At 37.0% G+C, this 72089-nt stretch overlaps 1 long non-coding RNA gene across 1 annotated transcript; it reads left to right on the top strand.

The window, feature by feature from the left end:
* Nucleotides 1–26000: 26000 nt before the first annotated feature.
* LOC148128247 (uncharacterized) lies at nt 26001–56408 on the top strand. Its single transcript, XR_015741534.1, has 3 exons — nt 26001–26081; nt 35260–35479; nt 55041–56408. It is a non-coding gene; the product is annotated as an uncharacterized LOC148128247 (long non-coding RNA).
* The last annotated feature ends 15681 nt before the right edge of the window (nt 56409–72089 follow it).

The raw sequence follows: 72089 nt of genomic DNA, 5'->3' as shown, positions 1-72089 counted from the left end.
GGTTTCTTTTTGTTTTGAATCATATTTAATTGGAACTCTGAGCATACACACACATACAGAAAGAAAAAGAGGAAAGGAAAATAATTTGTAGGTTCACTTAAAAACACATTTCCAGTTTATTTCCATTTAATCTTGATTCTCAACCCAGTGTTTTCCCCCAATAATTTATTCATTATCTTTACTGGAAGAATAAGAAGTGAAAGTTGAAAGGTATAGAAAGAAAGAGATGATAAATAAGTGTACTTGTCAAAATATAAAACAGATGTTTTTTACAATGATTGGAAACAATTAATGTTCTCAAGAAGTATCAACAGGAAAAAGATGTTCTGAGTTTCTCTAGCAAAACAGATGTCTGAAGATGCAAATACAGATTTATTTTGTAATTATATGAGCAGACTGTCTCAGCCTCAGAATGAGCAGTTACATTCTTTTAAAAACCTAAGGGTTTTTACCTCTTAATAAGGCAATTGATTTAAGACAGATATGTGATAGCTTGCTTTTGAGATGAGAGTGGGCATCAGTACAATATTCTATACTGTATAGCATGTATTTGAGGGATACCTTTTTAAAGTTCCCATATATAAATCAGGAAGGCAGTTTGTATGCCTTTTGTGCCCCTCTGTTTGAACCAAAATCATCCAGCCTTCTCCATAGTCGTATGTGGAGTGGAACGTACTTTAAGTTTAACTGTTTCACCATTCACTACATTGACTCAAAAAAAAAAAAAACGACAGGAAGGAAAAAACAGACCAAATCTTAAATCATCTTCTCTAGAAGCATTATTACAGGTTGTCCTGTATGTTCTTATACATATAGATATTCTGTTGAATTCATATGGAGCATGTTACTTATAAAAAACAATTCATTTACAATGCTACCACATCATTTGATTAGCCTGACTAGACTATCTGGTGTTTATTAATTGGACTAGTGACTCGTTGGTTCCACCAAATTATATTACTGGACATTAACTCTGCATTTTTTTTTTTTGTTTTTGTTTTGCTGTTCATTGTCAGGACCAGCATGCCTCCATGTTGATCATTTGTTTAGTTTTATTGCATTCAGATAAGTAAGTAAAAGTGTATACATAATTATGAATACATGAAATGAGATCTAGAGTTTCAATTTTGACTACATTTATTTCTTCATATTTCTTCAATTCTAGGGTGATATATTGTCATTCTAAAAATTGTATTCAGCATTCTCAATTAACAGATACCTTAATATATTCAATTATGAAATTGACCACTCAAATCTGGAAAAAAATACTTCTATCAGGGTTAACATCTAAATATTTATTGGAATATTTTCTATTAAGTTCTCTAGGAATAATGTATTCATTTGCTACTGCATTTAAACTGCTTGAACATGTATACATAAATTGTTTATATATGACCATCTATCAACCACTGGATAATATGTTATAATGAATCTCTGTGAGAGATCACTGTGGAGGTAAAAAAAAGTTCTGCTATGCTGAAACTCAGTGAATCATTAGGTACCTGCTTAAAATAAATTACATTCTTTGAGTGTTATATATGAACATATATGAATATATTCAGCTAGAGTAGTATTCATTTCAGACATTATTCCAAACACACTTACATAGTTGTGTATATAAACATATTAAAAGTACAGATTCCATTAACAAACTTAGGACTGTGTATCATAATTGTACAAGGACTCTGGAATTAAAGATAAAGGGGTAATTTGGAATGCCAAAGGTTGCATACTTAGCAATCTGCCTGTAATCTCTTAAAGCAACAGCTCCTTTTCGTGGAATCACATAGCTAATCATCTTTGAAAATATATATACTTGGTTTGGTTCAAATTTAGCAACTTTAAGATGTATAGACTTCAATTCCCTGAATTGCCTAGCCAGCTTGAGAAACCTTGGGTTACAGATCATGTTTCTGCATTGTCCAAAACATTGTCTTTAAATGTAAAGCACTGCACATCCATAGCATTACAGTCACAATAAGAGATAGCAATTTGAATGAAAATGTAAGAAGCTAAAAGCTATTAACTTTATGAAAAATTGCTAAGTATATGAATCTGACTTGATCTGCCATTTGTACAGGAAATGTTTGCAACACCTGTTTCAGCATCAATCTGCACATTATTCAATAGTTACCAAGTCAAGGTCCAAGTTTAATGAATGATTCATGCCAACACACCCACCCACTCAAAGACACACAATACATAAACATATTATTATAATCATCACCATATTAAGAACTTAATGAAAACCTGGGGGGGGGGGCAGGGGAAGGAAACGTTACTTTTGATGTTAATGGAAGATTATCCCTTCCTTTTTTGAAGATAAAGGAAAATCATTACTGAACAAAATCATGTGCTGTCATTTAAAAGAAAATCTTTCCATACCCTAAGCTGCCTTTTTCCCTTATTCTCTGTATTTGTATTATCAAAACTGATCAAGTAACTAGTAGACCCTGAAAAGTATTCCAAGTAAGAAATTTACTGAAGTCTATGTCTCTCATGCAACTATTGAAAGAAGTATATATTGGATAGGCTGTTTTTTTAGAGTTCACTTTTTTTAGAATTCTTTTAGAGTTCACTTGTTTTCAAGTATGTAGCATGTGTGTATGTGTGTGTGTGTGTTCATATTCAGAAAAATCAGTTGTGTTGAAAACATTAGTTCTTCAGATCAATGATAATTTTTTTTGCCCTCAGCCATGTCAATGTGAACTTTTCACTTGACTTCACAGAAGAGACATTTTCATCCATCATGCAGTTTCTTATTTCACATATTATTAAGATTAAGGACAGAAGAATCCAGGTCTTCAAAGTCATCTTACCAACACACCAATACTCTCCAACTGATTTCTCCTCTACCGACATTTCTTCATTGCAACCTTGGAAAAGCTTTTTGCAAAACATCAGTGACTGCATCTGGAGATGGAGAGAGACAGGGAGAGGAGAGGGAGACAGAAGATAGATAGATAGATAGATAGATAGATAGATAGATAGATAGATAGATAGATAGATAGATAGATAGATAGATAGATAGATAGATAGATAAATATTATATCCAGTTTCTAAACCCAAAAATCAAAGATTTCAATTAAGGTGATTAAATAACTAGCTACAACATGAAGTGATGAGTTGCCTGTATACATAGGCTTTAGTAAGTATTATGCCATAGGCTGACAAATATTTATATTATTTCAGTCTTAATAGTTCACATATAAATTATGTGAATTAATAATAATGTAAGAAAGAAAATGGTATTTATATTTATCCCTGATTTGCGTAAACTCAAGTTATTTTATTGGGACCAAGATGCCCAAATCCCAAGGATCCCTTGGAATCCTAGAAGATGAATTTGTACATAAACAAGTTTCTATAAGAAGGAATTTTTAATACAAGAGTAGAACTAAGAAACATAATTAATTCATTTCTGCAGTAGGAAATGTGCACAATAATAAAATCCAGAGGGAAAAAATGCATGTGTATATGAACCAAAACCTGATAACAGCAATTGCCCTTGTGAATCAAAACTATTGAAGCATATTATGTTTGTTCTATTTTGTATTACATGTAATCAATTAATATGCCTGTCCCAGAGGTATCCATCTTCAGTATTTTCCAATTGTATATGGCACAGAGACATGATCCTTTATATTGATAGGAAGAACCTGGAACAAACTTTCTGAACTTTTGGAATTACTTTATATTTCCTCCATCATAGCAGAAAAGCTATGTAATGGTTCTAGCCAATCTGGTGACCAGAAAAAAACATGTTTATCTAATTCTTTCCTCATCGCTTTACTAGCTAATGAATTGATTTTGCTTTATGAGGTTGCACAGAAGAGAGAAGGAGCAGAAATCCTGCAAGGAAGATAAGAGCATATTAATATGATTATACTTATGGGTAGATACTTGACAAAAAAGACAGACTTTAAAAGACAGAATACAGAATTACAGCTGTAAAACAAATACTATAGCACACTGGATGCCAATGTCATACCATGACATCTCTCAGATTACAGAAAATCGAAAACAAATACATTTCTGCTGTATAATGCAATACCAGACTGCAGATTACACAGAATGTTATTAAAAATATTGAGTTTTATAGTTGAATTAGAGACTGTCAACTGTTCTTTTATATGAAGTGCATTATCTTTATAAATTATCCAGAGTTAAACAGCCTTCTCACACTCTTAGCTCTGTCAAGAAAGCAAAGTATTTCAAATCTCCTATGATAACCTTGTAATATTTACAGTGGCATGGCACACTCACCATCTAAAAACACACAGGATAAATAGCTTCATATTCTCAATTGCTTCTAAATGCTTAAGCTGTGGCAATTCATCATCCTTTATTTCCATTACTTTTCTTTCCAAATATTTGTCAATGAGAAATATACTCTTGATTGTTGGGTTGGCTTCTCTGATGACTTTTGAATTCAAAGACTCTGGGTTTACATTTATCACATTGTCGATAAAGAGGAATGATTTTGCTACACAGATTTCTAGAGCTCTTTTCTTTTTTAAAAATAATACTAACCAGTCAATAAGTAGAATATAACTATATAGAGAAGATAAGAAGATAATTTTTTTGTAAACTACTTGAGTAAAACTGGGATGTATTGTTTTATTCCTACAATGGGTAGCTATATACTACCCACAAGGTTAGTAGAAAGTCTCTAAACTCTGCACTTTCTCTTTCGAGCTAATTGGATATTTGGATGTTTAAAACTATATATGGGAACTTCTGTACAATAGCTGTCATGTAAGGAAGAGTAATCTCAAAGCATTCATTAATGAAATTGCTTATCACCACTCCAAATAGTCTTCTACCATCTCCTTTGCCCTTTTCAATTTTGGTTTTTACTTTCTGAACAGGTAGGTATACATACAAAGAAAGCCCAAACTGGAGCCTCTATCATTTTAATTTTTTTTCAAGATATATCCTGGTATATGAAGAGACCAGAAGTTATACAGTTACAAATTTCCACTTCACCAAATATGAATAGATGCAGACCTATTCAAGCTCCAGCTTTTATCATGAAAAGCCTAGCATTGATTGATGAATGAATATTGGGCTTTTAAAATTGAAAGTTTTTCCATTATTTTAAAGTAGACATAGTATGATAGAATGTGCTGTGACATTTTCTTTCCAGGTCTGAATGGACCCTAAAATTATGATGACAGCCATATGAATCAGGAATAATTGTGAATATTAATTCAAGCAAGACTCTTGGAAATCTCAATTAAAAATACTTTGAAAATGGCTTAACCTTTCTTAATGAGGCATAAAATAGTTCAAAATTCATTAGCAAAACTGAAGAAGAGCTCATTCAAACATGATGCTCAGGAATTCAGGTTTATTTACTTGTAAGATTTTTAATCCCTCCCCTTGATCTTTAAAGTTATCTTAGATGAGGATTACAATGAGGCTATTTTTGAACAGTAGTGTATAAATTAACATAGTGATTGCCATGGAGAAAATCTATGTTGGTCACAAAGATCTGACACTTACTTGATGTCACATATTCAATCCATCAATCAATATAAATTAACAGCTTAGTCTGTCATCATTGATACAAATTGCAAGACCAACCACTTAATCATGCCATACATACATACCTGCCAGCTTCTGGAGTAAGCAATATTATGCAAAGTATGGCATCACTTTAAAAATATGCTTGTGCACACCTGCAGCTCCAGGGATTTTCAGAGGACATTTGAATGAGCATCCATTTTGTCCTTCTTTTAATCAACAATTTTAATTTGTCCCTGCAAAAAGGGCAGGAGAACAGCCTCTTATCCAAAGACAGGAGCCAAATCTGGCAAACCAAATTTCCTGAACTGAAGCTTGAGAAGACAGGCATTGCAGTTATTGCATCTCACCCATTTCTTCTTTTTCATTCAGTAGTCTCCCATTCACCATTCTTTCACAAGTATGTGTTCTTTTCATTTGTTACATAAATGTTCAAATTCTACTTTTAATAATGCTGAATATTGTTTTACATGAAAATGTGGTGTGGAGTTGGGCTCAGCTGGCTGGATAGATTCACAGTGCTACTACACAATATGCAAAATGAAAGAAATAAAATCTAGTTTCTTTACTGACAAGTTTGTTAAGTCAACTAGCCCAAATCATTCCAACTCATTTGTAGAGAAGTTTCAAATATATTGCTCACTTGTATCATTTAAAACAAGCATACTGCAGCTCTACAGGTTTGTAGAAATAGAGTACACTGAAGCACCAGGTGACATGGCAATGATGACATTTGACAAGACTTGTAGTTCATTTCACTTGTAGTTCCTTACTCCTGGTGGTCCTATTGCTTCTGTCATTTTTAGATGAGTTTTGTAGTAACTCAAAAGTCATTGAGTTCAAGCCAATAATCAGTACAAGAAATCCATTACTGCCATTTCCTGTTAAGTAGTTAGCCAGCAAAGAAAAGGAAGAGGTGAAATGGAAGAAGAAACTTACTTTACCATATTTAGAGGCTATTTAACAAATGAGAGCCAGTTTGGTGCAGTGGTTAAGGCATCAAGCTAGAAACCTGGAGACTGGAAGTTTCAGTCCCAACTTAGAAATGAAACCAGCTGGATGACCTTGGGCCAATTGTTCTCTTTAGCCTTAGGAATGAGGCAATAGTAAACCTGCTTTGATATCTTGTCAAGAAAGTTGCAAGGATTGGCTAGGCAATTGTCAGGAATCAAAAACTGATATGAAAGCACCAATAATAATAACCAGAAAAAAGCATATAATCTCAGTTTTTTTCCTTATGTTTAGTATTGATTCTAAAAATATGTTTTTGGTGGTAACTCATCAGATAGTTTTAAAATGAAGCTGTTTCCTGTCATATTCTAATAATGAGAACAACACTTACTAACTTGTCTCAGGGAATATGCATGGCCTGGGTGAATCAGCTCTAGTTCAGTTTAAATTGGAGAGTAGAGAATTAAATGTATTTATTTACTTAGCATATGGAAAAAGAACTGAAAGGGGCATCAATTCAGTTTTGTGATTTTTGAGATCTGATGGCAATCCAATTCAATTCAAGGCATTTAACTTTTAAATTTTGAAATAAAAAATGTACAAAAAGGGGAAAAAATTCAAATTCCTAAAGCTGATTCAGATTTTTTCAAAATGGATTTTGTAATCCTGTCCATTTTACTAGGTGTACCTTCAAATGATAGTTTAATTACATTATTTTAAAAAATTTCCCCTGTACTAGTTTTAGAGGACACATAGAAGAGATCAAGAAAGAACAGTTCAGACTTCTGGTGGTGCTTCCGTTGATAACGGTCAGAAACCGCAATCATGCGTGGCTCGGGTCCATGTTTCCCTTGTCAGAAGGGTCCCTACGGGACCGCTGTCATCCTGACCCACCTCAGAGGGGAGGGTAAAGAGGAGGACACCACCAACTGGGACAAGGGGAGCGACATCTCCCCTCCCTGGCTAGGTATTACTCCCCTGGAAGACAGGGAGAAATGGCAGTCTAAAATGGCTGCCCTAAAGACGGAAAGCTGCCAGGATCAAAGTTTTGTGCTGGAGCGGTGAAGTGGTGAGTGACGTGCAACCAGATAAAAGAACTTGATTTTTTCTTAGCAATCCCGAGAAGTAGAAAGAAAGTGCCCTTTTAAGGGCTTGTAGGGCATTTTTTTCTTCTTTGTGTAAGTTGTTTTTGGGTGCTTTGCTTGTGCATAGGATATTCATGACTTGGTGTCTTATTGTATCAGCTTCATCTGTATTTAGTTTAGTTAGGCTGGATTCTACTCTGCATATGATGGATTCTATGGGGAATTTTTAGGTGCCCTACAAGCCCTAAAAAACGGCAGCAACATTATCATTCTTCCAGCAGGTAAAGGTAATGCTACAGTAGTAATGAACAAAAAAGACTACAAAACAAAACTGGCAGACCTACTACAAGACTCCACATACAAACCCATAAACACTGACCCAACCACATATCTTACTAACCTCTCTTTTTCGACACTGGAATTTGCAACTGGATAATCCTTGGATGGACGGACTAGTGAATGATATATGGACTGTTTTTGACTATGATATAAATCTTGCTGGAATAAACTATTTAATTAGCACTGTGTATCTGTTTTATTGAGTGTAAACTACAAAAACGTTTATCTCACATATTTTGCCTGACTGCCTGACTGCCCTGCAGATCCTGCTAGGGTGTATCCCTAACACCAAGAAGAAAATCACAACCAGCAACATTAGCAAAGAGATCCAACTGAAGATCATCCCAAGAGAATTTTTTTCCAGATGCCCCAAATCATACGGCCTCCCCAAAATACACAAAGAAGGCATACCTCTCAGACCCATAGTCAGCTCCAGAGGAGCACCACTACAAAACCTGGCCAAATATCTAGCAAAACAGCTACAGCCCCATGCTGAAGCAGCAGCTTCACACGTACAAAACTCATACCACTTCTTAGAAATGATAAAAAAATCTACACATGGAACAAAGAAATCTGCTAGTAAGTTTCGATGTGGTTTCACTATTCACCCAAGTCCCAGTGAAATACAAATACAAACCACCCAAGCACCTCATGGAACTAACAGAACACTGCTTAACCAACACATATTTCATATACAAAGGACAAAGATACAAGCAGATCAAAGGAGCCCCTATGGGATCACCACTGTCACCCGTTATTGCAAATCTGTTCATGGAATAATTCGAATCCAGAGCCCTGGCAAATGCCACCCACAAACCCAAACTATGGCTAAGATACATCGATGACACTTTTGTTATTTGGCCCCATGGAAAAAAAAACCTAAACAATTTCCTAAGACAACTAAACAGTACACACCCCAAAATCAAATTCACCATGGAAACAGAAACAAACAACTACCATTCCTAGATGTACTAATCTACAAAAAAACAGATGGCACACTAGGACACACCATATACCAGAAGAAAACACACACCAACCGCTACCTAAATGCTCAATCCCACCACCACCCAGCACAAATAAACTCCATAGCCAAAACACTAATTACCAGAACCAAATGCATGGCAGAGAAGGCACATATATATGAATATTAACTGTATATAAAATGTGTTGTTATGAACCCTTTTCTTTTTTGGAGGATCAAAACAAGGGAATGGAAATGAATTAAACAAAAAAAAAGATATGATTATCAATGATTACAAGTAAAGTGAAGATAAAATGAGAGATATTAAGTTATTTTAGTGATTTATTGGAGGGTATATATACAGTTGACTCTATATACAGTTGATTATTTAATGGATATTAGAATTGTATAATGAGAATATTCTATTATGATTAAAGTAGGGGAATAGAAAATACCATGTGGATCCTAAATATATTGGTTTTATCTATATTTTTACTCTTCTTAGATTGTTTATATCGGGTTAGAGAAAACTAAAAACAAAAGTGTTAACAAAAAATTGTACAAAGGAGCAGAAGGAAGAACTAGCAAATAAATTAGGTATGCAGGTGGTAAATAAAATAAAATACTTAGGGATCTGGTTGACTACTAGATGTTTGTTGATTAAAAAAGATAACTATAATAAGTTAATAACGCAAATAGTTAAAGATTTAGATAATTGGGCCAAATTGCAGTTATCACTACTGGGACGTATTTCGATAGTAAAAATGAATATTTTGCCAAAACTGTTGTTCCTGTTTTAGACAGTGACAGTCAAGTTGGAAAAGAATTTTTTTGTAGAATTAAACAACTGTATATCTAAATTTATATGGCAGAGGAAAAAAACCAGAGTGAAATATAAATTATTACAGGATGCCAAGAAAAAAGGAGGATTTGGCCTTCCAGATTTTGAATTATATTATGATGCTGCTATAGTAAGCTGGCTTAAGGATTGGGTTAAATTAGAAAATAGAAGGTTATTAGTATTAGAAGGTTTTGATCTCCAACTTGGCTTCCATGTGGAATGGAAAACAACATTCATATTTCCAAAGGCACCATGTAAGAAATGTGTTGTTCAATATCTGGGGGAAGATTAAAAAAATACTACCCAAAGGTTCCACTGTGGCTATTTACATTGGAAGCAGTCACATATCCAAATCTATTGGATTATGAAAATATTGTCAGGTATAAAGATTTACTATATGATACTGGAGAGCTTAAAAATAGGAACCAAAAACAAATTCAAGGAAAGGAGATAGCATGGTGGTCCTTTGCACAAATACAAACCCATTATAAAAAAGATAGAGAACAATTTGGCTTTAATATGACCCCACAAGAATTAGATAAAAATATGGCTAGGAGAGGAAAAGAAAACAATTAGTAAAACATATAAATATCTTCTGGATTACAAATTAAAAGAAGAAATAGTCACAGAATCTATGATAATTTGGGCTAAATGCTTGGGTCACAGTTTTGAATTAGATAAATGGGAACACATCCGGTGAACAAATTACAAATTAACCATGTCAGTCTCGTATAAAGAAAACTTATACAAAATGGTTCATTGCTGGCACCTACCTCCTGCGAGACTGGTTAAGATGTTCCCCAACCTACCACACAACTGTTGGAAATGTAACTATGCACAAGGAATATATTTTCACATGTGGTGGACTTGCCCATGTGCTCAGAAGCTTTGGATAAACATTAGAAATTGGATTTTAAATATAACAAAACAAAATTTAAAAGTTGAACCCGAAACCTAAGTATGATAGATTTAAACATGGAGAAAAAATATTTAATTTTGCACATTATAACTGTGGCCAGAATAACCTACGCACAAAACTGGAAACTGTCTTTTATTCCTTCAGAGGATATGGTAATTGAAAAAATACATGAATGTGCTGAGATGGATAGCCTAACCAAATTGTTAAAAAATAAACAAGATAGTGACTATATGAAATATGGAACATTTGGTATGATTGTTTAAAGAAAAGGTAATATTTGATATTTGGATAAGTTATGGAAATGACAGAAGATGTGCATTTAATTATGAACTATATAGAGAAATTAAAACATTAAAAGAACGAAGGAATTATTGTAACAAGGCAGATCATATCAATGATAAAGATAAAGAACAAAAAATGTAACCATTGCTCAATATACTCTGTAAAATGTATATATGTATATGTGTGTGTGTGTGTGTGTGTTTGATTTTTCTGTTTTAAATATATGTCAAATATAGATAGATAGATAGATAGATATAGATATAGATATAGATATAGATATAGATATATATTGATTTGTCTATTTTAAATGTATGTCAAATAAATGTTTTTTTCTAAAAAAAAAATAAAAAAAAGAAGTTGAAAGATTTAAAAAGGAATGAAACCTAACAAATGTAAGCCAGGCCAACCCAAAATAACTGTAATAGGCATAATTTTTAATGAGCTGATATAGCTCATACCAATGGGACAGAACCCATCATACAACTCCCCTCACAATGTTAAACATACATAGAATTGAAATTGTCAGATGGTTAATTGTCTATCACAGTCTTTTAGCATCAGAATAAAACACCACCACTTCAGAGTTTCAGAGTTAATGGCTTTGAAATAATTCCCTGAGTCAGTGTCTGAATTTGCTTTGACGGAATGATTTGATTACAGGTTTGTCCAATGAATCTTCCATTCAAAACACTGCATAACCCAAAACCCTAAACAAGAAATCAGATGTTCACTTCACTTTTTAATGATTGTTTTTGTCAGAATTGCAAACATTAATTGATTTTGTAATTTGGGCTAAAACAGTTTTGTTTCCCCTTAACATTTGTTTGCTTTTTTGTACAGAACTAAAGCTATAGAGTTGTATGAAGAAGGGATGTATGTTAAACATTATTAAACATACTGTACAATATATACAATATATTGCATATTTAAAAAAAATAAAAATTGTATAGAATACACCACCCATAGCCCACATATAAGTAGTTATTTGCTTCAATGCCATATCTGAAAGCAAAGCTCAAATTAAGTGAATAAGAAAAAATATTCTTGGAATAAGTTTGTATCAACAGAAGCCCTGGTGGCAAAGTGGTTAGAATGCACTATTGCAGGCAAACTCTGCCCACAGCTTGGAGTTTGATCCTGATGGAGCTCAGGGTTGACTCAGACTTCCATCCTTCCAAGGTTGGTACAATGAGGATCCAGATTGCTGGGTACAATATGCTGACATTGTAAATCACTCAGAGAGTGATATGGAGCACTATGGGGCAGTATATTAATCTAAATGCTATTGCTATCACCTACATCTGCTAAATAATTCAAATAGTTGCTTAAAAAATAGCGATACTTCATCATCTTTAGATATATGAGAAAATGAAATATCTTAGTTGTTATCAAGACTAATTTAATTTCTTCTGAAATGCTAGTATGTTTTTTTTAGAAAATTCACTGCAATTCCCTTCATTTAATTTGAAATTAATCACCATTCCAGTCACCTCTTTTTGACATGTTTACTTTTTAAAGTAGTTGTTGAAACAGAGCAAGTAACTCTCCTTGAAACACAGATAAGGTCAGTGAAAAAGAGTCCTACTTCAAAAATTGTCTTTATATGTAACTTCAACTCATAAAAATAAAAGCTTGGCTGCATCCATTTCATTTTTTCTGAATATTATCATATATCCATTTGAACCCCAGACAATAAATTATTAGGTAAAGGTCTAACGTGGGGGTGTATATATTTTATAACACTTTGCAATACTGGAATAGTGTCACCCACAACAGCCCTTCTCATTACATGTTGCCCATTTTAAATTCTGATGAAAGTAAACCTTTCCATAAATGATCAGTACTTAGTTGTTGTAAAGCAGGTTCAATAACATATGCCTATAAAATTTAAAATAGACAATGGAAATAAGCAACCTGCATCCAGATGATCTGCAGTCGGTTACTAACTCTCTTCTGCTCAATTTGGTTAATTATATCCAGAATAATTCTGCAGAAAGCTTTTCAATGAAAACAGTGGTGGGATTCAATTTTTTTTTACTACCAGTTCTGTGGGCATGGCTTGGTGGGTGTGGCAGGGGAAGGATACTATAAACTCTCCAGTCACGGGTGGTACTTGCCGGTTCTCCAAACTACTCAAAATTTCCGCTACTGGTTCTCCAGAACTGGTCAGAATCTGCTGAACACCACCTCTGAATGAAAACAATGTCCAACAAAGCTGACAAATGCCAACCAGAAATGAACAACCTTAAAAAACAAGATAATGATTTTTCAGTTTTCATGTCTTGCCTCCAATCTAGGTTTATTTCTGAACATTCTAAGTAACTTAGATACATGTTCTTTGTGTGCATATTTCTACATATCTGTTTACATATATGTATTCAATTTTTTAAAATTAATCATTTTGCTTCAGACAGCACCCAGGTAAGCAACTTTCTAATTCCATCCCTAAAGGAGATTAATAAAATTACTTTCCATTATTAAATAAAAGGCTTTGCTGTGAATAAAACAAATTAAAAAAGCATTCATTATGGAATCACTCTAGTCAATAAAGTAATTAAAATTGTAGTAGATGGAAGAAGAGACAATCAGTGATATCAGTGCTGAGAGAAGGAAACTTTAAGAAAGAGATTGCTCTTTTTGCCAAACATGAATTCACACTGGATTTTATTTTATTTTATTTTAAGCTATTGGTTTTAATGTCTCTTAAGCATCGCTGTGGCATCTCTGTTTATTGGATGTGTATGAGTTAAAGTACGTATTGGAGAGAATCAAATGCAACATAATTCCAGTCTGAATTTATTTGTATGCAAACTTCAGCATTGTTCTCCTACAAGGACATTGTAAGAGGCTACTTGACTCTATTTTTCCTTAGTCAAAAATCTGAAGCAAAGAATTTAAAAATGCAAATGTGCATAGGTACAAGGTGACATACGTATGCAAGAATAGAGTTAGCCTTCTCAAGGAAGTATTTTGCATTGAGTCAGAAGTGTTGATCAGTGGAAGATCTCTTTTTCCATCCTGATTTCTGAGATTGACTTTCATGCTTGTTGTTGACATTTGACCTTGGCTACAGGCATTTATAGTTTATGCAATATAAACTTTTAAAAAAGCTTTTTTTCGCCAGTATTTTTGTGTTATTTTATTTATAATTTTTTTTTGTAAAAATAAAAACTCAGTATCTACATGAACAGTGTGTTGTCTGAGTACAGTTAGTTTTGAAAAATAATAATAGTAATAACAACAATAATATACGTATTGATAATAATGACATAATAATAGTAATATTAGCTTATCCATACTAGTAAATCTTCATTATATAATTGTATTTATTTTTTTAAAAAAAATTATTTTGGTGTGTCTCTATGTAAGATCAGTAATCTCCCATCCATTGTATTGATATGGGACAGGAAAACATCACTTCTTAAAACAAAAAAAATGTTTTTTTCCTAGTAGACAAAGAAATAAATGTTTAAAATCTGATATTTGGAAGAATAGCTTTCAGAGATTCCTATTGTATAAGCTGCTGATAAACTGATAAGGTTTGCTAAATAGAGTGGTACATTGTTTAAGCAAAATGTTCAAGTAATATATTTTGTGAGACACTAACGGATTCATCTTTTTGCTTTCTGGTACTTTGACCCAGACTTTATAATTTACTTAGCCCTAGAAGAAAAAGGGGAAATTTTGAACTGTTGCTCCTGATCTATTGCTGCATGTGCTCACAGTCATATATACCATCCATTATTTACCAATTTTTCATTTAATGAAGCTAATATTTCCACAAGGGATTTCTGGTGGAATAATATCTTGACAAGGCCTGATAACAGTAATAATTTACTTTTGCTGTTGTATTATTGCTATGGTAAAATACAGTCTTCAAATAACTGTATCAATATTTTATTATCTTTTTTTCTTCTACCAAAGTATAAAATCCTAATGCTATTCTTAACCTTTATCTCTCAGTGACATGGCAAAGGAAATAGAATTACCAATGAAAAAATAGATTTCCCAATGCTCTAGAAAAAGAAAAAATTAAAGAGCTAAATCCATGTAATGATGTGACTTTGGAGTTAATGTTACAGGAATGATGTTAAAGACTTGTGGAGTTGGTTATCACAGCTTATGAAGGAAACCAATGATAGAAGAACCATTGTAAATAGATATTTTATTTGACTTGCTTGTCCTTGCCAGGTACATATAGAGATGCTCAATGTCATGCCAATGAACCATGTTAGGGGAGACATATCAGAAGGTAGCCTTTTTGACCATAAAGACTACACTACATAATTATTTGCTAACAATAGAACTCTCCTGGTCAACACTTCAAGTGATAATTCCATTTCTTTTTCACTCAAAACTGACCTGATAAGTTATTTCATTATTATTTTTTTGTAAAAGTTTTATTTCAATTTTACACATTTTTTAAGAAACATCTCTTTTTAGCGAACAGCATGATTCCAGGTTTTCACATCTCCGTACAGACATAGTTTAGTTTACATATTCATCTTTCACATTTAGTTCATATCTTACCTCTACTTAACATATTTTCTATGATTTTTCACAGATATTTTCCTCTTATTTATAAATTTTCAATTCCTTTTTAACCTATTCCTTTTAGCTTTAAATAATTCTCATATCATCGTGTTCATTATATTTATATTTTTATCTGTCATAATTACAATTTCATTGCAGATTTTCATTTCAGAAATTTCAGAAATTTCATCTTAATTCAAACACTTTAAAACAAAAATTTCCCCTACAAATACCAATTAAAGTGTGCCACTCCTATAGCTTATATATCATCTAATGAGTTCCCTTTTAAATCCCAATAATCATTTAACTTGATTATCCCCTTAAACATTTATAACAGTCATCTTCTAACAACTACCTAACAAATATACCTTTTATATCAGATTCTGCATGGTGTTTTCTCCTTCAATTACATCAAAAACATTATGGTATAACAAAAAAGTTAATCTATTCAATGCATCATAAAGAACTGATATTAATTTCATTACAACAATTCTCATATTTCATTTCAGCTGTATTCTATAAGATAATTAGTTATTAAACTTACCATAGTTTCTCTTTATTCACATTCTTCCATTTCCCCCCCACATACACTTATAATCTCATTACAACAATCTTTGTAATTCATTTCAATTATATTCCATAACTTTATCAAACTTAGATAATAGGTTTATCATAATTTCTCTTTTATCACAGTAGTTCCATTTATCTCTATATTTAGTTTAACAAAAAACCAATATTCTAATAACAAAAAATATCAGTTCCGATCTTACATTTTAATAATCTATATTTCCCTACTTTCTAAATAGCTTGATACTTCTCATATATTTATATGACACTTTAGCAGCTTGCAGTATCCTTTCTCAATTCTTAGTTAACCATTATCTCTATATCTTTTAAATAAACAATTTCTTTTCATTTTCGTATGACTTCCATATTTATTTATTTCTTGGTTCTGTTTTTGGTTGCTTCTTTTCCCCTTCATTCTTCTCTCCTTTTCTTACTCCAATTTTTATCCCCCTCTCTTTTTAAAACTTTCTTCTGCAGTTCCCTTTTCTGCTGTTTCCTTTTACTTTGTTTGGTTCTCAGAATATTCCCCTTTTTAATTGCCTCCTCAAATCTCAAATTTTTAATTCCCTTTCTTTTCCCTTTTTGCTTTAAACCTCATTGCTCCAATGGCTCATTGAAGATAGCCTCTTCTTTAATCTTCTTCTGGCAATTCTTGTTATTCTTCATGCTCTAAAATTGCCATTTCTAGAAATCATAGTGCAAAGCCAAATGATCTGCCTCTTTCTTGTTGCTTTTCTTTCATGTTTCTCAGTTCCATTTTTAATTCCAAAAAAAGTTCTGCCATAGTTGACCACTTCTATCCAGTAATTTAGTTCAGCCAATGTCTAAAAGATTTATTTCCAACTATTAGCTTTTATTAATTCTTCTTTAGATTTTCAGTACCATCAAGTAATCCAATATCCATAAATTTATATTTATAGCAAGTGCCATACAATCCCAAATCAATTTCTTCCCAATTCTTTCTTTCCCGCCACCCCCTCCCAAAGTTCAATATTCCACTTTCACTTTCCAGGGGCTCTGTTTTATTGTAGCAAGATTTCACTTATTTTGTATCTAATCCAGTCTTTAAAGAATCCAAGTTACAGAAATCCACGAATAATTCCTTTTACCACTAGATGGCACTCTCTGTTATGTCCAAGTTCCAACCCTTTTTTCAATTTTTTTCCTATTTAGGGCATCTAAATCCAAAGTTCCAATAAATCCAGGTATCAATTACTATGTTTTTATTTTTCCTTTGACACATTCAAGTTCAGCTTTAAATTTGTCTATTTAGTGTCAAGATAATATATATTTTCCAGTTTAAATAAGAATTTTCTTCAGGCTTCTCTTTCAAAATTCAGAGCCACTTTCAACTGTCAAAAGTTGTTTTTCTTTTCCTTCACTGTCTTTGTCCGCCGCTTTAATTAATTCTCTTTAAAATCCTTTAAAATTTAATTTTGGGGTACCTTGTATTCAATTTTTGCACCAGATTAGCCCAGTTGTTCAGACTGTCCTCTTCACCACTCCTGCATGATCCTATCCCAGCTAGCTCTTCCTCTTCAGGGTGGCCATTTTAGACCACTGCTACAGCCGTCTTCGAAGAGGAGTATTTGCCAAGCCAAGGAGGGGAGATCCCCTTGACCCAGATGGTGGTCTCCCCTTTCTTCACCACCCCTACAGGGCGGCTCCAGCCCCAAATCAGGATGATCGAGGCCCTCTGACAGGAGAGCATGGACCAAAGCCATGGATAATCGCGGTCTTCAGTCATTATTTCATTTTTAATAATGGTTATAAATGGTTTACAATTTCACTGTAGCTTTTCCCAACACATAACTTACAATTAACTATGGCTTGGTTTCATGATGGCTACACTATTATGTGCATATAACACGTGGCTACTCTTGAAAGCTATCCTAAAATTTAGGAATATGAAAAGTGCAGCATTTAAGATGCTAACCAATGCCCTAAATTATGATAGCATCATTATCATACTCAAAGATTTGCATTGGTTGTCAATCAGGGGTGGGATCCGACAGGGTTAACTACCAGTTCGGTCACTTATGAGGTTTGGTGATTTACGATGTGCTTCGCTGCACGCTGCTGGTGCACGCCTGTAAATTGTCATCAGCATGCTGCCTGCAGAGAAGCAGCCTTTCAAAAAGCTCTTTTTTCCTGCTGTTTTAACTGCAGCTGTGCCTCGCATGGCAGCTGGAGTTGAAAAAAATCAGGAAATAAAGGTCAGGTAAGAGGCCGGGTGAGTGAGTGGGCAAAAACATCAGCAAACATAGAACTGGTACTATGTCTGCTGCTCTTCAGAGCTACCGGTTCTACAGAGGTGGAAAGAACCGGTAGAAACACACCCCTGTTGTCAATGCTTTTAATATTTAAACAAGATAGTTTAAATACTGTATTTCAAATCCTAAGAGCTTAGGGCCTGGTTATAAAAGGGATTACTTATTTACTTTTTAAGGGTAAAGAGTTACTGCAGAATTTGCTTTAGATAAACTTCCATTTGCAAAAACCTAGAACTGTAGCACTCCCAAATGAAAAACTGACATAAAATAATCACTAACATGTTGAATTAGAAATGGGAAGGCCTATCCTCAAATCCATCCTCAGCTATCTAGCCTCTCTGAAAACTTTGGACTAGCCACTCACTGTGAATAGTACATATTCCATGCAAGTATTTGTTATGTGCAAGTTAAATAAATCTGGAAATCCATCTAATCAATAATAAATAAATAAACTGAGAAATGCACTCCACCTGGTTTTAATATGACTCCCAAAACATTAAGGCAAATTGTTTTAAATTGTTAATGTAAAAAAAAATACTAAAACTTTTCTTATTTGACTTTTTTTCATTTCTCATGTTAATTAAACTTTCAATTAATTTGTTTTATTTGCATTTGCTTCTTTTGGGGGAGTTCATTGTTAGTATCCATCTTAGATAGAACAACAGGAATATAAATAACAAATAAACTGTTTATTGTTGCCATCATCATTGCTGCAAATGAAGAGGAAGGAAATTCATTTAGCCAGAAGATCAACATGGAAGGTCACAAGCATAAGATCCATGATCATAACTCCATACTAGTGCTGACCGGGGTTGGGGGGTGGGAGGAAGATACCTGTTTATAAGTAGCTATTTGCTGAACTAAATATATAAGGGAACCTTTAGAAAGGTCACCTATGAAGAAATTAGGGCACAATAAAACATATGGTAACTAGCAATCTTATATACCCTATAACCATCAAGCCTTTATAAGTCAAAACTTTATTGCTTCTTCGTTGGGAAAACAGCATATGATACTTTTTCTAGGGAACCAGACAGGAAAGAGAAAAATGCTGAAAACAAAGTACTTGAAACTTAATAGTAACTAGTTAAGTATACTCAGTTAAAATCAGTGTAATAGATATGTATATTTTTTAAATATAAACAATAATATTGAACACAGATGAAAATGAGATTATGCCTCTGTTTAATAATATGCAATCAGAGTAATGGAAGAGGACAAATTATTTCATTCTTTTATAAAACTTTGCAGAATATTGCATGCCAAAAAACAAGTGAATGCTATAATTAAGTTCCTCAAAAGACTTCAGAAATAAACTAAATGTTTTAAAGAATTTCTCATTAGTATCAAGTTGATGAGCCAGGATTATCATTTTGTATACCTCGCTGAGGTTATAATAAGGAAGATAAAAAGAAATGTAGATTCAAAACTATAAAAATCTATCTTAGAAAAGAGGTAGATTTGACCATGGGCAAAGCAGTTAGAATCTGTCAGTCAGTTAAAGTTACATTGTGATCTCCAAAACAGATATGGACCAAGTGTAAAGCAAATATGGACGACAAGCAGAAATAATAATAAAAAGAAAAGCAGAATTTTGCATAGGCAGCCAAAGACACAATAGGGAATTTCTCTAGCTTGGAGTCCATAGATATCTGCTTGCCATGGGCTCTTCCATACTTTCAGGAAATATGATTGCATGAGGCATCAATCAGATCTCAATAATAGTATAGGGGCTGTTTGGAAGATAAAATAGAGCCATGCAATTTTTCTCTTTCCTTTCTCAACCCTCTTCTGGACTGGGCAAGGCATCAGAACTCCCTCACAATAGAGGATCTCTATTGTCTTGACTTACACAGAGCTCTAGCTATGTCTTGACTTAGGCTACAGGTTGTATAAGATCAAACTGGAAAAAATGGAATAAACCCCAGAAATAATACTCTTCATTAAATCACAGCATAGCATATTTGGTACTCAAAGCAGGAAATATAAAACAAATGTCCAAGCATATGCATCAGTTTATCAGAGTGTCAGAAATAAACATCCAGTATTGTTTTCCTTGGGGAGCTGTAGCTGCAAATATAGAACATAACTACATTGCAGCAATAGAGAATAATGTAAAGTCATCAATTATAAAACAGACATTGTTTGTAAATCTAATTTTCAAAATGTATAAAATAGAACCAAAATACACAGCCAAAAAACTTAAATCAACAGCTGTAGTAAAAAGAGTAATTCCTGTTCAAGAGGAATGTCAAATAGAAGTATTAAAAATCAATTTGAAATAATTTTGAGGAACACTGTGCTTATTGTAAGTCTTTAAAAATACAAATATTGGGGGTGTTGTTAATAGACATTTGATTGTAACAGAGGCAAAGACAAGCAACTCAAGACCAAAATTAGATCTTATTGATGGAATTATTAAATTAGGAACCAATGGCAAACTAAACATTGTGGAACTATGCTATATTCATCCACGTAGCTAGAAAATTTGGATAGGTATAACTGGAAGATTTTTAGAAGAAAATGAAAAAGCTAGATGGAATGTTGCCATTGAAAATAATTGACAAGCAGAAAGGACATGGTATAATGTAGAAGTCTATTGTTAAATACAGTTAAGTGTAATAAATATGTAAAAGTAGATACAATTACAGTATTTTTACTACTAATAACAAAAACTATTTTTTCAGTTCTGAATTTTAAATGAGAAGGCCATAAAAAATATGTCATTTGGGAACTACCACTTTCACAACTCCCATTTAGCCTTAAATCTACTCCAGAAAATCTTCCCATTAAGTTATGCTATGGAGTTGCTAGTGCTTACTTTATATGGACATCATTATAAATTGTTTAGTACAGGTAGTTGCAGAAGTTGACCATGTTACTTATCCGGAGTATTGTCACCACTCCTTTGGAAAGTATTTTTCCTTTTGATGTAAATTATTCATGTTCATGTTTCTCCCTGATTTTGCCTGGCTTTTATTCTGTTATGTGAATTGATTTTTTAAAAGTTTGCTTTTGATTAATAAACAAACAACAAGTTATATTTTGCTAGCTGAGCTAAGTAATGTGTGTGTTTGCTCTGATTTGGATATAGGTTGTCCTCATTTACCAACTGTTCATTCAGTAACTGTTCTAAGTTGAAAGGATGCTTAAAAAGGAGACTTGTAACTCATCCTCAAAGTTAGAGCCATTACAGTATCCCTATGGCCATATGATTCTGGCACTTGGCAACCTGCGTGCATTTACAATTGTTGCATGTCCCATGGTCATTAAATCATAATTTTCAACCTTACAGCTGACTTCTGGCAAGCAAGATCAACGAGGGAAGCTGGTAAAAAGTCATGCTCACATGATATCATACTTAATAATTGCAGGTGATTTACTTTATGACCATGTTGATATTTCATGATATTTCATTTTGCAAACACTGAGTTGCCAATCTCAACTGCAGTGAGAACTACCTGTATAGCATTAGCAATAGCACTTAGACTAATAATACCACTTTACAGTGCTTTACAGACCTCTCTAAGCGATTTACAGAGTCAGCATATTTCTCCCAACAATCTGGGTCTTCATTTTACCCACCTCAGAAGGATGGAAGTGTGAGTCAACCTGAGATTCAAACTTCCAAATTGCAGGCAGCCATCAGTCAGTAGAAGTAGCCTGCAGTATTGCACTATAACCTTATACTCTGAGTACAATGAATATAAGGACTCATTGGAAGTGCTGGATGTAGACTGAACTAGAAATTATCTAAATATCCCAGCTTACAACATATCTCCTTCCACCATTCACCATTTAAATGTTTTGTCTGTCTTCAGCCTCTGCCAATCTCCCTATCACTTAACTTCCTATCATCTAACTCCCACTTACGCTATTCCCCAAGATACAGAAACCACCTAGCATAAACAGCAATACTCCCTCCTCCCCCTTTGCTACTGTCAGCCCACTGTCAAACCACAGTGCACTACTTCTGTCAGGCTAGCTGAGAAACTGGCTCCCGCTGTATGGGTTTAGCCCACCTTATCAGCCTTGGCAGAAGGGATATGCTGTGGCCCCCTCAACCAAGGAATTTTAGCTGGTGTAGTCCAGAAGAAGAGCCCTTTTCTGCAATGGCTCCTACCCTCTGGAATATCATGTCAATCAAGGCGAGAGCCATTCATCCTTCTAAAAGGCCTTGTATACATGACTATGCCAACTAGCTGATGGACACTTGGCTAGCTGAATGTTGCAGATTCTGTCAGATGATAATAATGTTTCATTGCAGCCTTGTAAAAAAAAAAAAACATATGAGGAGAAAGGCTTTGGAAAAACCTCATTTCCAACAATGAATTTGATGAAATGTTTTTCCGGTGAAACTGGTCTATCAGGGCAACCTGGTCTACCCAAAAAATGGGAAGGAGCCATACTGCTTCCACTTTTGCCTTTCAGCCCCAATGTAGAAGCCTTTTGCAGGCAGTCGCTCTCATGACAAACTATTTTTTGTGTTGAATTTATATTTTACCGACAAAGAAATAAATAGATCTAGTATAGATCTATTTTAAGCTATTTAGCTCTTGTCAGCTTTTCTAGGATTTGAACCCAGGCTGCTTACATATTAGATAGATGTATTAACCGCTAAGCCACAGGCTCTCCTTGCTTTGTTGGCTATACCAGGGGAGAGATTAAGTGTTTTTCCAGTAAAACTAGTATATCACTCCTGAAATATAAAAAATATAAATTCAACACAATGAATTTGATGGTGATTTGACTAAAATTCTGAATCAACCAACTTTTAAAATAAAATTGGAAAAATCTAATTGAATCATGTTATCATATCTGATGTTAATAATTTATTAAATTTATATACTCCCAGAAACTCTGGGCAAAGCTTTTTTTTTTTTACTTTCCATATCAGTTCAAAAAGTAAATATGAGTGATTAAATCTGATATTTCCAAATCAGTCTGAAATCTCCAAAGGATTTATGTGCAAGAAAAATTGACCGGAAAAATTCATATTAGATTAACCTGAGGTTTGGAATCAAATTAATTTAATTTTCTTAACAGATTTTACTAATCAAATAATCAAACCAAAGCAGTGATTCAGTGATTCAAGTAGAAGCTAATTCCCAAGCCTTTACAAAGAAAAGGAAAGACGTCACAGGTATTTTTAAAAGAAATTTGAGAGAAAATGCACTGCAAATAATTGACTATGCAACGGGACCCCCCAAAATAGGAACACAGATATTCTATACATTCTTCGTATGTGCTTCCAAATTCTCCTTTGTCAGTACAGTCCCCATCTTCTGTTATCAATATTTCCAATTGTATATTAGCCTTTTGATGATGGTTTGTTAATCTGTATTAGGCTAGAGATTAGATTTATCATTTTTTTTAGGTTTCAGAATCCCTATAAATTAAATCGTTTACACTGTTTACACACATTTAGTCTTGCTGCTAACTAAATACTCTGGTTATTTATCCGTTGGCATTTAGTTAAGAGATTACAGGGCTCTAGAGCTGAACGTTTGAAAGATTTGTATCCTCTTCCATTCACAGATATCACCTGAAATTTCTTTGGCTTACATTCCAGAGTCACTTACGAGTACTTCTGCTATTTGAGCTACAGATGAATAATCAAAAAATGATCATATGCTACAAGGCCAAAAAGGGAAAAGTGGCAGGGAAGAAACCTCAAGGGGCCATGCCCTCCCCAATCCATCACCAGCTGTACTCTCTATGTAGGAGACAGCCTCCTAATAGAAGGCAGCTATTATCTTTAGAAATATCTCATTAGTCCTACCTTCCCAGGTTGCCTCTCTATTAAAATGTGATAAATGAATTCTGCCATTGCCAATTCCAGTCCTGTCCCCTTAATGAAATGAAGATGCATCATGCTGGCAAGCACTCAGGATAGAGATAATTATTCATGGGCCAGTGGAAATATTTTAGTCACTGAACTCAGAAGTGTTTCCCAAATAATAGAGATCAAGTCTCTTTTCTTTTTATTTTCTTTTTTTCCTTTTTGCTTCTCTTTGTTTGTTTGTTTATGTTTTGAAGACTATGTGCGAAGGATATGTGTGCTCTTTAATAAAAGTGCCTTTCATACTCCCTTATTTGAAGATTATTTATCCTAGGTCAGATCTCCCAATTTTTATATGAAAACATTTAGTAGCAAATTGGGTCTGAGGAGAGATATTCAATATCCCAATGAGCAAAGTTATTCAGGGGGACTTTTTTAATCCGAGCTCAAGAGGGCTTATTTGTGGAAGTTCTATAACATGTCTTGGCTATTGCCTGAAGCCTTAGATTCAAATCTGGAAAAACTGACTAAATCATTATAGGAATGCTAAACCATTTTTTTTTTAAAGCTATGAATATCACAAACTATTCTACCTCATTCGAAGGAAACTTAACTCATTCACTTGGGAACAAATGTGGTTATCAAGGATCAGAACTGGAACTTCCTGAATTAGATATTTAAAAGTTTTCCATATAACTCCATAAATTACTATAAAGTGTATACAACCAAGCCCAAAAGACTGTATAGCTGCACCAGTGTTAACTGGAGTTACATACTGGTAGTGCTAATAATTTGAGGAAAGTCTGGCCAAGTTGTATCAAAGCAGCTTTGCCAATTTGGCTGCACACCCATCCCACCCCAGGCTGAGTAATGCAGAAAAGATTGGCCAAGAGTGCTAAAATTCAGGGCCTCAGATCTGGAGTGTAGCAGGTTTTGATTATGCTTGCTGACAGGTATATTATATTATATAGTATATTATAACAGATAGTCATTTTATTAGTTTAATGAGATTTTGTGCAAATCATATTTTAATCAACAAAACAACACATTTCCAAGCTAGTCATACAATTGTTCAAAGATAAGATAAGATAAATTTATTGTCATTGTACTCAGAAACCTGAGAACAATGAAATAAGGTGCTCTTTCACAACATACAACTGAACAACACCAAAAGACATATACAAATAACAATGTAAAACAAATTAAAACAAATAACAGTTAAAAACTGTACAACCAGGATATATATATGTTAAGACCACCAGATTCATAACTCTGCATTTAACCTGATCACAGCACTTGGGTAAAAGCTATATTTAAATCTACTTGTCCTGGCTTTCAGCACTCTATATCATCTTCCTGATGGTAGGATCTCAAACAACGAGTGGCCTGGATGCGAAGGGTCTCTCAAGATCTTTTGTATCTTCCTTCTACATCCCATGTTATACAACTCCTCCAATGAGGGAAGAGGACATCTGCTGATCTTTTGTGCCCTTTTTATCACTCTTTGGAGTGCCCTTTTCTCCGCCTCTGTACAACTCCTAAACCACACACAGAGGCAATAAGATAAAATGCTCTCTATAGAGCTTCGATAAAAGGCAACCAACAGACTCTCTGGCAGTTGTTGTGATCTTAAGTGTCTTAAAAAATACAGTCGTTGATGAGCCTTTTTTTCTAGGGCTAAAGTCCAGGGTTTAAAATTTTTCAGCTTAGTAGGTATAATGGAGAAATATACTTTTGTTCTCCATGGGGTTCTTATTTTTTCTATTCTCCATCATGTTTGATCCCAACTTCTGTAAACAGATTGGGGTGTGTGTGTGAAAGGGGATTCACATTTTCCTTTCTGCTGCCTGAGAGCCTGTCAATCCAGCTGCATGTTTGGACACATGGAGTTAAATTCCTTTTGTATATATAATGTACTGTAGCTAATTGTTTTTTTCATCAATGTTGGCTCTCAATAAGGCTCAAAGGTCATTGAATCTCCCCAGTCATGGTGGACTTTGCAATGAATATGTCAACCGTGTATGTATTTTTAAATTTTATTTAAGAAAATTCTATGCTAGGAATTAATAGGAAGGGAATTAAAAACAATTGTATAGTATAATGACATTGCATTTATATAAATCTTGCACAAATCTATCATGAGCTAACATTTTCTTTCTTTCTCTCTCTCTCTCTCTCTCTCTCTCTCTCTCTCTTTCTTTCTTTCTTTCTTTCTTTCTTTCTTTCTTTCTTTCTTTCTTTCCCAACCAATTGAAACTCTGCAGCATACTGTGCAACAAATTCTGATCTGGTTAATTCAAGTTATCATACCTCAAAAAATTAGGCAGCTGGAAAACTTGCTAGAAGAAATAATTCAAATTATAAGAACAGTTCCCTTGTAAGGAAAAGTTTAATTTAGATTAAAAGCAATTAAAAAAGAAACATTAAGATAAAATTATCCATGATGTGAAATAATATTAAAGAGAAGTTCTTTTTCCGCTTTCAGATAATTATAATTCAAACTCATCCAATGAGACTAAATGTGAAGTAATTTAAACCATGGAATATGCTAACTTCAAATATAGCTACCAGTTTAGAAGAGGACTAGGAAAATTAATGATATTAATGGCTAATACTGATGATGGACAGTGTATGTAGGATTAGATGGTCTCTTCACTTCAGGTAGTAAGTTTGTTGTGATTTTAAAATGTTATAAAGTAGAGAAATAAGTAAACATGAACTGAAGTGTGTAGCAGATCAAATAACACACTAACACAGACAAACATAGAACACACATATATGCCAGAGACTGAATATATAGCAATGGTTATAATAAATCAATAAAGAAATAAAATCTATTTATTATACCTGAATGATGTTTTTAAGAAGGGAAGTGTTTTGAAGATATGACAGTAAATCAATAAACAACATATATTTCTCCATTTTGAACAATTGGACTCAGCCAGCCTTAGAAAAGGCACAGAATCTCAACATGTAGTGTACTATATACACTACAGAACTATTGTCTGAAGATTGTAGCGACTCGATGGGGCATGCAAATTCAAAATTAACTGACTATTTACAAGGTTGGAATAATGTTGTGGATATGTTATGTTGGAATTAAGTAAGCAATTCATCTTGAAATAGTTGTATTTATTCTAGAAGTTCTAATTCATAGTTTAGGAATGCTGTCACTATAAAACATTTGCTAGATTCACAAGTGGTGCCATCAGTAAAGAATGGGTTACATAAAATTAGATGAGTAGCAAATAAATCTAATTTAAAATTAAAAAATGATTATAAGGAAAGATAAAAAGCAGCTTCTAGATCTACTAACACTCAGAATATAATATAACTGAGATTATAATATAACTAGTTTTAAAAATCACATGGTAAAGAGAGAGAGAGAGAGAGAATGAAGGTAAAGAAGGCCAGTCGGGAGCAGGAAGTAAAATCTAGGTCAGAAACATAAATAGAACTGCAACTTAGGCTGTGATAAGGCAGAAATAAGAGAAGAACTATCTATGTTTAATTACCAATTGGCCAATGAAATACAGGATAATTTTTCCCTGTTTTTTTTTCAATACTCATGTCTCTTGGAATTTGGATTGAATTGAATTTCTTCTTATTCATCATTGTTCCTTATAACAAGAACTACTCAACCAAAAACAATTAAGAATTCAGGCAGCATTGGAGGTTGATTATGCTAATCATTGTTAATTATTTATTAACTAGAATGGAAAATCTGTTGATTCCTTTTGAAAGAAGATATTTCTTGGTTGAACCTAGAACTCATTCACTTTCTCCTTCTACTTAACTTGAGGCAATACAAGCAAATCATGCAAATGATCAAGAAGGAAGTAGGATTGTTTTGGTCTGATGGATAAAACACTAAGCATGCAATATGCACGAAATGAAAACAGGTTGGAATCTCCATGCAGGTATTGTATACAATATCTTCTTCCCAATACTAACCCAACATTATTGTTAAACATAGATTGCAACTGAACTTCCCATTTCATGTAGTAAAATACACAAGAGAAGCCTGTGTATTATTGATACTCAGATAAGACACCTGAGTGGTAAGCATCTGCAAACATCCCTGCTGAAGCCAGTGCTTTCACTTTTCTGTTAATGCCAATAAAATAATGAACATTATCTAATGATAAAAAGCTATAAAATTGTAATCTGTTGTGGAGCAGCGAAATAACTTGAGGCAAACACGTAGTGAACTTCAGCTTTTACTTTATTGTAGCAATAAAGGGTTGCTGCGGCTGCTGAGCTAACAAGGTAGCCAGCTGGCAAACAACAGCTGATGCCATTTGACAGCTCCCTTTTCTAGTCGGCTGTCAAATGGCATCAGCCAATAGGAATGGTCCATGTTCCCGCTGGAAACATGGACAGGAGTGAAGACTTCAGCTCAATCTTTTCTGAACGCCACACTCCTTTCCCCCAGAACAGAGCATGCGTAGTCCTTCAGATAACTCAGGCGCTTGCGTAGGCCGCCAGATCTTCTAAGTCCTGATGAAGCTGCTGCTGGAAGGAACTTTTCTGCTTGCTGGGCAACTTCTGGTGCTGACGAAGCTGGTGTCTCGACTTCAGGCATTTCTGGGTGAGGGACAGATGGCTCTTCAGGTAGGCTTGCGTTCCTGTTGGCTCTGAGGGAAGTTTCTTTGGGCACCAGCGGTTTCTCTGTTGCAGGAACGTCTTGAGGGCCATCTGCAGACGCACTCCAACGCCCTCTAAGCTGATCAATATGGCGGCGCCAGATGTGCCCATCTTGCAGTTGGACCCTGTAAGACTTAGGACCAGTTACCGCCACAATTTGCCCAGGCATCCACAAAGGGTGTCCCACATAGTTATGGGCATAGACTTGGTCATTCCCAGCGAACTCCCTTGCCTGGCTTTTTGACCCTAGGGATGTGACTGGGGCATAATGTGGATGGAGTCTGTCTAGGGTAGTCCTCAGACGTCTACCCATGAGAAGTTCAGCCGGAGACCTATTAGTGGTGGCACAGGGAGTTGTGTGCTGGGTCAGGAGATACTTAGTGAGCCTAGAGTGCCAATCTATAGGCCCAAACCTTGCCAGGGCCTCCTTAACTGATCTGACTGCCCTTTCAGCCAGGCCATTACTGGCAGGATGAAAAGGAGCTGTAAGTGCATGCCTTATTCCTAGGTTGGCTAGGAAGACCTCAAACTTACAGGAAGTAAACTGGGGGCCATTATCAGACACGATGGTGTCAGGGAGGCCATGGGTAGCGAATATCCTTGATAGAGCCTTAGTGACAGCTTCTGAAGTTGTGGTGGTCATCAAGGTCAGTTCTACCCATTTAGAAAAAGAATCAACCACCACCAGAAATGTATGCCCATGAACGGAGCCAGCCAGATCAATATGCATCCGGGACCAAGGGGCCACAAAATCTTCCCACCTGCCTGGAGTGGATGTGGGTGGAGCAGGTCTGGTAGCTTGGCATGGCTGATGAGCATTCACCCAACTTGTAATCTGAGCATCCATGCGTGGCCACCATACATAACTGCGAGCCAGGGCCTTCATCCTGACAATACCGGGATGGCCCTCATGTAGGACCTTTAAAACCGAGTCTTGCAACTTGGAAGGGATAACTACCCTTGTTCCCCAAAGTAAACAGCCTTGCAATGAAGATAGCTCTTGCTGGCAAATTTTGAAAGGCACGAATTCTGGGGCGTAAGGAATTGCTGGCCACCCCCTTCCCACCCAGTCAAGAACTTTGGTGATTACCTTGTCCCTGGAAGAATGGGCAGCGATATCAAGGGCAGTGATGGGGAGTTTGAGATCGTTGATCTGGAAAACAGCATTAGTTGGTGCAGGATCCTCCACAGGAACAGGCAGGGGGCAGCAACTAAGAGCATCAACATGGCATAGACTCTTGCCAGGTCGATGAACCAGTGTATAGGCATAGGCAGCCAGAAATAAAGTCCACCTGGTCATTCTTGGAGACAAAATCTGAGGAATTTGTTTCTCACCAGACAGAAGGCCTAACAGAGGCTTGTGATCCATGATCAACTCGAAATAGTGTCCATATAGAAATTCATGGAATTTTTTGACAGAAGCAACTACAGCCAAAGCCTCCTTGTCAATTTGGCTGTAGTTGCGCTCAGCTGGGGAAAAAGTTCTGGAGAAAAAGGCAATGGGTGCCTCAGAACCGTTAGGCAGTCTATGACTTAAAACAGCACCTATACCAAAAGGAGAAGCATCTGCTGCTAAAACTAAAGGTAAATGTTCATTAAATTGTATCAGGACAGCATTGGATGTAAGTAATGATTTGACAGCATGGAAGGCATGGGCTTCCCTAGGTCCCCAGTGCCAGGGGGATCGCTTGTCCAAGAGTCTGTGCAGAGGCTTTATGAGGCAACAGAAGCTTTATGAGGCAAAAATGAAGCGTAAAAATTAAGAAGTCCTAAAAAGGCCTGGAGCTCAGTTTTTTTAGTTGGCGTAGGTGTCTCGTGAATAGCCCTTACTTTGGATTCGATTGGGTGATTATCAGAAGCGTCAATTCTGTATCCCAAAAATTCTACCTGTGGGGTGGCAATAGTGCACTTGTCTTTCTTTAACTTAAGACCATGCTGTCTGAAACTATCGAGGACTCCTCTGACTCTGCAGTAACTGAGGCTTGTCAGGGGCAGATATTAAAATGTCATCAAAATACAGAATTACACCCAGTAATCCTTGAAGAAGTCTTTCCATTAAGGATTGGAAAATTCCTGGGGCTACACTTACACCAAAGTTGAGGTGCCTACATTTGAAAGCACCCCTGTGCGTTACAATAGTTTGTAGTTCAGCAGCTGTTTCATCAACAGGGAACTGTTGATAGGCCTGTGACATGTCTAATTTAGCTAAAATGGTTCCTGGCTCAAAAGAATGTAGTAGGTGCTAGATAACAGGGACTGGATAGGCGCTGATTTGTAAATATTTGTTCAGTGACGTCTTGTAATCTGCGCAGATTCTTACGCTCCCGTCTTTCTTCAGGGATGTTACTACTGGGGTTTCCCATTTTGCAAAGTCCACAGGCTCTAATACACCTTGTTTAATTAATTTGTCAAGCTCCATGTCTAATTTGGGGCAGATTGCAAAAGGTACCCTTCGAGGCTTTAAATGGATTGGTACTGTCTGAGGGTCCAAGTTGAAAGATATTGGGGTTCCTGAATAACAGCCCAGCCCCTCACTGAACACATCAGTATAATCATTAAACAAGGTGTCCACTTCAGCATTTGTAATAGAGTGGATTCCGCTTATATGGAGGCCAAGGGCAGGGAACCAGTCTAACCCAAACAGGCTAGGGAAGGCACAATCCACTACCACTAAAGGCAAGTGACCTTTAAAATTTTGAAATTATACAAAAAACCTTGCCTTTTCTGATGACTGGGATGGTTCTGCCTTGGTAGTCGCGTAGGGTTAACTGGCAGCCGTGAAGCTTCTTCTTAGCCATTCTGGGAAGTAGTTGTTTCAAGGTGCTCCATAAGATGATGGACAGTGCTGAGCCTGTGTCAACCTCCATTCTGCAAGGTTTCCCTTCTATAGAAACAAAAACACTAATTTTGTTAGAGCCTTTGTTAATCAGCTTGGCTTGATAGCAGGTAAAACAGTCTTCAACTTGTTTTTAGAAATGTTGGGTTGTCTGAGCCTTTTGGGCAAAAGTCTTTCCTGCTTGACAGATCCTGGCTAAATGATCCTTCCTTTGGCATTTTAGACAAATGGCATTCCTGAACTTGCAGGATGCCCTGAGGTGGTTTCCCCCACAGCTTAGACAAATGGGCTGATGCCATAGAGGTAGATTGGGGTTTGGCCTGTTTTCCCCTTGACTGGTTTTATGCTGCCTGAGGCGATTTACATCATAATGGATGGCTCAGCTGCCCTGGCTAATTGGATTTCCCTGAATTTCTGCTGCTGAAAGTGCTGATAGTTCAGCAGCTTGAGACTCTTCAATTGCTAATTTAAGGGTTAAATCCCCTTTAGCCAATAGACGCCTTTGTAGCCTTAAATCCCTGACTCCACAAACTAGTTGGACTAATAACATGTCTTCCAGATAGTCTCTAAACCCACAATGCAAGGCAGCTGTTCATAGGGCAGCCATGTACCCACTAATAGTCTCTCCCTCAGCCTGAATCCGTCTCCAAAAAGCATGACTCCTGGCAATTTGGGATGGCTTAGGGGAATAGTGGTTGGAAAGAATTTCCTGCAATTCTTCCCATGGAACAGTCTTAATTGAACTTGGAGCCAATAATGCCGTAGCAGTGTCAAACGTTGTGGCTCCTCAAAAACTGAAAAAGTAGGACTTTTTCCTATGGTCAGAAATGTCAGCAAGGTCTATGGCATCTAGGAAACGGTCAAATCAGTTTCTGTAGGACTCCCATGTTTCCGCTGTCAGTCTGAAAGGCAGGAATGCAGGGTTCGAAGTCATCTCGACTCAGCGGTGCCGGATCTTTCGAGGAAAGTTGAAATTTGCACTCGCGAATAGTGACAGTAGCTCTTAAAGTGACATTCAGCTCAGTAGTGACTTTGGCTCTTTTTGTAGTGACTTTGCTCAGCGATTCTTTGCCTGGTTGCCTCTTATAGGTATCCTGTCCTCGTTGCCAGTGTTGTGGAGCAGCAGAATAACCTGAGGCAAACACGGAGCGAACTTCAGCTTTTACTTTATTGTATCAATAAAGGGTTGCCGCGGCTGCCACGCTAACAAGGTAGCCAGCCGGCAGACAACAGCTGATGCCGTTTGACAGCTCCCTTTTATAGATGGCTGTCAAACAGCATCAGCCAATAGGAACAGTCTGTGTTCCCACTGGAAACACAGACCGGAGTGAAGACTTCAGCTCAGTCTTTTCCAAACACCACATAATCAATTAAGATCAACCTTTATGTTAACTTTCCTAATCTTACTTTTGGGTTATTGGCTATGAAATAAATAGATTAATTTTGAGACATTAAAATAATTTGTAATTATAGTATTCAGGTTTATCAGGCCTACTGAAGTTATTCTCTACACCTCTTCCCAGAGCACAAGAAGAAAAAGGGAGAAAAGAATCTTATTTTTGCCTCGCATTTTTTGATGACTTTCCAAATCCTGAAATGAGAATTTGCTTTTCTTTTAATTTGCTAAATTCTGCAAGAAAAATTTTAAAATGATCCTCTATAAGGAGAGGAAAAGTTTTTCCTTCTTTTTTTTGCTATTGGATTGTTTTATTTATTTATTTTCCTAGTTTTCCTGCATATAGTCTAGAGCAGCGGTCACCAACCGGTGGGCCACGGCCCACTGGTGGGCCTTGAGAAAATTTTGGTGGGCCACAGAGAAATCTCACCCCCAGAGCACACCCCCAAAGCAATTAATCCAGGCAGAGCAGAAACACAACGCTGCGCTGCCCACATGGCCCGCAGGAATGCTCCCCTCCTACTCACTCCTTACCCAGCAAACTTGCCTGCTAAAATTGCTATTTTTCCTTTTTCTGACCATCACCTGTTCTGATTTAGATTATCTAGGAAGCAGGAAATGGCTCTGCCAAACATCCCTTAGGACTGAAGTTTTGCTTGCAAGCAAATTCAGTGCAGACTCATGGCAAGCAAATTTGAGAAACTGAGCTAGCCGATGGCAGATAGATAGATAGATCTGAATGATTCTGTGACCAACTCAATCTGCCTGCTTTGCCTGATTTTGGGTAAAAGTTGCTCTTTTTTATTTTAAAAAAATATCAATATTTACATACATGGTGGGCTGTGAGTTAATTTTGTGAGTTTGCTTGCAAGCAAATTTTATGTGACAGACTGAGCTAGCCAATGGCAGAAAGGTGAATGAAAGGTGAAGATTCTGAATGAATCTTTGATTCTGTGAGCAACTCAATCTGCCTGCTTTGCCTGATTTTGGGTAAAAGTTGCTCTTTTTATATAAAAAATTCAATATTTATATAAATATTTATAATATTTACATACAAGCCATGCCCAGCCAATCACATGACCACCAAGCCACACACTCAAATTAAGCCATGCCCACAGAACTGTGGTCCCTGGGATCAAAAGTGGTCCCTGGGATCAAAAATTATGAGTTTGGTGGTCCCTGATGTCCAAAAGGTTGGCGACCCCTGGTCTAGAGCAGGGATGTCAAACCCCCAGTCTGCGGGCCAGATGCATCACGTGCTGGCCATGGTCATGCCTGGTTTAGTGAGTGGGGGGAAACAGTCCCAATATGTCACATGATGCCACCATAATGATGTGGGCTTGACACCCTTGGTCTAGAGAATTGTTCATTGCATACTGCAGATGTATTTAACCTAAAGTCTCTGTGTTAATACTTAACGAAATACCAAGCAATTACCTGATTGCTTTGCCTGCCATTAGTCATAAATGCTATTTACTATATTTATTGCTTATTAATATTGTTTTATTTTTGATTTATTGAATACATAAAACTTTCATTTTAATACTGAAAGAATTGTCATATTGGCAGCCTAGTCTTTTATAAATTTATAACCATACCCTTGTATCTTACCCATCTTGATTTTACAAGGATAATTTTTGCTATCTAAGGTCATCACAAATAGAGACATTTCACCAAGTTTTCCACCTAAATCATCCATAGCTTTCACCTATAGATATTTTAGTATCTTACTTTGAAAAAATAGTAAATGCTCTCCTTGTTTTGATCAGATTAAAATCTAACCTATGACTCCCATATTTGTACTGCAAAATATAGGTAACAATTAAATGGTGGCAACGAAGAACACATCAAAAAGAATTATGCACCCCAGTTATCATAGCCCTGGTCTAATCCACCAGGTCCTCACTGAAATAGTGCTGCCACCTTAGTGAAAAAGATAAAGACAGTGATAATGAGACAAGGCAGTGTAGTAGAATAAAAATATCCAGTTGCAACTTAATTCCTGCTAAAAGATAGTGTATGGTTTTCAGAATGGTGCCCTGATTCTTTCCTAATTCTTTCCTGATTCTTTTGCTGAAATGGGATTGGCGCAGAAAGAAAAAGTAGAATGTTGAGCAGCTGCTACTCAAACACATATCTATTCATCAGACAAAATTGCTACTGTAATTTGGGATAACAGCATAATAGCAGAAAGCCAGAGAGGATCAGTGTTTTCTGCTCTAAAAATAAATGTGCAGTCTGTTGCGTAGCAGTAGGAGATAATATCAACCTATGATAAATTAAAGTCTAAACCTACTCTCATTATCTCTTCCCTCAAGTCATATTACCACAGTGGAAACCTTCATGCAGTGCCTCTGAGGAATCCAGGTTAGGTCAGAAAAGTCATTGGTTGCACAGTAAGAAATAATACACGATTGCACATAAATGGCATTCAATAGTGTAGAAGACAACTCCTTCTAAAACACACATGAAATAGAATGATGTTTGATGGAGAAATTTGGAGGTAAACATAGGCACAAATTAAAAACACCTCTCAAGGTAGGTATCAGTCACTCATTCTTGCAATTATTTACATTCTAAGTCTTAAAACACAAATATTTTTGATAGTGACAACTATGCTGTTCATATCCTTGCATTGGAATGATTGATATAGCCTTATATTACTGAGTTTGAGGTAATCTGCAAAGGCCTTTTGTCATTTTGCTTTGCATGTTCATTAATTGGAATTGCTTTTGAGTTGTAGCTATAATTACCTTGCTGAATCTCAGGTTTTGCTATGAACTTCTTTCACAAACATTTCATAATTGGGAAGAAGACATTACAGCCATGTAATCTTCAAAAAACCAAATTAAAGCATTCCTCACAGTTGCTTGTTCAGTATTTGCATGAGTGCATTCAGTGCTAGGGACGCTCATCACTTCTCCCACCTTCATCTTTCAAAATCCTGTATTTTGGGCCACAGAAGTCATAACCCTCTTTTTGTGGCACCTCTTTAAATACTTGAAAGATTCATGATATCCCATTTCAGTTTCTCAAGAGAAGAATACGGTTTCAAAACAATATTTAAAATATTTAAACCAACCAATTTCCTCCCTTGCTAAAATACCTGCAGCAACATCTGGGTAATATAGCCGTTTCTCATTCTCTGGTGCTCAATTGCTTGGTCCTCCTGGTTTGAATTTCCTTCATTCTTGAATTTCCTTCATATGTTTTTCCTCTTGGCTCTTTGAGCCTCAATTTTTTTCCCAGTTAACTCACTGAGCAATTTTGTTGCTTGCAAAAATCTGTCAGCCTCCCTCCCCCCACTCCCCCCCACCCCCCAGCTAAGCACTGCCAACTGATTCCCATGCATCTTCCAAGTTGTTCCTCTGCAATGCTAGTTACAGGGAGCGGAACTCTAGATATGCAGAGTGCAGTAAGGACAAAATCCTTACTGAGTCCATGCTAACAACTCCCTCTTTATGCATCTCTTAATCTCAATCCTGTTTGCTCTTTCTCAATTTTTTTTTATATTTAATATTTCTTAACCACTCATCATCTTCAGAATGGGACCTCTGAGTGGTGTACAATATAGTCAACAAAATTAATATTCAAATCAGAATAATTTAAGATTAAAAAGTTGTAGAATTATAAAAATAACATTATAAAATTTCAAAAGGTGAAAAATTTCAAGATATGGATTAGCAGTTGTTAAAACTGGTAGGTTCTACTGGGACCAACCAGACCCATGGTTGGGTGGCCTCTGTGTCCCCCAAGCAAGGCCACATGCAAAAGCAAGTTTTGATCCCCTTGTGGAAGGCCAAGAGGCACCTCTATAGGGAAAATGGCAGAGGAGGCCGTCCTTCTAGACTCTGTCAGTCAAAGTTCCTTGTCAGCCCCAAAATGGCCAGCCGCAAGTGAGCCATCCTGGGGCTGCCATTTGGAAAGGGAAGAAGTCAGTGAGCAGTCAACTGGAAAGTGGACAGCCTGCAATCAGCGGAGAAGCAGAGACCCAGCTGAAACATCTGAGTGTCGGCAACTGGAAGCTGCAGGTGGGATGCACATGCACACGAAGAGTCTGCTGGACTAAATGTGGGTGGACACCGGGGGGGGAATGCCAGGGAGGGGGATAAATGCACATACTTAAGGGTGAAGGGATTAACTGCAGTTAGCTCTGAATTTGTTTTGCTTTTTGCATGTTGGTCATTTTGTGCCTGGTTTCAAACTTTCAAGGATAAATGCTTCAAACTGAACTGTGTTGTCTGAGGTTTCTTGATGCTCAACTATGGAACATGACAGACTGACAGGTTTGCAGTTTACTTTCCTTGTCTCAACAAGTGGCACTGGCTGATGTGATGGGGAGAAGCCAATTCCATAGATTCCTTTTCCCATTGAATGTCTTCCTTTTACAGATCTGTGAAACCAAATTTCATTCTATCACATACCCTACTAGCAATCTCCTATTATTATTATTATTATTATTATTATTATTATTATTATTATTATTATTATTATTATTATTATTTATTTGTTTGTCAAAAATGTACAAGATAACAAGTATAAGTATGAATGTAAACAAGAACAAAGGGAGTAAATACAGATAAATAGGGACAGTAAGACAGGGACGGTAGGCATGCTGGTGCGCTTATGCACCCCCCCTTTAAGGAATTCTTAGGAATGGGGTGAGATCCATGGTAGACAGTTTGAGGTCGAAGCTGTGTGGGCTTGAGACTTAACAACAGAGTCAGGTAGGATGTGCCAGGCATTGACTCCTCTGTTGCTGAAGTCATATTTTCTGCAATCAAATTTGGAGCAGTTTACCTTGAGTTTGTATTGGTTGTTTGCCTGTGCATTATTGTGATTGAGACTGAAGAAGCCATTGACAGGTAAAATGTTGTAACAGACAATTTTGTATACTATGCTTAGATCAGATCACAGGTGATGCAGTTCTAGATTGTCCAGGCCCAAAATTTTGAGCCTGGAGGCATAGGGATTTCTATTGTGAGTGGAGGAGTGGTGTATTTTCTCAAAAAATACCTCTGAACCCGCTCAATTGTGTTAATGTCCGATATACAGTGCGGGTTCCAGGCGGATTAGTTGTATTCAAGAATTGGTCTGGCAAAGGTTTGTATGCCCTGGCCTAGTTAACAATTCAATGTTGCCAGAGAAGAAGCTTCACAAAATAAGGTTAACAACTCTTAAATAAGGTTAACAACTCTTTATTAACTCTCTATTAATACTGAATTTTAACTATGAAGTTTTCATTCTAAACCTTCTAGGTTGCGCAAGCTTTCAATTTAGGAATAAAGACATTTGGATGTCAACCATATGATACTGTTTTCCCAGTCCATACATTTTCTACCCTTGAAATGAATCTTTATTGCTTAGCAGCCAAATATTTTGTCATTCCATCCTATCTCAGTCAGACATAAACCAGTGTCAAATCCTGCAGAGGCCTAGAGTCAAAGCAGCAGGATTCATGAGCAGTCCAAATTGCCTTTTGTTGCTCCCAGCTATAAAATCACTGGCTTGTGCAGCCAGAGCACTCAGCCTTCCTTAAGAGACAGCACAACTCTTCATCTTTAAACTGTTAATGTATAATGAAGGGTAAAGTCATCACATTGCATTAGCAGTCTTAAACATAGAGAGAGGCTCCTGACAGATTCCATACAGCACTAAGCACATCCATTTAGCAGAGTGAGTGCAAATTTTTACATGACATAACAGAATTCTCATCCACATAATATTGGAGAGAGCTACAGCTGATATTACTTTAAGTATCTAGCCAAGCACTTTATTACTTGACCGGTAATTTGTATGTATCTCAAACTACAACAGGCTTTTACCAGATATAACATCATCTGTGCTAATCTCTTCCATATTTTTACAACTCTGAATAAGCAATGTATTGATGTCAAGCTGACTGGTTTGGAGTTTCCTGGATCCTTAAGATTGGGACCATCTCATTTATTTGCAGACCTCTGGTAGTTCCCCAATACTCAGGAGTTTTGAAAGATTTTGTTCAGTAGTTGTGAGATCATGTCTGCCAGCAGCCTCAGAACTCTGGGATGTATATAATCCATTTGGTCCTAGTGATCTGAACTTGTCTAAAGTGGATAGGTGGTCTCTTAACATTTTCTTTCCTATCTTGCTATTTTTCTACTACAGTATTGCTTTTGATGGGCTGGGCTATTTTTTTCTTTTGCATAAAGACAGATACAAAGAATTGAATTAGGACTTCCACTTTTTCCCAATTGAGTAGATATATAGCTGAATCTTGTATACTCAGACAGTATGCATGATATTTAAATAAGTATGGAAAGGGATTTTATAAGATTCAGTTTTGAGTCTTCTACAAACCAACATTTTTATTAATGAAGTGAGTAAGGAAGTGGAGATGTTTATCAAATCTGTGAATGAAAATTGGGTGGCATAGCTATCTAAAACAGGGGTCACCAACCTTTTGGACCTCAAGAACCACCAAACTCATAATTTTAGATCCCAGGGACCACTAACCAGTTCTGTGGGCAGGCCTAATTTGTGGGTGTGGCTTGATGGTCATGTGACTGGCTGGGAATGGCTTGTATGTAAATATTATAAATATTAATATAAATATTGATTTTTTTTATAAAAAAAGAGCAGCTTTTACCCAAAATCAGGCAAAGCAGGCAGATTGAGTTGCTCACAGAATCACAGATTCATTCAGAAATCTATCTATCTGCCATTGGCTAGCTCAGTCTGTCACATAAAATTTGCTTGCAAGCAAACTCACAAAATTAACTCACAACACACCATGATGTAAATATTGAATTTTTTTTTTATAAAAAAGAGCAACTTTTACCCAAAATCAGGCAAAGCACATTGAGTTGCTCACAGAATCATTCAGTGATCTATCTATCTGCCATTGGCTAGCTCAGTCTCTCAAATTTGCTTGCTGTGAGTCTGCACTGAATTTGCTTGCAAGCAAACCTTCAGTCCTAAGGGATGTCCTGAGCTGAAGATCTAAAGATTAGCTAAAAAGCAAGAAATCCAACCATTTCCTGCTTCCTACTCTAAATCTCCCGGCACAGCAGAACAGATGATGGTCGGAAAAAGGAAAAATAGCAATTTAGAAGGCAAGTTTACCTGGTAAGCAGTGAGTGGGCCGGGAAGGTTCCCGCAGGCCATGTCGGTGGTGCAGCTTTGTGTTTCTGTGCAGCCTGAATTAATTGCTTTGTGGGGGTGCTCTCGAGGTGAGATTTCTCTGTGGCCCACCAAAATTTTCTCATGGCCCACCAGTGGGCCGCGGCCCACTGGTTGGTGACCACTGATCTAAAAGGTAGATATTACGGTTAAATATTGTGTTGATACAAATTACAAAGAGCAAAATATAATAAAAAAACAAAACAAATATATGCATATTTTTACTTAGGGTACAAAAATAACATGCACAGGTATTGATGCACAGATATTAAATTGCTTTAGCACTTCATAAAGCAATGATAGAATATCTGAGTACAAACTAAACATGAAGAATGTTATGTAATTACCAAAATGCAAATACAGTTTTAAGCTACACCAATATAAATATACTTTCCAATTTACAACAAGTAAAATTTTCAGAAATTTACAGCAATTTTCCCACATTAGCCAGACCTTACTTTCAGCATCAAGGATTAGAACTGAAGTTCGATAAGAAAAGATTAAAGGAACAGAGAAATCTGGTTATCTTCAGAGCAGAGTTCCCCAAAGTCTATAAAGATTCATGGATAAAAGCAGCTCCCCTCCTCCTCTCCCTGGGCTCTCAGGTGGGATACAGAACAAAAAACAAAACAAAACCCACGTGAGTACCTTTCCAGGAAGGGAATTACCATCACCTTAAGCCCAACCAGATCTTGATAAGACATACCAGGTCAGTGTCTTTCTCTAAAATAAGATTATGGATGAGGGCAACTTTGTAATACACCAATCTGTTATTCAAAAGCAACAACTTAAATCCAGAACCATCAGGATTAAATTGCCAGGCATACTGTGGTTGGTAAAAGCTGAGGGCCAGAAAATGAAAGAATTGTTTTCTGCTTTGATTTCTAATGAATATTGTACTGCAATTCCCAATAAACATCAAATTGTATATCAGTCTGACGAAAACCAAAAGGCAAAGCTATATGTAGTTATGTTAGATTATGACTATAGTCCTCCATTTTCCTGGAATTACGCTTCTGCTTCAGAAATAATTGAAATCCAAGTAGTCTTAAATTCTATGAGGAAGATGGGCTCATGTCCAAGACTCACATTCCAGCTTTTGAAATGGTTTTTGGCCATTTGTGCAACATTATCAAACATACAGAAAAATGCTGTTATCAATCTGCCCTCCCCCACCCACCATCTTTGCAAACACTGCTATGCACTCCCATAATACTATACATAACAGTTTCCACTCTTGTTCTACAATTATAGTTAACTGTTTGTGCCATTTAAACTGGCAAAAACAGGGTAGATTTTGATCCGTGAAGAGTTATTATACCTTGATCCAAATTTCTTGGCACATGTGGTCAGCAATTTACAGTTAAATCTGTTCCTGTAGTAAGATGAGAGGAATAATTAACCTAGAGTGAGTGGTCTGAAGGTAAAGCTGGCAGTTAGTCCTAATATATATTCAGATTGTATATATCGAAATGCTGTTTCTGAAAGTGTAGTATCACATGCCAAAATCTCAACCCAAGTCCTTGGGCATTTTAAATAAATAACAGTAGAAATCCTAATGAACATGTCTCTTCCAGCGATGGTGGAAGTCTATATGAAGCCTATAAAATTTAGAACGGTATAACCCAGAAAGAATTTGTGGATGTCAATTGCCAAACTGGATCTGCTCACAGGGATTGAAGGAAACAAATAAGAATGAATTAAGGAATGAAAATCTCCCTCAAACATATGGTTAACAATCACACAAGTTGTCAGTGGAGAGATAAAGATCAGAAGTTGTAATTTTTTATCTGATCTGGCATCTCATTTTCCATTTACTTTTTGTTTCTTTTCTCTTAGAAATAACAGCAAGGAGAGTTGCTTCTGAAGCTATAATTGCCATGAAACATCTACTTTAAATTTTCCTAGACTGCCTTTTTTTAGAATAATCAATTTGTAAGGCATAAAAGACAGGATCATGTGTTTTGTATGCCTCAGCCTTTGAGCCATACTTGCAAAAATTGTACATAGTCTTCATAATAAAAATAAGCTCACCATGTCTTACATGATACCACAATGATATGCATCCTCATGAAAATGCAAAGAAAATTCCATCATTATATATCTGTTTAGGTGTGTAAACATTGGGAGGTAGCAAAATTAAATAAAAGAAATAAACTGAAAGTAAAGACGAAGTAGTAATGGCATGCTTCACAGTAATGAGAAAATAATTCTGATATACTGGATAGCTTGGAACAGATCTGATTGGATTCAAATTGCCTATTAGATTAGATTTTCATTTTAAATAAACAGTTATGAGAATAAAATAAATTGATTCATCTTGTAGCCATTTTATTCAATAATTTGATCTAAGTAATCAAGCCAGTTCAAAAAGGTGATTCAATCAAATTACCTTCAGATCAAATTTCCTAACTGAATTTTGTATACTCCTACTGAACATCTTTTAAATGATAGCTACTTACTATATCCAGATAGTTTTATACTAATTTCTTCAAATATGAGAAAGAGTGAGTTATTGCATATATTTCTTGTCTGTAAAAGATACATTTATTAATTTTCTTTTCAATTCTTTAATAGTGGGTTTTGTAATAGATTGTTAATGCTATTTATTAATGCTATTTATTTAAATATAGATTATACAGTATGATATTGAAAAGACCATAGACTATCTCTAGTCTTAATTTCAAATTTTATATCATGAAACAGAAGAATGTATATTCCCTTTTCCAATTTTCACTCATGGGCTCTCTTTATGACTAGTTTAACTACACTTTGCTTATGTGAACTTAGTAACTTAGTAATTTCCAAGTTTGACCCGAAAACCTCTATTAATCTAAATCCTTTAATCTAAAGGAGGTAGATCTCCATGGATTTAAGTTATCTTAGAGAACTCAAACAGACATATTATATGAAAACAATTAATGAAGAGAAATTATGGGTGTTGATTGCTTGATATGCAGATTTTTCAGTGATCATCAAAGATAATTGAAAGTCTGTCTTTTTCTTTCATTCATTCATTTTTTATAAATCAGGATATTAATATTCATTTACAATGTCTTTTATCTTTAATGTTCTAATATCCTTTCTGGTATTTTGAGTTAGTAAAGTTTACACAATTCTACTTCTAATACTCTATTTTCAGTGGATTTTAAATATAGTACTGTAATAGTATGTTTGTGTGTGGAGTACAATATTCATACATAGATATATGCATATACACATATATATATACATGAGTAAATTCTGTTTAATTCAATGGAATCTAATCCCTTGTAACTTAATATAGAATTGTAAAGTACAGAAAATTTACAGTATGTTGAATAGATCCAACTCTGTAGCCATGAGATATAACAATTTTTCTCCAGAAGATTCTCATGATCTATGGATTCTCAAAGCTTTATATATTTTTAGACCTCATATTTAATGCACGAGACAAAAATATGCTATAGTGAGTAGCATGGGGAAGCAATATTAAATAATTTACCAAATATCCTCCTCTGGGATCTGCTAGTTTGTTCCACTAAAATTTTAATATCTTCTTGGCTCTAACATGTCATTCTCTTAGAAATAACTAATCTATTGTTTGTGGATTAAACACATAAGCCATTAAAGCCTGGCCCTGAAACTGTCTTTAGAATAATTTCATTTTGCTCTCACTCACTCACTCTTTTTCTTTTCTTTTTTCTTTCTTTCTTTGTTTTTTCTTTTCTTTTTCTTTTTCTTTTTTTTTGGAGAAGATCAAAAAATTAACAATGGTCAAAATGGCAACAACATCCTGACACTGGGGAAAGATACTGCATGTGCATATATTCATGGCACTGTAATATTTGTAGAAAGAGCTTTGAAACTTCAAAAGATGCTGAAATCATTTATAAGCAAATATTATAGTTTGCTTGCCTGCCTTTCTGAATAAAAATATATATATAATGAAACCTAGCCAGCTGAGTTCATTTTTTATTTAGTCACTGGTGTATAGCTGGCCACTCAGCACATGACTCCGGACATCAGATTCTTGAAATGTTGTTGCAAGAAGAGATGGTTCTGGGGAATGGATATTAAACTGCTTTGCACTCAAAAGACAAGAATTTAACTAATCTCAAAAAGATTCCTATTAACTATTCTTATGGTGTCATTTATCTGTCTTCTGAACTTAGCCTTGACAGTTTGGTTAGTGATTAGGAGGCTGGATTAGGAATGGAGAGGTCCAGAGGTGGTATTCAGCAGGTTCTGACCAGTTCTGGAGAACCAGTAGCAGAAATTTTGAGTCATTCAGATTTGGCAAATACCACCTCTGACTGGCCCTGCCCCCATCTATTCTCTGCCTCCCAAGTCCCAGTTGATCGGCTGGATCTTCTTTTGTTGCCCTGCATAGGAGAATGGAGCTGGAAAGCAGGTTAGTGGGATGTGGAGGGAAATGGGATTTTGCAGTAACCTTCCCCCAGGAGTAGGATGGGAATGGAGATTTTACAGTAACCTTCTCCTGCCACACCCACCAAGCCATGCCCACAGAACCAGTAGTTAAAAAAAAAATTGAATCCCACCACTGGGAAGGCCTGAGTTCTACTCATGGCTTAGCACAAAAATCAACTGGATTAAGGCCAGTCATTTCCTCTTAGCCCTTGGAAAATGGCAAAACTCTTCCAAAAATGTTACCTAAAATTTTGCATGTACTCGTAGTCACTAAGAATCAAGACCAATTCTGAAGCAATACAACAAATATTGAGCATAAATATTTCAAATTGGGAATAAGAAGATGAGACAGAATTAGTAGCTAATAGAAAAGATTCATAACTACTCCGGAAATCAGACTCTTTCAAAAGAGATATAACAATTCCTCCCTCCTGTAGAGCCCAGAATGAAAAATAGCAAAATAACTTTCCTAACTCTATCTCTACTGCTAAGTGCCAAATTAGATGTTTAGACATTACTCTCCCAAAGAAATGCACCTCTAAGCTAAACCCAGACAGCTTTGAAGTAGCAGAGGGTGTTAAACATTTCCTCCGTCATCATTTTCAGCTTTTATCTACTCCAGCTGTAAATTTTTTGGAAGGGCAATTTCATAAGATAGTTTTGGGTATTCAGATGATTATTCATTATAGCATATTAACATTGCATCTTGCTCCATACATTTAATATATGCATGAATATGGGAGATTGTTCCAAGTTTTGTAAATTGGTGCCATTTGTGCCAATTCTATCCTCTCTTTGGAAATCTAAGGACATGTATTCTAGTTCTAAATCACTATCTAATGTCAGAAAGTAACCGGAGAGGAGCAAACAAATTCAATCATGGTATAGCAAAGACATTCCTGAAGACATCAGTTTTGGCAATAATATAGGCTTTTTAAAAAAATCTCATAGCTACTATCACCCACAACCAATCTCAAAAAAGTGGGAGGGTCAGGCTAGTTTGAACCTGGATAGGAGACCAATAGAAATCGTAGGATTGTATGAATCTGCTTTGAAAAGAATTTGGAAAATTCAGTTGATCCAGGCTACTGAAATTTTGGCCCGTACTCATATAAGCTCATATGTCTCATTTATTAAAATGATTAATGGTTGGTCTGATTAAAGTTAAATTAAATAACTTACCAAACCTATAAAGTCATAATGACTGGGACCAGAATAACTAAGAGAGTATATTTTTCTATATGAGCCTTTCCATGCTTTAATATGTTAGGAAGAAAGGCATATTTTGGGGGAAGACAAGAGAAAGACATGTGGGTGAGTTGCTCCCAACCTATTCTTCATTGTCTTTCAACCCACAAGTAATTATATTTATGTTCTGGAAAGTATTAATACTTTAAATAGCTTTTTATTGAAGTACAATTTAATTTGGTTTACGGGGAATACTATTTGTTTTGTCTGTGTCATGTGTCCCAAAAAGTGTTTTGCTTCTTCAAAAGGCAACTGTAGCTGAAGAAGCTTCTCAGATGAGAAGTGAAACATCTTCAAGGAAAAGACAAAGTCCAGTTGCCTTTTGAAAAAGCACTTTTCAGACAACCATGACCTGGATGACTGAGAATTTCCACAGACATCTGAGTCGTACGGGGTTTTTTGTTTTTTGTTTTTTTTTAATTATTGTGATAGAATGAAAAATTAAATACTGAACTTTCTGCCACTCTTCATGCGGCTAAATAATATAGGAATACAAAAAACTTGAGAGAAAAATTTTCTTTTCTTTTCCCACACAGAGAGAGGCTCTCATGAGAGAGGAAGGGAAGTTAAAATAGACTAATAAGCTGGCAAGAGGAGAATTGTTGTTGGACCTACAAAAGGAAGAAAACACTACCAATAGGCAAAGAGGGAATTATGCAGTTTCATCATGATAAAGAGAAATAAGTTCCTGGGGACTGAAGATCAATGAAATGTGGCTGTCATTACAATCACTATGCAAGGAGGATAGTAGTAGTAGTATTTGATAGGGTAGTAGACAGTAGTAATAGGTAAAGTAGTATAGGATCTATCGATCACAGATAGCCCCCCAAAAAAGATCCAAGAAAATCTGTTAGCTCTAACAGATTGCTTGCTAAATGTTAATTGAAATCTTTGATGAACTCCATGAGGAATTAGTAATGCACTTTATTTAATAATACATATTTTGAAGCAGTTTCGGATAAGCACACTGTGATTGTAGCAACAGTGTTACTGTGGGAAGGGAGATAATTTCCAAATGGTACAGCCATTCAGCCCTGGATCAGTTTGCTGGATTCCACCCTTCTGAAGTTAGAAGCAGGAGGGAGAAAGGAAATGCTGTTTTTATTGTTGATCTTTCTGCCATCTATATAGATGGCTGAAAAAGAAGATATTCTTCTGTCTTTGAGAGGTATATAAAATGAGCTGCTTTACAAGAAAATTAAAAAAAATTAACCAAATAAGATCATTGGATGCTGGGTTTTGTTTGTACAATCCTGAAGAACTCTCTCACAAGTATATTTGAAAACAAGTTGATTTTTTTGAAGTTGAATGAATTGTCTGTTTTGTCAATTGCCTTGAATGGATTTTTCAAAAACTAGTGGCAATAATTCAAGGGACGAGGAAATAAATGAATGCTGCTCCAATTTCTCTACAACAAATTACTTTTATTTTCATGTGGTGTATAATAATCAAACTTTGTTTCCTTTTGTGCTTTCCTATCATGTGTAGTTAGAAAAAATCCTACTTAATGTAAAACAGATGAATGAAAAATGCAAGGTTTCATTAATCCATCAAAAAGTTACTGACCTTCTTTGAATGGATGGATGGATGATTCATTGTTAATTTTCAATTTAATAAAATTCAATTCTGAATCAAGCCCCCATCTTCTCTCTTTTGGAGGGGGAAGGTTAAATATACACCAAATAAATACCAAAATCTATATCTATACTGCTCTAATTTTGTGAGAGGAAAAGACAAAAGTTCACCTATACCATGATTCCAAGTGAACTTCCTTTTAAATGACATGATATTTTCCTTTCTCTAACCCTAACCTACTCCCAGCATCAGGAATAGAGAAGTACCAAAAGCAAGCTATTCAATTAAACAAAAGCAACAGTTTTATTACATAGTAATAACCATTATCTTTTGCCATCCTACTTCTGTTTCTGCTCCAGAAAAAAATTAACAGCTAACCCTTCTACCAACAGCACCCTCCTTAAAATCACAACACATACAGTAGATAATAGTCCACATACAGAGAAGATCTCATTGCTTTCTTGAAATACCAGGTTGGTTACTTGCAGTGAATTGTTTGACAAGATTAATTCCAACATTACTTGCTTGGCTTAGCTTTTCAAAATCAACTGATGAATTCAGAAAGAGATATCCACTCACTGACAAATCTTTTTTACAAAGGGCACAAATAATGATGAAATAATGATGGAAAAGAGAAGAGAGATTTGGTTTAGTTCAGATTTCTTCCCCCCACCCCCAAAAAAGGAGGAACAAAAGGATATGTGAAAATTGTATGAATAATGAAAACATATTCTCAGAGCACCCTCTTCTGGTTTATGGGGAAAAGTGAGCTGTGTTTGCTGCCTAATGTACCATGGGAGACAAGAAATGTTATCTAGCAAACTTGGCTGCAATCTCTGTTGCAGCAGATCCTGTTTCCATATCAGGACACAAGACCACGAAGGGTAGGAGAATACAGGTTTATTTGCGCAAAAGGTTCAGAGCATTAGCATGGCAAATTCTGAACCCCCGGCTATCCCTGAGTGGGTTACTTTTATACAGCTCCCAGTCTCAGCGTACTACAAAAGGGGAAGTAAGTCTACTTACTTAGTCATTCATTCTTATTCTTCTTATTCTTCTGTTATTTTCCATACCCACCCTTGTTTACAGGAACATGTCTAGTTCTTAGGTTCAGCAATTTTGTGGTTTTCACAATATCGTATTAAGCAAGTTCTATAATATTTGCGATATAAGCTAAGAAACTTCTGCTAATTATAAGAATACTTTTCTGGTAACTTTCTATTCTGCTTCAAGCCCATGAACAGCCTGATGATTATCCAAGTATGGAAAATCAAAAATTAATAGCAAATAGGCATGCCTAGGGTAAATATTTCCCCAAATTTGGACATTTCCTTCAGGATATAATAGATAATAGATAATATAAGTAAATCAACTCTTTGTAATAACTCTGAAAGACATACAGTATATTATATCTCTTTATATTTATGTAAGTATGCTGTGGTGTAAAGTCATGAACTAGCTATAACCTTTCTCTCATACACTATTCAGGGGTTTCTTTCTATATTTCAAGGCAGTAATTTTTCCAGTGAGTTTATTTTAGGAGCAATGGAGGGTAGTTTGCCAAAAGCTATGTGCCAAACTGCCAATGCCCAAAATGGATTTCTAACATGGCTAAAATTAATGTCCTTTCATCTAATCAATTTTGCTTCTTCACTAGGGTGAAGTCATCTACTAAGTAAATAAAATCTATCCCACAAGCATGGAATTCTAGTGTTAATAAACTTTTTATGCATTTTTCCTACCAGTTTTTAATGCAATTTTAGATCTGGAGAGAGATGTTAGGTCATTAGATCCAGCCAAGAATATAAATTAAACCCAGACCGATGGCTCTCATGCTTTTACATCCAATGTAGAGGAAGCCATTAGAAATTAGAACAGAGAAGATAGAATCCAACATAGTCCAACTGCCTTCTCAAGGAAGAGATCTTATGCCATCCCGGTCAAATGGTTGTACACTGTATTTTTGAAACCTCCAGTTATGGAACACTCACTATTCTAATTTAATAAAAGATAATTTGGTTTAGTCTTAAAAAATTAAGAATTTCTACCAGGTAGAATCTGATATTTTTGAACTTTTTTAGATACAAGGTCTCTTTGTGCTTGGTATGGAGGAGGGGGAAGAGAAGACAGAAAAGGGAATGCCAGGTCTATACTAATCTTTTTTTTAATATTGGTTTCTACTTCTGTATGAATAATATGGAAATACTTATGCCAATTACTTACTATAGGTAGTACTCATTAACAACCCCAATTTAGACCAGTAACTCTGTCATTAAGTGAAGCAGTCACTAAGTAAAAGTGCAATTGTGCTTATGGTCTTACTTCGCCTTCCTCTTGCTTTGTAGACATGTGAAGATTGTAAATGTAAGTGTTAGTCATGTGGTTATATTTTCCTCTATTGTAACTGTGAACTATCATTAAACAAGGCAATCACTGAATGAAGACTAAAAGACATTTGCATTTTTAAAAAAATTCCTATATGTGTGGCAGGTGGATCTAGGGTTAACATGGGCAGATAGCTAAAAGATGAAGAGGAACCTTTCCTTTGTATTTGTAGATTTATTATAGATTTATTACATATCTATTCTTCCTGCTTGACCTTCAACAATCACTATATTTATTCGATGTCCTTGATTTATTTTAGTGCTGCTTACCTGTTTCTGGATTTGTTTAATTACTTAAATGTTGTATTATTAGCAAGTTTAAAAACATGCTAAATAATTAATAACAGCTTAATTTGCTATCCAAGACCAATAGTTATAAACATAAATGATTTCACCAGTATAAATAAATAAAAAACCCTGTCCAATTACAACTGAGATTCAAGCATTGGGGGGCTTTTAATTTCTCTTCTGAAAGTAATATGCAGTTTATTTTTATTTGCATTGACTTGCTTATTTCCTGTCCTTTTATCACCACCTCATTTAATGTTGGTGTCTCATTCATTTTGTATCCATGTTGACCACAATGGCTGATAGCAGTGAGCTTGATGCCAATAACATTCACCGGGATTACATCTGTCATATGTCAAGGGTAAAATAAAATGTCCATGTTTTATATGCGGCCAAGGTAAGGGTAACCTCTACCGTACAGCTTACTATTGCTTTATCCTTTTGTTTGGACAATTTACTTGGCTTGTCATTTTTAAAATACCCCAATATCCTCCCTAACAAAGAATACTCCCTGAATGTCTCCGTTTGCTAAATAATGCAATGCAGCTGTTCTTATGAGTGACAGGAGTGATATAACAGTAACAGATTGACAGAAATAATCATAGTAGCTGTAAAAAACAAAAAGAATGACCTTGTTGTCATTTCTTCACTTACTTCAAAAGGATAGTGTTTTTTTTTTATAGAAACAAATTAGACAAATTAAAAATTAAAAGGCATTTATTTTAGGTTTCTAAATTTTATATTTCTATATTGGCCAGATACTTTGTCATGCTATTGATATAAATTTATTCCCTAAAATCATGGGTGTCAAACTCACCATGTCATGTGATGTTTTGCCATGTTTTCCCCATTCACAGAGCTGGGGTGGGCGTGGCCTGTGCGTGACACATCCAACCCATGGGCCACCAGTTTGACACCCCTGCCTTAGATTATCATGTTTTTCATTTGCATTACATTTTAACATATATAAAAGTAATGTAACATATATTGGAAATAATGGTAATCAACTTTTTTATAAGCCACTTAAGTAATACGATTAAGAAATAGTATAAAATATGTTAGATATATGATAGATAGATGGATAGATAGATATTCTCAAAAACGGATGAAGAAAGCATGAAGTAAATTATCTTACTTAGTATTGTTCTGGTGGTATCTGATGCCATTTGTAATCTTTGTAGTTTAGGACTAAACTGTGGGGCCCTTGGTGCTCTCTGACCTTGGTTGCATTCTTGCAGAGATTTCATTACCAAGCTAGGTAACATCATCAGTGCTAGCAGGGAGTGAGGTTTTTGAGAACCACCAAGACCACTCCCACCAGCACTGACATGGCAAGCCATTAATATATAAAATTAGAGCAAGCCCTACAGCCTACTAGCAGTGATATTATCTACTTTGATAATGAAACATCTGAAAGAACACCAGCCACGTCAGGAATCACCAAGAACTCCAAATAAAGAAAGAGATATGGGTCTTTTACAAGCATAAGACAAATTAAGATGCCCATTCTCCAATTTGCAGTGGTTCAGTTTATATGCAATACAGTACTGTAGAAAAATAAGAGCTGGGAGAACAGTACCCAAATTGTCCATTGATTGTTTCTTATATATAATCGGGCCTGTCAAACTGGTGGCTCACGGGCCAGATGCATCACATACAGGCCACACCTACCCTGGCTTTGCAAAGGCAAAAAATGTTGTGATATGTCATGATACGTCATGTGACATGATCGAGTCTGACACCCATGATCTATATCAACCTTAGGCTTACTTTTATGTTCCAAATTGCCTACATCCTGATTTCCCAATCAGAGATAGAATATGGCTTCCTTCATACTCAGTAGATTTAGTTTTATTATTTTATGGTTCCTTTTATTCCTTTTATTTCCAAGAAGAAAAGCCCAAAACAAAGGGGAAAGAAACTGCTATATAATGCAGAACACAAGCCTGAGGCATGACCTTTATTTCTAAGAATGTTTGTGATTTTTGTGTAATTCCAGAATCATATTTAAAAATAAAATTATCAAGAGCTGAACCCTACTGCTTTGATGATAAGTTTGCTTTCCAACATAGAGAAATTACTATCCTAAACAGAGGTAACAGAGAGGGCTCTGGAAGGCTAAAAGGGAACCTGATGAAAGGGTAATAATTGAGCAGTCATTCTACAGCATAGAACAATTGGCCTCTACACTATAGAAATCACTGTGATGAATATGTTGTCATATTCAAAAGGATCTTGTTAGCCCTAACAGTTTAAAGATCCAGAATATGTATTTTGGCTATACCACTGGGAATAACTGATTTCAAGTTTGTTCAATTATTACAGTTCTCCATATAATTTCTTTTATTTTTCTTTCATTTTTCTTATATGTACCCATTCCATGTATTCATAACTATGTATACACTTATACTTATTATCTTGTAAACAATTGACAAATAAATAAATAAAATAAATAAATAAATAAATAATCCAGGAAATTTTAGTTCTATGAAACATTTGAGAGTTTCTATAAGAGCATCTCTAATTCTCTTAAAGTCTACTGTTAGATATAAAAACAACTAAATTATCCTTACATATTAGCAACCAAATATTGTAGGCTAGGTCTTAGATTCAAAGCTTTGATACATTTATGTCCAGGAGATAGATCAATTAGGTCTCTCCTGATCATTACCCTCATCCCAAGTAATGGATCAAGCCAAATGCTTTACATAATAAAGAGAGTAGGTGTGAATTATAGTAGGGAATGGGCAGATTTCCCACCATGTCTTCTCTCTTCTCAAATAGGAGATTTAAAGAGTGCTGAGCAGGTTTGACTTGTTAACTTGATGACATTTTTAAGGCTATTATCCAAAATATTTGAAATATACATCGGATTTGGTTTTCATGTAAGTGCATCAAACTATGACATCCTGTAGAAAAGTTGTGTGTGTGTGTGTGTGTGTGTGTGTGTGTATGTATAACATACATATATACACTCTTACAGTTACCTACTGAGTGATCCCTGCATGACAACAAATGATTGTTTGTGGAAACATGCATCATATGCTGATTAATTCAGGTTCTTCCAATTCCAAGAAGGAATTTCTAAATACATATTTTAAGAACTCGTGTATGCTAAAATCACACTTGTGAAAAAAATTGGATTGGTAAACCTGCTTAGATCCCTCAAAGATGACAAACATAGAAGTTGTAGTTAAAAGAAATCAGTAATATAAGTCAAGCTGAGCCTAAGGACCTGGATCAATTCTTGCTGGAAAAAAACCATCCAAAGTGGTTTGTTTTTGTCAGGCATATTTTTCTTTTCTGCATGAACTTACATGAGAAATATCATAGATTTCATGAAGTAATAAAATTAAGCAAATCCCTGTTGCTATGTTTTCAGCCTGTATAACCTTTGTGAATTAAACACAGCAACTATCAAAAGGATTTTGACACCAGCCAAGGATTAATGACCAAGTGGAAATATGATGGCTAAAGGCAAATCTGAGCGATCATTAAGTCAATTCCCAAGGAAATGTACTATGCCAAGGTTATTGCTATCATAGAGCTTCTTTAAACTGGCACAGAAAGAAAGAATAGTTTAAAGAAGCAATCGTTAGAAAATAGATTTTCACCTATGTTAGCAAAAAAAATAAAGAGATGGCATTTAACAGAAACTACGTGAATTCTATTTTTGTGATGAAAGTAACTGAAAATCATGGATAGTTAGTTTAGAGTATTATAGATCAGGGGTTCCCAATCTTGGCATCTATAAGACATATGGATTTTAACTCCCAGAATTTCCCAGCTAGCCATTATCATATTCCAGAATCAGCATAAATAAAAAATAAATAACAGTTTGGGATATTTCTAATGACTTTCTCTGAATTTTCTCAGATGAAATAAAAAGACTGGACCATAGTATCCATCTACATCTTCTCATGCCAAATGCTGGTCACACCAAGAGTACAGAATAGTCTTTCCGTTCAGAAAATAAAGTGAAAATTTTGCCATTGTTCTTGTAGAATATTTTGGGATAAAACTGAAATGAAAACAGAATATATCTATCTCATCTGTTTCCATTGAGAGAGAACAGCTATGAGGTAGATTCAAGCTATGAATGTAAGATGTCAAAGCCATCGGGTAAAATACTGAGATCAGAAACATTTGGTGGGGATTGCCAAATTCTAATGATAGAAATCTTCAAGGCTAGATAAAGTACCTATCTACCTATTTCAATATGAACTTCTTCAGTCATCATGATCCTTATTCTAGCCATACTTTTGTTGGAGCAATTTAAAGTTTTCTAATATTTCGGGGCAATAAGGTTGGCCTCATAATGTTATATAATGAGGGGGATACTTCCCATTGGAGTATCTTCTGTATATTTCTCAGATATAATAACCCCTGCTCTGTTTAGTTGGACTTCTAAGTACAGATTGCGCCGTGCAGTCCTTGATCCATTACCCTGCATCACATGCAACTCTGGAAGCTTGAAAAAGTCATTTATTCCCTTCCAATATTTATGATCAGTGGGACAACCAAACATGTAATAAGAACACTAGCCCAAGAGATATGGTCTCCCTTCTTTCTTATGACAGGAAATATAATCAGTACAGCTTGGCTTTAATTATTATGACATGAGGACTGCAAAAGCATAGTTCATTTAACATGGTAATGTTGGCTGTTTTCAAGTAGATGTAGAAATTAAATATATTCCCTATAGAAATTCACCCTTAGTTTTATTATATTATGGAAGATAAATAATTATGGTTGGTCGCTCAGCCATCCGGTTGTTTAGACAGGCTTTGGCATTTTTATCCAAAGATCTGAGGTAGTCAGTTATTGTTGCTTGATGTTGTTAATGGTATTGCAGCAGGATGTAAGCTATTCCAAGTAAAGCTGTCTTTTTCAATTGAGTGATGGTGATTGTATCAATACTAATGGCATTCAAGTGGTGTTCCAGATGTTTTAAGATTGCACCCAAGGTACCTATTAATTATTGTCAGTATCTTTGCTTTCTTTTGCAACCGATACTCTATTTCTCTTTGAAGGTATTGGAAGAAGAGAATCCAGGTCCATTTCCAAGCCAGAAATAAAATGGAGGCTGATTGGAAAGAAAGTTGGTTTATTGATGAACAGAACCACCAACAGCATGTGATTCCAGGACAGCTGACAAAATGGAGTTTAGAATGGATGGGTTTTTATACCTTCTGGATTCCTATGGGGTCATGTATTGGGCATGGCTGGCTGTATAAGCAAAAGGGGAAATGCAAGTCCTAAGTGTTTGTCTGAGCTAATTTTGTCAACTTTTGGCTTGATTGTGTCACTTATTGTGTTGCTTATCTGAAGTTTCTGCCTAACTCAGTCTTTCTGAATGAATTACCAAATCTGCATTTCTATAAACTGGCCTCCCCAGTTTCTGCTTATGGTGGAGAAATTGGGGGTGGTTTCTGCTTCCCTTAAGATTTTCTTCCATTTCTCCTTTAGGGAAAATATTCAATTCTGCCTTTTTAATATTCCCCAAAATATTTCATCCTTCTGGGGGGAGGGGGGGTTCCCACAGAAGTCTTTGTACTTTGTGATTTTCTCCAGTTCTTTCTTTTCTAGACTCCTATTGCAAGGTCTACAATCTAGACATTTTGCTCCTCTGATTGACAATTGTTATTTTTATAGTGTTATGTGGCAGGTTCCAGTCTGTTGGAATTCTGAACTCCCAGAGCACTTTAGCTTCTTCATTTTTTATTATTTTGTCTATTTTTTTGTTATTATTGATTTTTATCACACACTCAAACATTATTACTATTATCATGTTCCCTTTCTGTTATGCTTCCAAAGTAGCTAACGCTAGTTTAAGCCCCTTTTGGATTAGATCTCTGGCAACAGTAGTCTATTCCCACAGTCTTCTATATTGGATAAATATAATATGCTTTACCTGTGACTACCCTTGAAGCCTCTTCAAAACTATAATTGGTGCAAAATGTAAGACCCTCCATGCTGACAAGTGAGATATTATTTACACCTTTATTGTAGATGCTGCACTATGATATTCAGTATTGTATTTGATATCAATGTGGTTCAGTGGTTATTATCTTTTATTAGATCCTGTGAATGACTTACATTTTTATACCTTGGTGAGATATCAACAGTAAAAACTAAATAAAAAATTGTGAGTGTAAATTCCCCAAACGTGTGTGTGTGTGTGTGTGTGTGTGTGTATTACATTTCGACAATGGAGAAAATACTTTATTTCACAATATGATAAAACCAGCAGTTTTTAATTATAGTTGTCAGAAAGAAATTCATGAATAATGTCTTGTATTTGCTTGAATTTCTTATTTAATTGTGGCCTCTCTTTTCACTCAATGTAATCAGGAGCTCATTATTTTTATTAGCATTATTAAATAAAGTGATCTGAACTCATTCTTTGCAATTGATTGAGGAATCTTAAATAGCAAATGTGACCATTAATGGCTGATCAGGGTGGTAATACAGCTCTCTTATTTCTTACTGCTCCATCAAAATTATTACTGCAATAAAGGCACATGGATTTTTAAGTTGTTTCTATTCATCTAACAAAAGCAAATAACTCTCTGTATATTTTACATTATTAATCCACTGTGGACAAAATGTTTGGATGAGATACCAGTGTGCAGGTTCTTTAGACCAAGTTGCTGTAAAAACAGATGGTGCATGAATGCAATGCTTCATTCTTAAGGTCCTGTAATGCGAGCAAAACAGTGGACACTTTTTATTGTGCTAATTAATGGCAGTTTTAATCTAAAGCTGTGAATTTCAACTTAAGTTTTTGTTAAATGTATTCAACACAATGTTTCAAAAAAAAATTAAAGGAAAAGAATTTGTCTGAATTCCAGTTATACATGGTAGCAGTCAATTAGAACCTTTGCATTTTAAGGAAAATATAAATCATTTTGGACACTTTATGGTTGAACATGTTGTGTGAGTCTACCCATTTTTGAATAGCCAAAAATGTACAGCAAAACGTAACAAAGGATGTCAGAAAAGAGTTTACTTTAACAGTAAATACTGAACCCTTAGTGATTAAATCCTGTTGAATATTAAAGGCAAAATTTCCCATTGAATTTTCCCAAAACAGTAATGTGCAGGTTTTTGTAGAGTTTTTCTGGATTTGTATCACTTTTTTAAGCTCTTAAATGTGGCTGAATATGATATTTTTTTCTACTGAATTATTGAGTTACTCTGCTTTGTCATTCATTATAGTCATATCTTTAAATATTCTAATTTCATTAAATATTGGTTTGTTTTATTATTTTAAGCTGCCATGAATTACAAGATTTGGTGGGATGTAAATTAAATAAATATCAAGCATATACAATATTGGATGCTAGGATCTGGCAAATCTAATTTGTATGCAGTGGTATTTATGTTTGACAGAATTTAGAAGCTTACATGCAATGGCAAGTAATATTTTCCTGCATTTGATAGCTGTGATATTTTGTGTGATATTTAACTGTTAGCAGCTTTTAAGAATTCATATCTGATAATTGTCAAACATTTCCCCCACCCCCCAAAAAGATATTACTGGTGTTCTAGATAAAAAAAAATTGTAATTTAAAACCTGAGCTATATTAGAAAATGCACACTAAATTCAAACGACAAATCTGATATAATGCCAAATTTGAATTTGTGCTATTGAAGTCCAAGTTTTATGCATGTATATATAAAAAATGGGAACCATAAAATAGGATAAAGAAATTATACACTCATTTCATTTTCTTGTTAACAGGGTTTTCTTTTCACAACAATAAATTCTGCTGGGAGCAGATAAGCTGCTAACAACCATGTAGTAATTTTGCATTGTGAGAGCCAAAATGCATGTTATTTGCTATGATCACTATTTTAATCTTGTTACTGAATTAGAAGTATAAACCACTCAAGGTCAGACATCATTAGAACAGTACAGTAAAGGACTCAAATAATCAAACATTAAATGTATTGGTACCAAAAATTAGTCTTAAAATTAATACAAAATATGTAAGGAACAGTTTTCATTGGCACTACAGAATCCAACAGTTATTGTTTCTTTATTTACTTACTTGCTTACTTACTAGTTTTATACCATTCAGTCCAGTAAGATTTCAAGTTACTTGCCAAAAATAATACGAAACAAAATGAAATAAACATAATAAACATGAGCAAAACGAAATGGAATATCTTAAGGAACAGCTACAACATGGTATGAACTGTGGTGATGCAGTGATTAGACTGCAGTACTGCAGGCTACTTCTGCTGACAGCTGGCTGCCTGCAATTTGGCAGTTTGAATCTCACCAGGTTGACTCAGCCTTCCATCCTTCCGAAGTGGGTAAAATGAGGACCAGTTGAAGTTTCAGGGTTTTTTAAAAAGTAGACTGAGAGAGTACATTGCAATAGTCTGAATGGGAGATGGCCAAGGCATGAATGACCACAAGCTAAGTGTTCCTATTCAGGCCCTAGTGGGTCACTAGTCTAAGTCGTACTGTAGCATGTACTAGCTCAATACCCATGCTTCGCTATGAAACTATGTGGTTGGGCTTAGTTTTTGGGGAGGAAAATAAGGGGGAAAATCTGCTCCTGCCTACCAGCATCCACTGGTATTCATCTGGCTAATGTCCTGTCAGTGTGTGAGAGAGTTTAGGGCTGTTTAGAAATTGAAACAGTATTTGCTGTTTGAGCAAGGAGCCTGGGTGTGGCTTAGCTCAATTGTTCTGTACTAAAGCTGCTTGGTGCTATGAAAGTAAAACTGAAACTCCTCTTCTCTGCTTGTGTTTTGCATTTGGAACAGATTTCTTTTCAGGTGGGGAGGGGGAGTAGAACTCCTAAGCATCAGAATGTGTTAATAATAATATACAAAATACTAATGCTCTGATGGTCATTTCAAAAAAATCCTTTCTTAGTGAGCACCTAGAAGCCAAGAGGAATATACGTGCCAAATTTCAAGTTTGTAGGCTTTAAGGTTCTGGTGATCTTGTGATGATGTGTGAGTGGTATTTTGCTTTTATATATATATAGATGAATCTAAGTGTCCCTACAAACTACATGCCAGTATGGTTCTACTCAGAACCAAAAATAAACAATGTTTGATATTATGAGATTTGTGAATGTATAGTCATTCTGACTTGCTACGCTTAACCATTCAATTCTGTCTGGACAATAATGATCCTGAATTAAGATCTCTATCACATTTCTTTTCCAATCCAGAATCAAGATATATAAATGATTATCATCTATATCCTAATAAAACCTAACACTATGTCAGCGGGTTCATATTAGGTGTTAAATAGAGGAGATATTATCAAATTCTGTCGCACCTCACTTCTGAGAGGCCAAGGAAGCAATGTCTTTCCCACAGGAACTGATCAAAATCTGTCTTTTGGAAAAGAGGAGAACCACTATAAACAGTGCCTTTTCTCACAATCCATGGAGTAGTATACCATTATCAATGGTATCAAAACCTGCTAAGACATCAAGTAAGACCTGGAAGAATTAAATTTTCACTGTCTTATTCTCATCACAGATCAGTCACTAAAATGTCAAGTACATCTAGTACTTATAATTACTGGTATTGACACAGACTTTATTCTATTAATAAAAAATGGGTGAGATCAAGATCTGTCTCTCGAGTCACAAGACCTAAGAGTAATGTCTGTAAATACATTTTCATATTAGATTTCATTAGTATTAGGGAAAAGATAACAAGCCCACCCATGTTCAAGACTTATCTCACTTCATGTAATTGTTACTCATTCCTTTTTCCCACAATGTGAATAGAATTAGTCCATGATCGATGATGACTCAGAAGGTTACTATCCTATTGCTCAACTGAAAAGAATGGAATTGCATTTCAAATTCCCAGAGGTTGTGGGAGGAGTTGCTGGCTGCTTGTGAAGGAAGCAGAGGGTGAGTAGAAAACAGAGAGGCAGTTTGAATTGCTTCCATTGCATTTCAAATTCCCAGAGGTTGTGGGAGGAGCTGCTGGCTGCTTGTGAAGGAAGCAGAGGGTGAATAGAAAGGAGAAAGATAGAGGCCCGTGCGCCTAACGGCATATAACTATAAACCAAGAATACCAATAAGACATTTAGAGTAAGTGCACTTGAGATTGTGATTCTATTTTATTTCAAAATGATCGGCTTAGTTTAGTGTAATAGTTGTTTTACAGCTGTCTTTTGCAGTACTCTTTTCAAACTTGGATACTGTTCTTGTTGTAGTTGAGCAATGAGAGGCTAGACCAGGGCTTGAGTGCAACAAGACTTTATTGGAACAATAAAGGACTGAACGTGTTAGCCCTGCCTGGAGCAGGCTTCCAGCGATCAGCGGCTGGCCGGACCCTGCAGCTGGCTTTTATAGCCGGCTGTCGAGGGAGGCCAGCCAATGAGGGGCAGCAAACGCCCCCACAGCATGAACGGACCTGGGTGGGGACTTTGGCAAGTTCCAGGGACATAACACCCCTTCCCCCCAGATGCGAACACGCATAGTCACTTAAATAAGCGGGCGGTCTGTGCTGGCGCCCCGAGCGTCGTAACTCCAGTGAGTTACCCAATGTCTCAGAGTCCGAGGAACCCGGTAGGGTTGGTGATGGGGTGCAGCCTCGCTCTGGGGTTTGGACTGGCACCAGTGTGGTGCTTCTGTTTGGCGATGTTGTGGTCCCGTCTACTGGTGCCGGAGGCGGATCCATCTGGCAGTCCCGGTCTACTGCCAACTCTCCTGGTCCGGGTGTAGGTGGTGCAGTGGCTCTGGCATGGTCTTCGATGGGAGCTTGGTGTGGCACCTGGGGGTCGACCTGAGCCCACGATCCGACACTGGCGCGGGCACCCTGTCGTTTCCTTAGCTGATCCAGGTGTCTTCTCCAGATGCGGCCGTCTTCCAGCTGGACTCGGTACGACCGGGGGCCGGTGATGGCTACTATCACTCCTGGGATCCACAGCGGGTCTCCGGCATAGTTCCTCACAAATACGAGTTCCTGCAAGACAAAATCTCTGACCCCCGTCATTGAAGCGAGAGGGGTGTCAGGACAATAGTGAGGGTGGAGCCTATCCAACACAGTTCTTAGGCGCCTACCCATTAGAAGTTCTGCAGGGGACTTGTTGGTGACCATGCAAGGGGTCGAGTGTTGGCTCAGCAAGAAACGGGAGAGCCTGTGATGCCAATCTTCTTTGCTGAATCTGGCTAATGCTTCTTTTGTGGATCTAACGGCTCGTTCTGCCAATCCGTTGCTGGCAGGATGGAAGGGAGCCGTGAAGATATGACGGATGCCAAGATTTGTGGCAAAACGGCTAAATTCTGTTGAGGCAAACTGGGGGCCGTTATCTGAAACAATGGTGTCTGGTAACCCGTGTGTTACGAATAGGCGAGTTAGAGCCTTGGTAACTGCTAGCGTGGTGGTTGTGGATAGTTGGGCCACATCGATCCATTTTGAGTATGAATCTACGACCACCAAGAAGGTCTTGCCGTGAATCGGACCCGCTAAGTCAATGTGTAGCCTTGACCAAGGTGCATTGGTGCTCTCCCACTTTGTGGGGGTGGTGACTGGAGGGGATGGTCTGGATTCCTGGCAGGGTTGGCATCAGCTTACCCACTTGACGATGTCGTCGTCCAGGCCCGGCCACCAGACGTAGCTTCGTGCCAACGCCTTCATCCGGACGATGCCCGGGTGGCCCTCGTGTAGTGCCTCTAAGACTGGTGTGCGGAGTGAGGCCGGAATAACCACCCGGGTGCCCCACAGCAGGCAGCCCTGTATGCTAGACAGCTCCTGTTGACGGGTCTTAAAAGGTGTGAATTCGGCTGAGAGGTTTGAACCCGGCCACCCCCTCCTCACCCAGTCCAGTACCTGGGTGATGGTTTTGTCCGTCTTGGATTTGGTGGCGATGTCGAGAGCGGTGACAGGGAGGTCGAGCTCGGTGACATCGAAGATGGCGTGGACCGGGCCGGGTCTTCTGCTGGAGCTGGCAGGGGCAGCGGCTGAGGGCGTCTGCGTGACTTAACGTTTTTCCTGGGCGGTGGATGAGCTTGTACGAATAGGCCGCCAGGAACAGAGTCCACCTTGTCATTCTGGGAGACAACACTTGGGGAGTCTGCTTGTCCCCGGAAAGAAGACCCAGGAGAGGCTTATGGTCCGTGATTAGCTCAAAGTTGTGGCCAAACAGGAATTCATGAAATTTCTTAACGGCCACTGCGGCTAAAGCCTCCTTGTCGATCTGACTATAGTTACGCTCTGTTGCTGAGAGCGTTCTGGAAAAGAAGGCAATCGGTGCCTCAGAGCCGTTGGGTAGTCTATGGCTTAATACGGCGCCAATCCCAAAAGGGGAAGCATCCGCGGCTAGTACCAGTGGAAGGTGTGGGTCGAATTGAATGAGGACCGCGTCAGATGTGAGCAGTGATTTGACTGCCCGAAAAGCGGTGTCTTCCTTGTGTCCCCAGTGCCAAGGTGCTTTTTTATCTAAGAGCCTGTGTAGAGGCTCTGCTACTGATGCTTTGTGAGGTAGAAATGATGCATAAAAGTTCAATAATCCCCAAAAGGCTTGTAGCTCGGCTTTAGTGGTTGGCGTGGGTGCCTCATGAATTGCCTTAACCTTGGACTCTAGGGGGTGGATGCCTGAGGCGTCAATCTTATAGCCCAGAAAGTCCACCTGTCTAGTGGCAATGGCACATTTTTCCTTTTTTAATTTGAGGCCATGCTGTCTGAACCTGTCTAACACTGCTCTGACTCTCTGGAAGAGTTGGGGTCTGTCCCTGGCCGAGACCAATATGTCGTCGAAGTAGGGTACTACGCCAGGGAGGCCCTGTAGTATACGCTCCATGAGGGATTGGAAAATCCCCGGGGCAACACTTACACCAAACTGGAGACGCTTGCACCGGAAGGCACCCCTGTGAGTCACAATGGTCTGCAGTTCCGCCGTTTGGTTGTCAACGGGGAACTGCTGATACGCTTGCGACATGTCCAATTTGGCAAAAATGTTGCCAGGCTCAAAGGTATGCAGTAAATGTTGAATGACCGGGACTGGGTACGTGCTAACTTGTAGAAAGCGGTTGATTGTTGTTTTGTAATCAGAACAAATTCTCAGACTGCCATCCTTTTTTAGGGGTGTGACAATTGGCGTCTCCCATTTGGCGAAGTCTGTCGGCTCGATGACCCCTTGCTTTAATAATTTATCGAGCTCTGCGTCCAGTTTAGGCCGAATGGCGAATGGGACTCTACGCAGTTTCAGCCGGACTGGAACCGCTTGGGGGTCAACTGTAAATGAGATGGGGGTCCCCTTATAGCACCCCAACTCATTGCTGAATACGTCTGAGTAGTCAGTGAATAGGGAGTCAGTGTCAGAAGCTGAGACAGCATGGACTCCTGTTAACCCTAGGCCGAGGTAGGGGAACCAATCAAGCCCCAGAAGACTGGGGAGGTTGCCGTTAACTACCACTAGAGGCAGGTGGCCTTTAAAAGCTTTAAAATTAACAAGGAACTTGCCTTTGCCGAGCACTGGAATGTCTTTTCCCTGGTAATCCCTCAAGGAGATCTGGCACTTCTGGAGCTGGTTTCTGGATAGTCTGGGCTGGATTTTCTTGAGGGTGCTCCAAGAGATGATTGAGAGCGCTGACCCCGTGTCAACCTCCATACGACAAGGTTTACCTTCTAATAGAACGGAAAGTGTTATTTTACTAATAGAGTGACAGGTGTGGTTAGCATGGTAGCAAGTGTGACAATTGAGTACTTGCCTTTGAGGCCCAGAATGGGAAAAGGAAGGAACCTTTTGTGCTGAGTTGTGCGCGGCCTGGCAGACTCTAGCGATGTGGCCTTTTTTGTGGCACTGGTTACAGATGGCACCCTTGAATTTGCACGTAGCTCTCGAGTGAGGTCCTCCACAGGATAGGCATAGGATGATGTGTTTGGGTGCGCTGTTGGTTTCTAGCCTGGCTCCTGCCTGTGGTTGTTTGGCATGGGTGAGGCGGTGGATGTCTGTTTGCTCGTTAGGGTCGTCTTCGTTGACTACCTCTTCTGAATGAACGGTGGCGCAGCTTTGTTTGGGAACGGGGCCTTGAATTTCAGTGGCGGACTGAGTTGCCAGCTCTGCTGCCAAGGCTTCCTCGATGGCCTGGGATAGGTTGAGGTCCTTCTTGGTGAGTAGTTGCCTTTGGAGGTGAAGGTCTTTGACCCCGCAGACGAGCTGGTTGAGGAGCATGTCATCAAGATAGTTCCCGAACCCGCAGTGGAGGGCTGCAGTCCTCAAGGCGGCCATATACTGATTGACGGTTTCCTTTTCTGCTTGCTTCCTCATCCGGAAGGTGAAACGCCTCGCGATTTGTGAGGGCCTGGGGGAGTAATGGTTAGTGAGAATTTCTAGCAACTCTGGCCAGGGGACATTTTTTAACTCACGTGGAGCGACGAGTGCTGTGACAGTATCAAAAACGATGGCTCCACAATAGCTGAGGAAGAATGACTTTTTTCTGTGCTCCCCAGCATCAGCCAGACCGATAGCGTCGATGTAGTGGTTAAAACGATTCTTGTATGACTCCCATTTTTCTTCTTCCGGTTTGAACGGTGGGAAGGCTGGGTTGGAGTTCATGATGAGGACTCCTGCGTGATATGCTGTTGAGAAATCTCTCTGGGACACAAATGGCACTTGTGCTCTCGTTAGTATAGTGACTTCAGCTCTGGAGAGGCTTCATAGACCTCTCTGCTCTCTCTCTGGGCTACAATTGTGCTGAGCTGCAACGACTGTTGGCAGCGTTTTGAAATTCGCACTCCTGGAGAGCGTAGGCGGTGCTGGCTTGCCGCCTCTGATAGCGCTTTGAAAATCGCGCCTGCGTGAGTGTCAGTAGCTCGGAATAACAGCACTGCGCTGTATTCCGGCTAGAAATCCAAACGACAGCCGTTTGAATTTCGCGCTCTTTTTGTGCTGAGCGGCTGCGGCTCGCAGCGCTTCACTTTCCTCTGTAGCTTGCTAACAAGCGGCTACAGATGCTATTACTTTCGCTCTTGCTGACCGAGCTCTCCGGCGGCGCGGCTGCGGCTCAGTGGTTATTTTAGTGATTTCAGCTGTTGCGAATTGCCTCTGGTAGCCATCCCACCTTCGTCGCCAGTGTTGTAGTTGAGCAATGAGAGGCTAGACCAGGGCTTGAGTGCAACAAGACTTTATTGGAACAATAAAGGACTGAACGTGTTAGCCCTGCCTGGAGCAGGCTTCCAGCGATCAGCGGCTGGCCGGACCCTGCAGCTGGCTTTTATAGCCGGCTGTCGAGGGAGGCCAGCCAATGAGGGGCAGCAAATGCCCCCGCAGCATGAACGGACCTGGGTGGGGACTTTGGCAAGTTCCAGGGACATAACAGTTCTCTTTGTAAAAAAAATTACCAGTCTACATGGACAGATTACCTATCTAGAATCTCTAATCTGTGCTCTCCAAGAAGAAATTAGGTGCCCAATCCAGCCATCTATTGAGCTGCCGTGCTACCAGCCCCCACTACCACAAAGATCCTACAAGAAAAAGGCAGTATGGACAACCATGGGATCTGGCAGGGTGAGAGCTGTGGACCATAAACACAAAACTTTTGCTGTGTCCAGGCATAACAGATACAATGCCCTTGCTGACCTTAATAGGGACATTAAAGTGACAGGTCAAGGTAGTTGTGATAATGATAACTTAAGTAAGCCAGGGATCATGGTCCTAGAAGGAGAACTTACTTTGGAAAGGAGAAAGTGTGAATCAGGTATTATGCACCAGTCACACAAGAAGAGCAAGGCATCCAAAAAGAGAAGCCACCTTCTGGTTGGGGACTCAATTATAAGGGATGAAATTTAGGAAAGAATACTGAGGTTTTGAAAGAGGTCAGGTGTCTACCAGGTGCTACTGTCAGCAGAGACAAGAAGCGTATTCTTAAGATAGTCAAGAATGCCAGCAAGGGCTGTGATGTTGATGCTATTATACATCTTGGTACAAATGATCTGTCCCAGAAGGATGTACTTTCTGTTTAGAAAGACTTCCAGAGCTTGGGGTATGAACTTAGTAATATGGACTGTAGGCTTATCTTTTCAGAGGTTCTACCAGTATACAAGGAACAAAAAGGGAAAGGTCAGCGTGTAGCAGAGTTTATGTGGCTAAAGGAGTGGTGTAAAAGGGAAAGCTTTGGTTTTATTAGTCACGATGTCTGCAGCTGGTCCAATGAAAAACTGTACAAAAGAGATGGTTTGCATCCATCAAAGAAAGGGACTGAGTTACTTGGCATTAAATTCACAGATTTCCTGGATAAACATTAAAACTGAACAGCAGGGACAGAGAATTAATGGATTCAGAACATTTCTGTCCCCAGTAACCTAAAACTGATAAGGATACCAGCGCATGCAAAATAGATGTTTGTGCAGGTAAGATTATCAACCTTGATGCCAACCAAAACCAAGCACTTAATAGTGAGTGTCATACCATGTGCACTAATCAAACAGGTAGCAAGAAAGTAGGGGCAGGCAGGCACAACACAGGTTCTGTAGACAGGAAACACAGTGTCAGAGATAAAGATCTCAAGTGCCTATATACAAATGCACAAAGTCTGGGGAACAAGCAGGGTGAACTCGAACTACGAATACATGAAGGTAAATATGATATAGTTGGAATAACAGAAACTTGGTGGGATGAAACCCATGACTGGAATATACTGGTAGAAGGATAATTCAAAAACATCCAGACCCCATAAAAGAGGAGGTGGAGTTGCACTGTATGTAAAGAACCACTATATTGCTACAGAAATGCATGAAACCAAAGAGGAAAACCTAGAATGCATATGGGTCAATATAAAAGAAAAAAAGAATGACATGGCCATAGGTGTATATTATAGGCCACCCAATCAAGCAGAAAAAAATAGATGTCCTTTTTGCCAGCCAACTAACAAACATATGCAGGAAACACACAACAATAGTAATGGAAGACTTCAATTATCCTGATATCTATTGGAAAACTAATTCTGCACCAAGTGAGAAATCAAATAAGTTCCTTACCAACCTAGCTGACAACTTTGTTGTCCAAAAGATAGAGGGTGAAACTAGAGGGACAGCCATACTGGACTTAATTCTTACAAACAAAGAAGAAGTGATAGAGGGAGTTGAAACTGCAGGAACCTTGGGTGAGAGTAACCATGTCATACTAGAATTCAACATAACACAAACACAAGCAACAGAACATAATGACACCAGAGTCTTGGATTTTAAAAGAGCTGATTTCAATAAACTCAGAGAGAACTTGGGAGAGATTCCATGGATGAAAATCCAAAAGGAGAAAACAACTCAAGAATCTTGGGAAACTCTAAAAAGGATGATCATAGAAGCCCAGACCAGCACAATACCACTGAGAAAGAAAAACAAGAAATCCAAGAAGAAACCAGCATGGCTACACAAAGATCTCTCTGGCAAATTGAAAGAAAAAAAGGACTAGTACAAAAAATGGAAAGAAGGACATATAACTAAGGCAGAATATCAGCAGATAGCCAGAATGTGCAAAAATGAAGTCAGGATAGCAAAGGCTCAGAACGAACAAAGACTTGCAACAAAAGCCAAAGATAATAAAAAAAAGTTTCTTCCAACATATCAATAACAAGAAAAAAATCAAGGAAACAGTTGGTCCACTAAAGAGAGAAAATGGCAAGGAAGTAACAGGCAACAGAGAGAAAGTAGAACTGCTTAACTCATTCTTTGCATCTGTCTTCATGCAAAAAGAAACTATAACTCAACCCACCAAAAATGTAACTGTAAAAGACAGACCAGAAATAAAAGTTAAACTAAGCAAAAAATAGTAAGAGAACACCTGTCTGATCTTGATGAAAGCAAATCACCAGGCCTGATGGATTATATCCCAGAGTTTTAAAGGAGCTGGCAGAGGTAATCTCAGAACCACTGCACCATATCTTTCAAAAATCCTGGAGCGCCGGGGAACTACCAGAGGACTGGAAAAGAGCTGATGTGATTCCCATCTTCAAAAAAGGAAAAAAAACAACAGACCCAGGAAACTATAGACCAATCAGCCTAACATCAATACCCGGGAAGATACCGGAAAAGATAATAAAAAAACAGATCTGCCAACATCTAGAAACAAGTAAAGTAATAACTAGCAGTCAGCATGGGTTTGTTACAAACAGATCATGCCAAACCAATCGTATTTCATTCTTCAACACAGTGACTAAATTAGTAGACCAGCAAAATACTGTGGACATAATATATTTAGATTTCAGCAAGGCATTTGACAAAGTAGACCACAACCTACTTCTTAGTAAGCTAGAAAAAAGTGGAATAGATAACACCACTACTAGATGGACTACAACTGGCTGACAAACCATACTCAATGAGTAGTCCTTAATGGGTCTAAGTCTACATGGAGGGAAGTAAGCAGTGGGGTGCCACAAGGTTCCGTCTGAGGCCCAGTACTCTTCAAAATCCTCATTAACGACTTAGATGAGGGAATAGAAGGGGAATTTACCAAATTTGCAGATGATACTAAGCTGGCAGGAATAGCTAACACCCAAGAGGATAGGCTCAAGATCCAGATGGATCTTGACAAACTAGAACACTGGGCCATATCTAATAAAATGAAATTCAATATAGAGAAAAGTAAAGTCCTACACTTAGGCAAGAAAAAGCAAAAATACATGTATAGAGTGGGTGAAACTAGGCTCAATAGCAGTAACTGTGAGAGAGATCTTGGAGTCTTAGTGGACAACCAGATAAATATGAGCCAGCAGTGTGCAGCAGCCGCCAAAAAAGCTAATGCAATCAAGATCAAGGGAAGTACTAATACCACTTTATAAAGCCTTAGTAAGACCACACCCAGAGTACTGCATCCAGTTTTGGTCACCATTATAAAAAAGATGTTGAGACTCTAGAAAGGGTACAGAGAAGAGCAACCAGGATGATTAGGGGACTGGAAGCTAAAACATACAGTGAACGGTTGCAGGAACTGCGCTTGGCTAGTCTAGTAAAGAGAAGGACCAGGGGAGACATGATAGCGGTCTTCCAATATTTGAGGGGCTGCCACAGGGAGGAAGGGGTCAAGTTATTTTCTAAAGCACCTGTAGGCTAGACAAGGAATAATGAATGGAAACTGAACAAGGAGAGATTTAACCTGGAAATAAGGAGAAACTTTCTGACAGTGAGAACAATCAACCAATGGAACAGCTTGCCCTCGGAAGTTGTGGGAGCGCCATCAGTTGAGACTTTCAAGAAGAGATTGGACTGCCATTTGTCAGAAATGGTGTAGGGTCTCCCGCTTGGGTGGGGGGTTGTACTAGATGACCTACAAGGTACCTTCCAACTCTGATTATCTGTATCTATCTGAATGATTTGCTCTTTATGTTCTCTGCATTTTGAAGTCTAGAGAATGAAAATGATCATGGATCAACTTCTATTTGGCTAGAGATTAGTGTTTAGGAAATAATAGCAGCAATAGCAGCTGAAGACATTCTCTCATATGCTTCCATAATACATCAATACTAGGGTTATCAGCTTTGGGCTATAAAAATCTGGTGATAAGATTGCTGCAAAGAGAGTTTTCCACAACTCTTTGCTACTATCTTGTAGTTGTCCTAGTCATTTTATGCCCTGAATTTTGTCATCATATTCATTTGCAGCCATCCTCTTCTGCCTACTATTCCACACTCCTCCATCTAATGCCTAGATTCTTCTATGGAGACATGCTGGTCTATCAGAAGACCAAAATCAGGCTTAGATAGATGATAGATAAATGACAAACAGACAGACAAACTGATTGACTACAGGTGTCTGCAGACCAAACTACAAAATAACCACTAGCATTGCCTTGACTGTATTTATATCTCTACTTACAAGCTGCTTACCACTGCATTTTAGAGTCTTCTTGCCAATATACATTAGGAAAAAGTAAGATGCAGACTTCAGGTTCTAATCCTTACGATTATTTCCATGGTACATTAAAAATAAAGATATTTGCATGCATGGGCAATGTCATAATTAATTGAAAGTACTAGAGGTGATAAGGATAACATGGAAACACTGACAAGATCCAATTGTTTCTGCACAAAACTGATAGATTTTATTTATGCCATCTGTTTTCTACCTTATGGCTACTATAATCTACATTTTACACTGGTGTTATTTCTACCAGCTACACAGCAGCTAAACAGAAAACGTTTTTTGTTCATTATTCTAACTAATATTTAAAGCAATGGGTAAAGTCAAGATTGTAACTAAAATGTAAGAGTTGTGTTTAGTATTTTTACACCTTATAATTCTTTAAATTTCTTTCATGCGTAGTGTCAGAGCTCCTTCCAGAACTGCCAGCAGAGAAAACGACCCAAGTAAAAAGTAAAAAATGGCTTCCAAGGCTGACACATAGTTCCCTAGCCCCACAAACAATAAGTAAGAGAATACTGTATCACTTACCATCTCATTACTCTCACAGAACAATTTTCACTTCAGTAAGATTCTTCCTATGAATGTACTGTAAAGAAGCAAGCAATCCCAAAATGTTTTTTTATTAAAGTCCACTAATAAAACATACCACCAAATGTATCAATTTGAATCTGTAATTCTGTAAATTTCAGAGAAAGCATCAGAAAACAATTTCAGAAGGAAAAAAGGAATAAAAAAACATATTTTGAATACCGCATTTCTAAATTTTCAGATTGTTCTTTGTGAAAGTTGGAAAACTCAGGTTAATCTTAAGAATTAGTAGAAAGATCAATGTCCTTCTTTTCAACTAGAACTTTCTTATGTAAGGAGGCAGGCACTTCAGCATTTTGTTTTGGAACAACTATTGTCAATTACTAAAATTAGCCCATCACCAAGGACAGATAGATATAAATATGATTATAGATGAACATCTTTAATCATCATTATTTTAAAACTGCACCAGATGAACAATAGCTAAGTCCAGGAAAATGACAATGGACTAATCATTCTCACAGCTCGGGAAGTCTAAATTGTTTATCAATTTATCTTTTATGGCCTAAATATGTATGGAATAGACATATTAATTTTTGTTCACATTTTCTTCCTATGGGTTTTTTGTATATGACCTACTTTAAAATACTGTTAACCTAAATTTCCAGAGAATTTTTGATGGAAATTCTTCTGATGTCATAAATCCTCTTCTATTCCCCCATATAGATTTTGTATATGTGAAATATAATGGCAATTAAATGGAAATTATGGCCTATGGATCACCACCAATATTGTTTTGGGGGGGAAATGATACTTCCCCAAGTTTCTTTGAAAGTTATAATTATGGTTTTAGAAACAAATGAGGGTTGTGAGTGACAGATGATATCATAGCTTCTTATTTGAAACAGGTCTCAATCTTTGTTCAGTAAACTATTTCACTGTTCCCTTTTTAGGCCAATGTTTGATGATAGCCTATCAGGCCAGATTTTCACCAGGTACTCCTCAGATCTATGTTCTGGATCCAAATGACTATACATTGGAATCCAGATAGAGACTGATTGTCCTTCTGCAATACAGTACCTGGCATGACTCCCCAGAATCCCATTTTCTCAGCCATTTTGACACTTTGCAAGCATCAACTTGCTCAAGTTGTTCTAAATGAACTGTGTCACCCAATCACTATGCAGAAGCATATGTCCAAAATAGACTAGTAGGGACCAGTGCAAGTTAAAGGATAGATTACATAAGCATGCAGGCAGGCAGGCAGAATCTTTGAGGGAGATGGGCAGTTCAGAAATGTGAAAAATAAATACAAAAATAAATAAAAAGACCATACTAGAGAGATGAAATTATACACTGCTCAAAAAAAATAAAGGGAACATTTAAACAACACAATGTAACTCCAAGTCAATCACACTTCTGTGAAATCAAACTGGCCACGTTGGTAGCAACATTGATTGACAATCAATTTCACATGCTGTTGTGCAAATGGAATAGACAACAAGATAGGCAAATTCAGCACTGGTGCCCTGTGCTCTTCACAGATGAAAGCAGGTTCACACTGAGCACATGTGACAGACATGACAGGGTCTGGAGACGCCATGGAGAACGTTCTGCTGCCTGCAACATCCTCCAGTACGACCGGATTGGCAGTGGGTCAGTAATGGTGTGGAATGGCATTTCTTTCAGGGGGCGCACAG

Source organism: Pseudonaja textilis, chromosome 1 (assembly GCF_049901715.1).
Source record: "Pseudonaja textilis isolate UNSWEBS1 chromosome 1, rPseTex1.2, whole genome shotgun sequence".
NCBI lineage: Eukaryota > Metazoa > Chordata > Lepidosauria > Squamata > Elapidae > Pseudonaja > Pseudonaja textilis.
This window is presented reverse-complemented; position numbering and strand designations above follow the sequence as displayed.